This window comes from Pinus tabuliformis, chromosome 4_2, assembly GCF_031772625.1.
Source record: "Pinus tabuliformis cultivar Carrire ecotype Pingquan chromosome 4_2, CPIR1, whole genome shotgun sequence".
Lineage (NCBI taxonomy): Eukaryota > Viridiplantae > Streptophyta > Pinopsida > Pinales > Pinaceae > Pinus > Pinus tabuliformis.
The window spans coordinates 529,189,007-529,261,095 of NC_142304.1; positions in this window are offsets into that span (position 1 = coordinate 529,189,007).

Here is a 72,089-nt window from a genome sequence, read left to right on the forward strand (position 1 = left end):
CCATTGGGCATGGAGTCAAGGAGTAGGACTGCTGGTGCGTTTTCTTGGTCACAAGAGGAAAATGGAGCAAGATAGCTACATATGGAACAACTTTCAAGCTAAATGGAGATGGATTGAAGGCTAAGGAATGAGAGGCAATTAAGAATCTCTCTTTCAGCTTAATAGAGGGAAGGTGAATGAGCTCTATCTAGGGGTAGAAAAGAATCCCTAGATAACTGTCAAACATGGGTGAATTAGGGGGAATATGAGCCAAAGGGAATTCATATTCATTACCAATTCAGAGGAAAACATAAAGAAACAGCAGAAATTGAGCATAGAGTGCAGTTAAACCAAGTCTAAGCTATTCATTTTTCCTGCTATTTTAGATGGTGACATATGTATGATATGAGCATATATCAATGAAAAACAGAGGTAGGAAACACTTATTGAGTCATGTTGCAGCACAAGAATTCCATAATTCACTCTTCAACACATTAACAACATAGCAGACAGTCCATCTTCCGAACTTTTAGCAGTCTTTGATTAAATAAATCATCAAACATATAGAGCGAGTCTCTAGTGGAGCGAATCAACCAGCCAACCCCCTAAACAGTAAATTAGGGTGGTTTTTATAAGCAAAATATCTACAATAATCAGATCTGAGATAGATCTGATGCAATAAGTGTCTTGAACCTAACATATGCTTGAAATAAATGCCAAAATATCTATCTAATGTTGTGCTGGGGGCAGCTGCCTCAAAAAATGAGTAACTATGATGTCCTTAGCGCCCTATGCTGGCATTTGGCCATAACTGTGCTTTGATTTCTGCAGCACCGCCCTTAGGTGGCCTTATGCATTAAATTTGATCTGGTGAGCTTTGATGGCCCAACACTGCTTTATTGACTTTGATGGGGGCCTCTTAATGTTTGCCTGCTTTGGAAATACAGATTTCCACCAAAAACACTGACTGATAGTCTTTGCCGCTTCCTCTGATACACTTTCACTGAACCTGGGCTCCTTGTTGTCGTCTGAATGCTTTAAACTGTCCCATCGACATTTTATGGCTGTTGTCCGGCCCTCTGTTGCCTTAAGAACTGTTTTCGCCCCTTTTCTGAATCCTGCGTGAAGAAATTCCTGTCAATTTGCGAGTTTTGAGCCTACTAGTAGCCGAGCCATGAGAGGGCTTCCATTTTGGCCTATTTTTCTTAGCAATGCGCGATTAGCGCTAAGCGCTAATCGCGCATCAAAAACTGCCTCGGTTTTTCATTCCAGGCATCCTTCGCTGCAAATTAGCGCTAATCCCGCATCAAAAACTGCCTCGGTTTTTCATTCCAGGCATCCTTCGCTGCAAATTTCGCGCTTCGCGCCCTTTTCGGTGATGACGTCAGCATGGGTCCCAGTACGTCAGTGACATGGCAGGGTGACCTGGCAGTGACGTGGCACAGGACACGGTAGCAGAAGACCGACGCAGGTTGATGACGTGATGAAGATGTGGCGTTGATGTCATTCGGCGGAGGCGGTATCTGGTTTTCTCCCGCACCGCTTTTCCGCGTAGGTGGTATTGGGGGAGGGGCCTCCGAACACACCGGGAGGCTGACACGTGGCGGGGGTACGGCAGGGAAACTGCCCATCCCCTGGACGTTAACCTCTGGCGGATCGGTATATGAAAACACCCGCCCACCATTGATCTAGGGTGTTGGCCATCGGACAGCTAGCGGGGTAGGCGAGGTAGCGGGAGGTTAGGGACGGGACCCGCCCGTTTTATTTAAACAAAAATGCGCGACGGGGGTTGAAAACCTTAGGTTAATGCGGAGTTTGGGGGTTTTATGTGCGCGAAAGGTAGGATAGTGAGGTTTTAAGGGTAAAGGGGTGGATATAGGTTATTGGCCTAACCAGAGGTTTAGACCAATCCCAGAGTTATGACACGGATGGGTTCATAATAGTCCCAGGTGGACTATTATTTCCCAGAACTGTATGTAGATAGCTATAGTGTTATAGGGTGGGATATGTAATATTTTTGGGATTTTATATAGTTTTTTTGTATAATAGGGGATAAGGAAATGATCTAGGGAGCTAGATAGTAGAGTTAGGAGTTAATATGAATTTGTGAGGTGAAGTGTAGGGGAGAGGCTAAGTTTGTGAGCTGAAACTTAGACCTAGGAAGTGAATGGACTGTGGAGACATGATTTTTACACAAGAAATGTGGCTTCTTTTCACTGAAGAGAGTCAAAGCTTGACTTGTTTTTTTACAAAGATGAAGTGATAACAGGGCTGGTTGGGCAGATCCCAAAGTCCTTCAGGGGTGTTAGTAAGAAATTTTGAAATTTAGAAGAAAGGGGAATTAGACATGCCTCGCTTGAGCTCCTCCAAAGGGAAATTGCCTTATACCTGTGATCTGAATAGTTATAGCATTAAAAAACATGAAATGGATCACATAGCTTTATTCTGCAACCACAAAACTACTTACCCAGCCTACTTGCCTAGTATTTTTTCTTCTTTTTGCATGGGTGCACTTGGACTTGCAGACCTTGATTATCCTTTTTTGTTTTGACTGCCCTCCTATCTAAATGTACCCTTATATCATCCAGGGGCTCAGATTAAGCTGTTGAGCACCCTTGTTTCTCTACCTATCTACAAATCTGCCAAGATTAAGCTGTTTGGACAGATATTCATTCTTTATATTCTATAACAAGAAACTGAAACCTAGGGAAGCCAAGATTAAGCTGTTTGGACTTCCCTTAACTGAAAAACTCATCAAAATGGATTAACTCATCAAAATTTGGAATACAGCAGTGGAATTTAGACTGGCACACTTTCATGGCCTCTTCTTTGGCCTCTTTCTGGAAATATGGAACCTTGCAGCATGAAAAGATGACATATTTGGCACTTTCAATCATGAAATATGAACACCTATTGCGATAGGAGGCTAACAGTGGCTCCACTTGGGGATGGCTTTTCCTTGTGAAAAGCCAAGAACAGTAGGTCAGAATGCCTTGATATTCTATTTTTGCTGTAGACTGAAACTTCCCTTGTGCTGGCTGTCAAATGATTGAAAATTTGAAACCTGAACACAACATTCTCATAAACTGAATTTTTATACAATAGCAGCAATGCCTGCTTTTTTCTGCGTGCTCTATCATTACATGCACCTGTGCTTGAGAACCTGCCTTTGAAATAAACACAACATAGGGGAACAAAACTGGAGTACTTCCCTTGATTCTATTTTGAGAAAAGGGTGCTGATGTAACCTGAAAATCCTCCTTTCTTTTAATACTATTGACTGAAAAACTTCCTGCTCTTTTGCTGAGATTAATGCAATGATAGAGATCTGAATGGAGGACTTGCTTTGGTTCTGCCTTTAAAGAACTTTGCTGCACTGTTCCATTATTCAGCCTACTAAAAAAAAGCAAAGTGCTGAAAATACAACTATTTATGTACAAATATAATACAGCTGCGTTGTGTTCAACAACAGGGATCATAATAATGCTTTAGCATTCGGCCATTGATAGGGCCTTCTTCAGTTATGCCGCCCTCTACAGATTTGAGGAAATATGTGTTATTGCCCTGCACAACACTGATAACAAATGGACCTTTCCATAAAAAATCAAATTTTGCATGTTTGCCCTTGTCTTCTCTTCGTGAGTCCCACCTTAGAACTTTGTTGCCAACACAAAAATCCTCAGCCTTAGCTCTCTTATCAAACACCCTTTTGAGCTTCTCTTGCAAAATTTGAGCTCTGTCATAGATCTGCTCTGTTGTTTGCTGAAGATGAATGGTCTAGTTGATTCTTCGTTGAACATCATTTGGTTCAGCTTGGATCTCTTCTAACAGCTTGATGGTAGGAATGCCCAAGGAAGATGGAAATCTGGCCTCCATGCCATACACCAGCTCATAAGGGCTCATCCCAATGGATTTCTTTGTTGAAAGTTTGTCTGCCCATAGGGCATTTGTGAGCTTTCTATGCCAGTTCTTCTTGTTTTCTTCTAGCACTTTCTTTATGATGTTGATGAGGCTTTTGTTGGATGATTCGGCCAAGCCATTACCTTGAGGGTAATAGGCTATGGAGTGGCCCAAGGTAATGTGAAATTTATGTCAAAAATTGATCATCTTTTTGGATTTGAAGGCAGTGGCGTTGTCAGTAATGATCTTCTCAGGGCAGCCAAATCTAGAAAGGATGTTGGTCTCAAGGAATTGGAAAATGATGGAGTCATTGGCCTGTCTACATGGGATGGCTTCAGTCCATTTAGTGAAATAATTGGTGGCTGTTAGAATCCACTTATGCTGGCCTGAGGAAGAGGGGTGGATTTCTCTAATGAAGTCAAGACCCCATTGTTGAAAAGGCTTCTCGGTTGAGATGGGCTTAAGAGGCAAAGGTAACAGCTTTCTTTTGCCTTGTCATTTATGACATGAGATAGCAAACTTCTTTACATCTGCAAACAAAGAGGGCCAATAGAAACCAACCCTTAAAATTTTATCAGCAGTGGACTTCCAATATAGATGTCCTCCACAGTTTCCTGCATGGAATTCTTTCATGACATTGTTAGTTTCATTCATGGTTAAACAATTGAGCAATATGCCTTCATGATTTTTCCAAAATAATGCACCATCTAAGATACAAACTTGGAAGCTTTCATCTTTAAAAATATTTTCTTGGTTCTGGACAATCCTAGGGGAGCAAGCAAGTTTAACAAAACAAAACATATATCAGCATACCATGGGGATTGCAAAAAGGTTTCACTGATCTGTGGAGTTGCCAGCTCCTGTTCATTGTCCAGTTGGTTAATGTCTAAGGCTTGAAAGTTTGTTTTAGACATTAGTTTGGCTAAACCTTGTCCCTTTATGAGCTTGGTTGGTTTTATTTCTATGTCATACTCAAGGATGTTAGAAATCCACTTGCCTCTTTTGCCTTCTAACCCCTCTTTGGGACATAGGAAATCACATGTGAATATAAAATGTAAACTCGGAAATCTTTGATTGCTTTAACAAGGGCATAGGCCTACTTCTCCATGATTTGGTATTTCAAAGGGGCATCTCTTAAGGCTCGGATGAAAAATGCAATTGGATTTTCGGCTCCTTGATCATCCTTTTGCAAAAGGACAACAGTTATGGTGTGTTCAGATGCAAATGAAAAAATGATGAAATCCTTATCAAATTGAGGACTTGTGAGGACTGGGGCTTTGGTTAAGGCAGTTTTGATACTCTCAAAGGCTTGCTTGGTTTCAAGAGACCATTTTACCTTGGCATCCTTTTTTAACATGTTGCTTAACAGTCTTATCAGCTCAGCTAGATTTGGGATAAATCTCCTTAGGAAATTGATCTTTCCAAGGAATGCTTGAAACTCTTTTATGTTTCTTGGAAATGGGATTTGAAGGATGGCTTGAATTCTTTCAGGATCAATTCTAATCCCATCTTTTAAGATGATATGGCCTAGTAATTTACCTTCTTCAAGGCCAAAGAGAGACTTCTTGGGGTTCAAGGAAATGTCGTATTTCCTACATGTCATGAATATTTGCGTTAGGTGTTTAAGGTGCTCTTGATCAGATTTGGAGAAAGGGGTAAGGTCATAAAGATAGACAACCAAGAAATCATGGATTTCCTTGGCAAATACAATGTCCATGGCCCTTTGAAAGGTAGCACCAGCGTTTTTAAGTCCGAAAGGCATCTTCACATATTTAAATGTTCCCCACTATGTGGTAAAGGCTGTCTTGTCTTGGTCATCCAGGTGAACCAGTATTTGATTAAAACCTGAAAAGCCATCTAGCAAAGAGATTCTAGATGACCCCACTAGTCTTTGTAGGATGTGGTCCATTTTTGGCAATGGGTAGTGGTCCTTTTGGGGGACTTGGTTTAAATTTCTTAGATCTACACATAGCCTAATCTCACCTGTCTTCTTTCTTGTGGGAACAAGATTGGATACCCATTCAGAAAATCTGATGGGTGCTATGATACCTGCTTCAAACATTCTTTTCACTTCCTTTTCAATCAAAGGGAGAAGCACATGATTGATTCTCCTTAGTTTCTGTTTGAAGGGCTTTTGATTTGGTTTTAAGGGAATGGTGTGTTGGATCACTGAGGTGTCATAGGACTTCCAGTCCTCATAACTCCAAGAAAATACATCTTGGAATTCTTTAAACAAATCAACGTATTTGGGCTTTTGATCGGGTGGCAAAGATTGAGATAGTTTGATCATTTTGGGCTTCTCTGCTGTCCTAATGTTGTGTTCTTCTATAGTACCATTTAAGGGTTGCATTTTTGGCTTTTTGGGAACATCATTTGCATCAAAAATATCTTCTAACGAAGTGAGGCAAGCAAGGAGAAAGTTATCTTTTAGATCAACGATCTCGGCCTCTGTTTTGGCTATTTCCTCCAGATACATCTGTTTCAGCTCTTCTATGTTTCCATTGTCAAAAATAGTTGGGTTTATCATTTGTTTGGCTGTTACAGCTGTTAGAGGCTGCTGATTTTCATTTGTTTTATGTTGTTCATCCGTCATAGCATCCATTTCAATGTTAATATTTGAAAACTCATGCTCAAGAGTGAGGAAATTGTTAATCTGGGCATCATTTTCGAACACTTGCCAATCTTTAACATTATTTGGGACAACAGGCCTATGTTTTATCTCAGCAGTGAAATGGTGATTTGGCTCAAAGGGAAGCTTGCATGTACTAGCAAAAGTGGCTAGGGTGTGTGCATGAATGTTATGATTTCTTGAAATCTTGGCAAACTTGGATTCAGGGAATGCATTGAGTATATTAGCGGTAGTAGTCCTATAGCCCCTCATCCTGTTGTCATTAGTAACAAAGTTTCCTTTCATTTTTTGTATGACTAAATTGGAGTCACCTAGTATGGATACTTTTGCAGCTCCTAGAGCTTTGAGGAGTCTAAGGCCTAAAAGGAGAGCCTCATACTCTGCCATGTTGTTGGTACATTTGAAGTTTAGTCTGTAGGCATGGCCTTCTGCATGATTGTTGTGTGTATTTTGAATCCATACACCTGCCCCTGCTCCTAACTTGTTAACAAAGCCGTCAAACTCTAAATACCATGTGATTTCTTGCTTGTGGTTAGTATTAAGAGTTTCAGTCATTCTTGCAGTGGGCAGATTTGAATTTTTTATTTGGGGAGGTTCTTCTTGTATGCTGGTTGCCTTGATTGTTTTGATAGTTTCATCAGTATGGGCAACCGATTCTTCATTGATGTGTGTATCCAGTTCTAAAGCCGACGACTTGTCACCAGTGGGAGGACTTGTTTCATCATTAAATACAATAAAATAATCCATATCAGACTGGATTGAATAGATAAGGAAGTTTTGGGGCTTTTCCTCACTACTTACCACATACTTCATCAGTGTTTCTCTATATAGTCTCTTTGGTTGCCCAAAGACAGATATAGTGGCATACGAGAGGTCTAGTTGGAGAGATCCTTGGAGTTTTGCTCCCCAAGATCTTGACAATAGCATGCCATACTTTGGTGGAATGTCAGCAACCACCACATCCATGAGGATTGTCTTGTTTGGGTATTGGACTAAGGATACACATAAGTCTTTGATTAAGCCTAAACACTTGACCTGACTTGAGTCAAAGGAGAATAAGTCTTTGTAAGGTCTTATAACATCGAGGTTTAGCTTCTCCATTACAGCTTTGGGCATAAGGTTGTGTGAGGCACCTGAGTCAAACATAGCATTATGAAATACTTTATCATGAATGTGAAAACTGACATAGAATGGTAACATAGCTCCATGTCCCGATTTAACATTGACTTCTGGACTGAAAAGGAGCTTAGGTTGATCATCTAATACATTCACATCATCCCTATTTTCTGGCATTTGCAGCGATCTTTTGATTTGCTGCCTATAGATATCATGTTTGGCAAGTTCAGATAAAGGGATGGATATCTTCAGTTTACCTATTTCTGCCTCTAAATCAAAAGGTTTTTCTGACTGTGATTTAGTATTGTGACTGGCAGATTTTCCCTTTTCAATTGCACTTTCAGCGGTTTTCTCTTGTTCTTCATTGATTTCTTGAACTATTTCTGATTTGGAAAGGTTTTTAGGAGAGTTGTTCAAATCTTCTTTTGAGGAAGAAGGTGGCAGAGGGTGATCATTAGAGGGCTGCATGTCTGTGACATCCTCTATGGTGACATCCTTTGGATTTGGTACTGTTTTATCAGCAGTTTCTATGAGGGCAACCTTTTCTTTGAACTTCTTAGGCTGTTTGATATCACTTGGTTTAACCTTATCAGGCACATCTATGGTTCTTTTCCTCAGCTTATACTGTTTGTGGACCTCATAAAGAGTTGAATCATAACCTTGCTTAAAATCAAAAGACTTGTCTGACTTAGTCCGAAATTGATTTATCTCATGGTCATCTTGATCTTCTTGGGTTAGGAAAATTTGTTGCTCACCCTTTAGATCCATCAAATTCATGTGAGTGTCTTTTGTCTGCTCACTAGATGTGGATGCTTCTGTGTAGTTCTCTTGGAAAGGAGGACTTATATCATGGTCTGGACTAGACCTACTAGCATTTTTGTTCTGATTTTTCCTGAAATTTGGGTTCCTTATGGTATTGGGCTATTGTCCTTCCCATGTAGATTTCCTTTCAATGATTTCCACTCTATCTCCCAGCTTGTGCATGCCACTGATAATAGCATCCATCTTTTGGTCTAAGGCTAAGGGTTCTTCCTTAAAGGTGGTTCTTCTCTCAGTTCTAGCTCTATTTCTTTTGGCAATCAGATTTGTCTCTACACTGAAAGCAACATCTTGCATGTCTGCTAGGCTTTGAGGGGCTCTTTCCCTTAACTGATAAGCCATTTCAGTATCAAAACCATCAGGGAATTTATACAAAGCAAGATCAGGTGGAGGTCTTAAGTTTTGTGGTATTGCATTATAAACATTATTAAATCTCGCACAATAGTCTAAGACAGACTCTTGAGGGCCTCTTTTGATGGTGTCATATTCAGATAATATGTGCAAGGGATCTTTTTTTTTCTCCCATCTGTTAAGAAATGTTTGGTAAAGGGCCTCTGGGTTAGCTATGGAATTTGCAGCAAGGCTTCTAAACCAGGGCCTTACATCTCCTGTTAAGCTTTGGAGAAAAATATTCATTCTCACGCTATCATCATTTATCTCGTAGTTCTCAAAATAGTCTTGCATTTTCTTGGTATGCTGAAGGGTTGTGCAAGAACCAGTACCATCAAAGTATGTGATTTTAGTTTGGTAATCCTGAGGCATAGCCCCTGGATTAGCAGGCAATTGTAACGGAGCATATCTATTCGCCATATTCACAGGGATAAGTGGAACAGCAGGGATAAATGGAATGACTGGAACAACGGTAATAATAGTGGTAATGGGAGTATGTGCAGTGAATGGAGGTGTGGAAGGAGTGCTTTGAGAGGTGGATGATGAACTAGGGGAAGTAGGGGTTGAATGAAATAAAACTTTGACAGGGGTTTGAACACAGCTTGGCTGGGCTGTTTCAGGACTAGAATCAGCAAAATCTTCTCTTCGCTCTAGCTTCCTAAGGTTCCTTGGGATTAAATTGGGATTTTCAAAAGTAGCTAGGGGATTTGGGTCTAGATTTTACCTTGTATAACGTGAGTTCCTTTTGGAAGCCAGATTCTGAACCTGTTTTGGTATTTTCTGTGAATGTTTTTAGAATTAAAAAGGAACTGATAAAATTTTGGAATAGCTATCAACAACTTAAAACTAGCATGAAGATTGACTGAAGCAACTTTTATTTACTCCTATAAATGTAAACCAAGAACAGTTTCAAAGGCTCCCTGGCTAACATTCAGGCTTCATCTGTAGTTTTAAGGAATATACAGCAATTACAAAATTCATTGGTCCCCAATTGAGTCACCATTATGTTATTACTCAGGCTGTCCCTTGGCTCCTTAAGGGATACGGCCGAGGTAACCACTAACCAATCTTTGGACTGCGGGTCCTAGCCTACCTGCAATCAGAGAGGGCTCTGTCTTTATGATTTATCTTTGTTGATGACGATTTTAGGCTAGTTATTGATTTCAAGGGTTTTTGTTTGAGTTTTGGTGGGAAGGATGATGCTTCTAAGTAGAGAGGTAGGTATAGTATGAGAGTTTCAAACCATTGGGCATGGAGTCAAGGAGTAGGACTGCTGGTGCGTTTTCTTGGTCACAAGAGGAAAATGGAGCAAGATAGCTACATATGAAACAACTTTCAAGCTAAATGGAGATGGATTGAAGGCTAAGGAATGAGAGGCAATTAAGAATCTCTCTTTCAGCTTAACAGAGGGAAGGTGAATGAGCTCTATCTAGGGGCAGAAAAGAATCCCTAGATAACTGTCAAACATGGGTGAATTAGGGGGAATATGAGCCAAAGGGAATTCATATTCATTACCAATTCAGAGGAAAACATAAAGAAACAACAGAAATTGATATTAGAGTGCAGTTAAACCAAGTCTAAGCTATTCATTTTTCTTGCTCTTTTAGATGGTGACATATGTATGATATGAGCATATATCAAAGAAAAACAGAGGTAGGAAACAATTATTGAGTCATGTTGCAGCACAAGAATTCCATAATTCACTCTTCAACACATTAACAACACAACAGACAGTCCATCTTCCAAAATATTAGCAGTCTTTGATTAAAGAAATCATCAAACATACAAAGCGTGTCTCTAGTGGACTGAATCAACCAACCAACCCCCTAAATAGTAAATTAGGGTGGTTTTTATAAGCAAAATATCTACAATAATCAGATCCGAGACAAATCTGATGCAATAAGTGTCTTGAACCTAACATATACTTGAAATAAATTCCAAAATATCTATCTAATGCTGCTCTGGGGGCAGTTGCCTCAAAAAATGAGTAACTATGATGTCCTTAGCACCCTGTGCTGGCATTTGGCCATAACTGTGCTTTGATTTCTGCAACGCCACCCTTAGGCGGCCTTATGCATTAACTTTGATCTGGTGAGCTTTGATGGCCCAATACTTCTTTATTGACTTTGATGGGGGCCTCTTAATGTTTGCCTGCTTTGGAAATATGGATTTCCACCAAAAATTTGACTGATAGTCTTTGCCGCTTCCTCTGATACACTTTCACTGAACCTGGGCTCCTTGTTTTCGTCTGAATGCTTTAAACTATCCCATCGACATTTCATGGTTGTTGTCTGGCCCTCTGTTGCCTTAAGAACTGTTTTTGCCCCTTTTCTGAATCCTGTGTGAAGAAATTCTTGTCAATTTGCGAGTTTCGAGCATGCTGGTAGCCGAGCCATGAGAGGGCTTCCATTTTGGCCTATTTTTCTTAGCGATGCGTGATTAAGTGCTAATCGCGCATCAAAAACTGCCTCGGTTTTTCATTCCGGGCATCCTTCGCCACAAATTTCACGCTTCGTGCCCTTTTTGGTGATGACGTCAGCATGGGTCCCAGTATGGCGTGACGTGGAAAGGTGACGTCAGCAGGGTGATGTGGCAGTGACGTGGAAATGACGTGGCACAAGACACGGTGGCAGGAGGCCGACACAGGTTGATGACGTGATGAAGATGTGGCGCTGATGTCATTCGATGGAGGTGGCATCCGGTTTTCTCCCACACCGCTTTTCTGCGTAGGTGGTATTGGGGGAGGGGTCTCTGAACACACTGGGAGGTTGACACATGGCGGGGGTATGGTAGGGAAACTGCCCATCCCTCGGACGTTAACCTCCGGCAGATCGGTATATGAAAACACCCGCCCACCGTTGATCTGGGGTGCTGTCCATAAGACGGCTGGCGGGGTAGGCGAGGGAGTGGGAGGTTAGGGACGAGACTCACTCGTTTTATTTAAACAAAAATACGCGACGGGGGTTGAAAACCTTAGGTTAATGCATAGTTTGGGGGTTTTATGTGCGCGAAAGGTAGGATAGTGAGGTTTTAAGGGTAAAGGGGTGGATATAGGTTATTAGCCTAACCAGAGGTTTAGACCAATCCCAGAGTTATGACACCAATGGGTTCATAATAGTTCCAGGTGGACTATTATTTCCCAGAACTGTATGTACATAGCTATAGTGCTATAGGGTGGGATATGTAATATTTTTGGGATTTTATATAGTTTTTTTGTATAATAGGGGATAAGGAAATGATATAGGGAGCTCGATAGTAGAGTTAGGAGTTAATATGAATTTGTGAGGTGAAGTGTAGGGGAGAGGCTAAGTTTGTGAGCTGAAACTTAGACTTAGGAAGTGAATGGACTGTGGAGACATGATTTTTACACAAGAAATGTGGCTTCTTTTCACTGAAGAGAGTCAAAGATTGACTTGGATTTTTACAAAGATGAAGTGATAACAGGGCTGGTTGGACAGATCCCAAGGTCCTTCAAGGGTGTTAGTAAGAAATTTTGAAATTTAGAAGAAAGGGGAATTAGACATGCCTCGCTTGAGCTCCTCCAAAGGAAATTGCCTAATACCTGTGATCTGAATAGTTATAGCATTAAAAAACATGAAATGGATCACATAGCTTTATTCTGCAACCACAAAACTACTTACCCAGCCTACTTGCCTAGCATTTTTTCTTCTTTTTTCATGGGTGCACTTAGACTTGCAGACCCTGATTATCCTTTTTTCTTTTGACTACCCTCCTATCTAAACGTACCCTTATATCATCCAGGGGCTCAGATTAAGCTGTTGAGCACCCTTGTTTCTCTACCTATCTACAAATCTGCCAAGATTAAGCTGTTTGGACATATATTCATTCTCTATATTCTACAACAAGAAATTGAAACCTAGGGAAGCCAAGATTAAGCTGTTTGGACTTCCCTTAACTGAAAAACTCATCAAAATGGATTAACTCATCAAAATTTGGAATACAGCAGTGGCATTTAGACTGGCACACTTTCATGGCCTCTTCTTTGGCCTCTTTATGGAAATATGGAACCTTGCACCATGAAAAGATGACATATTTGGCACTTTCAATTATCAATCATGAAATGTGAACACCTATTGCGATAGGAGGCTAACATGGTATATGATAGGGGTTTCCGTAAATCACATCATCAACCATTTATGGACAAATAATAGGGGTTGACAAATGATTGATGATGTCATTTACACATAAACCTCTATCGTATGCTTATTCTGGATCACAGAAGCCTCAATTCAACAATAAGAATGGTCTTGTGTGAAACTCATATACCATCGGTAATAAACGGAACGCTTCTTCTAAGAGAAAGTAATAATGACAACAGAATAGCATTATTTTAAATTACATTTAAAAGTAGGCAGATAATGACCAAAGTTGGCTCTTCAATATTTTTTGGTACATACTCTAAGGGACATCACTATAAATATCAGTTAAGCAAAGATTGATTTTTTACAAAAAAGTGAAACAAGCAGAGCGTTTTGTTTCTGTCGATTCAGCGAGGCTGCGAAAATAAAAATTCTCAGACTCTGGTCTACTCGATCTCCACCAATATGGCATTGTACGATGATAATGAGATATATGACAGCAAAAGCAATGAAAGGGAAAATGAAAGGGTTGATGAATATGAAGAATTGAGATATGAAAGCATGGTGGGAATAGCACGCAACCGTCATGATGACAATAAAAGACGTACGAAATATATGGTTTTAAGTCTGAACGACATCCGTGAGCGTCAGAATAATGCTACCAAAAGCGTTTCCACTTTATTGGTTATCTCTGAAGCCGAGGCAACTATTCTTTTACGTCACTTCGATTGGAATTCTATTAATGCCAACGAACAATGGTTTGCAAGTGAGGAGAAAGTGAGGAATGTTGTGGTCCTACTACTGCAGCTCGATGATAGTCGGATTAATGCACGAGTAGGGTGTGCATGAAGAAGCAATTATTATTAGAATCAACTGCAACTTATTATTAAGTAGAGCAAGAGGGTCGCTGGACTCGGATTAATTTTTCTCATATTTTTCCATATCTCTGTTGGTTCCAGCAAAAATAAGGATCTTCGACGTTTGTGGCAACCAAACCCTTTAGATTGATTATACAGTCAATATTATTGTCTCTTATTAATATTTGATGATTATTTATTTTAATAAAATGCGATGATTTATATTTATATTTAATGTGTGATTTTACCTAGGGTTAATCTTTGTTTTCAGTGGAAATTCATAGCTGGAAGCAAAGAGTTTAACTTGGAGTTTAAATTGCAATGCAAGGTTCAATTTTCATGAAATGTTACTTTTGATGTATCTATCCAACATGTGGACTTGTCTTGTGGCCTGTGTATAGATAAGTGGATTAAAGCACATCTCCATGTCTAAGTATGTGTTTTCCCTGGAAGATTAATTTTTATTATCTCTATCATATTATTCATGTATATCTTTGTTTGAACATAATAAGGATCTTGGTTCAGGGCACCCAAATCCTTGTGATTGATTACTAGTTCAATATTATTGTATGTTGTAATATCTATTTTAATAAAAATGTGATGATTTATATTTATATGTTATGTGTGATTTCATTTATCGAGGTTATATTAAATGGTCTTATGACATTCATGTATAAGTTTAATAGATTACATTATATCTTTGTCAATTTAATGTTTAAAGGGGTTGGATTTTATAGTGGGAAGCAAAAAGTTCTTCATAGTTAGGCAAGGTTCAATTCTGGCTTAGCTTTGATGTAGTTATTCAGCATGTTTTAGCACCTAGAGAGACTAGATAAAAATTGGTTTGTAATGCTTGCATAGATAATTGGATTAAATCTCATTCTTGTGTCCTTTTAAAGCAACTATTCCAGTGTAGAATGACTAGTGACTTGGTGTTTTTTTAATCCACTCCTTCTATAAAGGTCAACCATATAATTTAATTACCTTTTTCCATGGAAATGGTATATATGGGCACCTAGAAATCTCACAATTTCAAGCCTTCACTAGGCATATATTGGCACCTAAAGGTTTTAGTGTAATTGTGTTTGTTTTAAACGACCATTGCATAATACATAGAATAGTATCATACTCACCTCTACTGGAAGATAATTGGGATGTTTTTTCCTACTTACATCTAAGCACAAAACTTCACCTGAGTAAACTAAAGGAGTTTGTTTTCTATTCACAAAGTAATCAAACATTGTCATCTCCACTATTTGGGGAGGCTCATTTTCACATTTTCCTTTAGCTCTAACTTTCATTGGAAAACTTCAGATAGGAAGGCCCTAAGTTATCTAGCCAAAAGAGAAACTAATAGCATTGAGGAAAATAACAAATATAACATGTTAATCCATAAACAATAAAAAAATAGCTAGAATAGAGCACAAGGAATTATACAACTATTCCTTGTAGATTTTATCACTTAAACTAGAGATCTAAAACTGCATATTTCTGTGTATTTTTTAATTCTTATTCCTTTCACATATTGTTTTTCTTGCCAGATAATAGAATTTCACAAGCCTTTAAAAATACCATATGACAATAATCTAAGATTTTACATATTTTTTGTTGCATTTGCCTTAGTCTCAAAAAAATATGTAAAAATAAATAAAATTGAGGAGAAAACTCATCTCACTTGGTGCCAAGTAATCCCTCTTGTAACTTGCCTTGATGAAAGTTGTGGTTTACCACCCAGAGTTCATCGTAGAACCTTAGCACTAAGCATTGTTTCCAAATCAAAAGACAAACATCATCGTGGTGAACTATGACTACCTATCATACCCAAAAACAAAGGAGTGCACAACCTATATTAAGTCAAATTGCCTAACGGCAATAGAAAACCTTAGTAAGGACATTCAATTTCACATAACTTGATTCTAGTATATGATTAAAACCATACTTGATAATTTTTCATAGAATCACACACTCTAAAGCCCCCAATGACTATGGTTTGTTTCACATTGCATGTTAAATTAAAATAGATTTCATTTTGTAAGGCCTGTACTGCTTGAATTCCATGAGTTTCATAGTGATGAGCCTCAATCCAAGACTTAACATGCATGAGAAAACTAACCAACCTTTTTTCAGGGTGGAGTGAAATGTTATTAGGTAGGGAGGAGCTCTTATGGGATATCTTTTTGGGAATCATGCAAGGATGTCTCCAAAGTGAATGCCACCACTTGAGAAGCACTCATTTTATTCACATTGATGGTAGCTTTACACACCCATCCATATATGAGATAGATAACTCCATTCTAGGTAGAATTATAGGCTCTTGGCATTGCCTCGAGGTGTTAAGAAAGAAAGAGACATAGAGAATCATATAATTTGGATGTAGAGAAAAGAGAGAAGCAAAATTTGATTTTAGAGAAAGAAGTGAGGGAAATGACACTCATTTTGTGCATTTGCATTGCTTTTATTGTCATTTTTTTAGTGGAACTATGATGGGATTTCAACTTCAAAGGATAAATACCTTATGGAATGTGGATCAAAATGCAACATCATAGTGGGTAGAAATATCTTCAAAGCATATACCCCCTCCTGAAAAGAACAAATTTAAAACAAAATCTCATACAAATATCAAAACAATGAATCGTGTGGAGATATATATAGTCTAACATCTAGTCCTTTCACATTCTTTACAATTCCAGAGCTTCAAATATGTTGGAATGAGTTGTACAAATCTACCTTAATAGATATCCTTAACAGAGTTTCTTCATAAACCATTGTTCCAAATAATTACTTAGCTAAGTGACTAGGGGCCTGAAGTTAACTTGGGCTCCTTGATGTACTCACTTCCTCCTCTCCTTTGCCTGGATATGATCTACGTCTTACCTCTATCTACTTAAATTTCTTTCCTCTTTAAAGATTAAATTTTCCACAAAACATGCCTTACCGAAAAAGGAAACTAGTTTGCATGCAGTGGTTTTTGCCTGCAATTTGATTTTGGTACAAGAGTTAACATGACTTTGCATGATTTTTGGATTGAAAGTTGTAAAATGGTGGAGAAACCATGAAGAAAATTTTGCATAGGACCATTGTAAGAAAAAAATCTTTTATGAAAAACCAGTTTTTCACGAATAAAATGAGAATTAAAGGATAACTACGTTATAGACTATGGATCAAAATGCAACATCACATTGGTGGAAATATCTTCAACACATATACCCCTCCCGAAAAGAACAACTTTAAAACAAAATCGCATACAAATATCAAAACAATGAATCACATGGAGATATATAAAGGCTAACGTCTAAAACAATGAACCACATGGAGATATATAAAGGCTAACGTCTAAAACAATGAACCACATGGAGATATATAAAGACTAACGTCTAGTCATTTCACATTCATTACAATTCCATAGCTTCAAATATGGTGGAATCAATTGTACAAATCTACATGAATAATATTTACATAGATTTCCTTAACACAGTTTCTTTAGAAACGATTTTTCCAAATAATTAGGTAATTCATGAATGAATAAAGAATACCAAATAAGCATTTTATGAAATAATTCTCTATTTGGGAAACTAAATATATAGAGGGCACCTTTTTACAAGGATGTTTTTCGAACACAATTTGGCACCATAACCTAAATTTAAATTTACTCCCCTAAGCAAGACACTATTATTTCTGGAATTTGTTCCCATTATCATGGCCGAATAATACAATCAAGAATAAATATTGCTTCCATATCCATAGAGTCATGTTACCATGGAAGCACTGGAATATGGAAAAAATATCAACCAACAATGTAGAAGCCTCTTGAAGATTGTTAATTAACTGGCAAAAGGAAGGGATGGTTCATGCCAATAATTTGAAAAATGAATGGACAATGTATCTTGATATAGAAAAAATGAATAATAGACTACCTCAATAGAGTGAATTTGTATGACGTGCCACATGTCATGATTTCTACTATCGTCTCCAAAAATGATACCCAACAAACTAGAGTTTGTCCTCTTTCTGTAACTTCTTACAAAATTGGAATCTGATGGTCAAAGAGAAAGTTATGACAATTTTCCCATGCTGACATGTTTGAGATCGAATTTAGGAGCCTCTAAAAAAACTATCTTCCTCATTTCATATCTTTTAAACTATGGCGAGACAAGATCTGAAATTCGGTCATGAGGTTTATCATGATTTTGGATCAAATGGGTTTTTATTTCAGCTTCTGAAGCTTTTTAGAAACAAAATGTATAGCAAAAATTCCACGATGACCTATTTGAAGCAGCGAAACCCTAGAATCCAAAGCTCTCATACAAATTTTTGCGCAACAAGCTCACAAAAATAGAAGAAAGAGATAGATCAACAACTTGAAAAGTAGTCCCTTCGAGGGGGAAACATCCTTTACATTACATAAAATGAACATGTTAATCTAGGTTGTCATTGATGTCAATATAGAAGTGTTTCTGATTACAAATTCTTTGATACATGATTGCCCATTGATGCCCATTGGTCATAATTCTCATAGTGATGAAAGTTTGATATATGATGATATGATGAGATGGAGGACCCAAGTGGATTGAACAACAGGAGGTCAATTGTACAACAATTGAACAACAAATGGCGTAGGAGGTCAATTGAACAATAATTGAACAACAAATGACACAGTAGATCCAGTAAAGCAATATGAGCAAGAAGCCAAAGAATAAGAGGAAGAGTTCATCAGAAGCCATCAAGGAAGCAAGTTATCACATATGCCCAAGGGTAAGTGTTATCAGAAGAATGAAGAGCAACAACGATATCAGAGGAGAAAAGAAGAAAACATCGGAGGAGCCATATTGGAAGTATCACATGTAATATATGCCCAAGAAGAACCAATATGAAGAAAATAGTGGAGGAGCATAAATAGAGTTATCAGAGGTCACAGGAGATAAGCCATAGGAGCAACCGCTATCGGGAGAGCAGAAGAGTGAAGAGTGATCACAGGAGCAACAGCTATCGAAAGAGCGGAGGTTATGGGCACAACAATAACAGTAAGGGTTGCAATGACAATAATAATAAGGGAATACGCTAGTATTATGGGGACCTAACAAAGCCCATATCTTTATTAGGATCTTCATTCTGACAAAGCATTGTATGTAATGGTGTTTCGATATCTTGAATATATGAAGTAAAAATGGGAGAGGAGAAAACTTCAAAATGCACATGTTAACTTTAGTTATATTTTAAGTCGCTTAAACAAGGAACAACCTCTCTTGTTCTCAATAAGTAACGAAGCCTCTTCCACCCGTACTACAAATATTCAATAAATGCTTCGAGCATACCTTTAAGGAAATAAAATAAAGGTTAAAGAATAGAAAGGCTTCCTCGACAATGAGGTGATGCAAACAACTTCATCGTGGTATTAAATAGGTCTTCTGGCAATGAAGCAATGCTTGCATCTCCTTGATCTGACTCTCTTGGGTTACTCGACTAACATGAGGGAATGTGTTTAACCCATATTATCAAAAGCTTGGTATACTTGTCATATTTCTCCCCTAACAAAACAATTGAGGTGTGACTAGACTTATGTTGATATGTTTCAAGCTAAGAAAAAAATAGAAGAGGTTATTCCTTTAATCGAGATAAGTGATGTTTAGGTTAACTTATTACTTGATGTTCGCATATTAAATCTATTGCTAATTCTGTTTTAATATGGTCATTGAATTTTTCAGACAATCAACTAAAAGAAAATAATTTTGATGTCTGTTAGTGTTAGTATTTCCAGCCTTCCTCCAGTGATCAAATATGCTCTTACAAAGTGGTCTCAGAGTGTCAAGGTCAAATTTTGTCATTTCAAAGAGTTTTCAAGCAAAATTTGGTCACTAGGCATTAGGTCTAGGGTTTGCTTTCACTCTTCTCAAAGTTGTCCAAATGTCAGTCCATGTCATCATTCAGCTGAGTCTATCATCATTCATAGGGTTTTCATTATCATCTCAGTGTCTAATGAGTCATTTTACACCTTGTTCATGCTTCAGTTGTGCCTAGGTAAGGTCATTTCCCTCTCCTAGGGTTTTGAAAGCTAATTTACCTTGGACGGTCAAATCATCGGCAAAACTTGTTTCCTGATGTTCATACACCTTCCCCTATCCTTAATGTACCTTACCAAACAGTTCCCATCCCTTAGATCCGCCAAATTCCTCATTTTTGCACAAACACTAGTTTCTAGCTACAACCTGGAAATTTTCTAGGTTTGGCCTGTGTTTTGCCCTTTTGGACCCCTTCCCTTCACTCAATCTCTGAGATTCCACTTTACCCTACTTCCTAACATCCCTCCCTACTCCCCAAAATTTTCCCAAGAATTTAGAAGCCCCTTATCCCCTTCATTTCGCTCCATTTAGACAAAATTCCTTGTTTCACACATCGGGACAACTCGCACTCAAATGATGTTCCAGAGAAATAAAAGATGAATTTTGGAAAACGGAGAGAGGTTTTTGTCCAAAACATGCCAAAGAAGAAAAACCTCCTTCACATTTTTCACAGGTGTCATGGTTTTAGAGAAATGTCAAAATTACAATCGCTGGATCCAAGGCGGTTGGCCAAGGCACAAAAAAGGAAAAAGAAGACCAATCCACTCCGTATATTGGCTGAGGCTTCACTCAAAGATCATGGCACTCAATAGCCTAGCCACAGCTCAAATCCCAAAAATTTTTGAGAATTTTGGGTAATTTTGGCATTTTTTGGTAATTTACAGGTTTTGGCTCTTCAACGGGTCTCACCCCCGGTGAGACCCTTTGTCATGGCAGCTCCTTTTTGAAAAAACTCAGCATTTCTAGATTTTTCATGCAAGCTTACATATGCCTATGGATGGACTTGAGTTTTTATGGATTTTTGGGCCTCCAGAAGGTCAAAATACATGCAAAATTTGACTTTTTGCCCCTTTTTTGAGTTGCAGAAACCAGTCTTGGGAGAATTACGTTTTGACAAAGCAAATGACCTCCAAATTCAAAAATTCCGGTTGGGTTAGAAAGTAGACTCATAGAAATTTCCAACGAGCTATCCTGCATCCAATTCTGACACCTGCAAGTGCCTCAAACAGAGCTCCAAATAGGTGCGACCCGTTGAGCAGGGGGGCGCGACCCGTTGAGCAGATTTTGCCAGAATTGACCTGTACAGCTCGGAAAAGCACAGTTTGACTTGGTTTGACTTTTTGGGGTTGAAGATGATTATCTTTGATGTAATTTTTGTAACTCTAAGACACTTTTACCCTTTTGTAACTCTTCTATAAGATTCATTCATGTAATGGGTAAATATGTGATGTATGAATTGGTTTCCAAGTTTATAGAGGCAAGTTGTTTTGACTGCCTAGTTTGTAGTGCTTAGTTTAGAAGTGGTTGAAATAGATCCTAGGATAGCGAGCTCGACCCATGGAGGCAGGGAAAGAGGTTAGATCATCTATATTATGTACTTTCTTGCTCATTTTCATGGTTGGACTCTTGAGGGAGAAGCTATCATTGTATATTTTCACTGTATCTCTGCAATTTTTGGCTAAGGAAGACCAGGGTTTTGCAGTCATCTTTGGGATTCTTGTGGACTCATGTGTTGATGGTGTGTTTCTCAATGTTCTTGTAAGCTTTGTTATGTGATTCATTTCCTTTCTTTACTGCTGCACATTAAACAAATGAAGTGTTAAAGTATGAATTCATGCTAGCCATGCTCTACTTTTAAATTTGTTTAATTTCAATGTTTTCTACTGTCTAAAGGGAATTCAAAGTCATTGTTTGCTCTCTTTAGCTCCTCATCTTTCATTCCTAATCATCCATCTCAATCAAAGGCATCAATACGGTCTCCTACCTCGCCCCAAGGAACCCCCTACAGAAACTGTGTCAAATCCCCGCACCCAAAATTGCAATTCCTCAATTTGCCACCAAAAACCCAAAAAACCCCAAATCAACCTTTTTAATCAGTTTACTAGCCTAATATCAGTGTTACCTTGTTGGTCATCTCATCCCATTGAAGATCTACCGAGATTGACCGGAGAGAGCCTTCTCCTGCCCCGTAGGGCTAGCTACGAGGCTGAATGGTTTGATGTAGCCTTGAGGTTTACCTTTCTCAGCCTGAGGTGAAATTTCAAGCGCTAACATACTGGCGACCATACTGGGGAGAGCAAAGTTGTTTGTGGATTGATGTGTTTGTTTCATAAGTCTTAGACGGAGCCTGAAGTTACGCCAGGTAGCCTTCGAAAACGCTCTTGCTTTGCATCAGCGCAAGTAGATAAACGCTGCTTTAGTCAATCTCCGTGAGCTTGTGAATACGAGCACTTCATTTGCATTTTACCCCAGTACATGTATCAAGTTCAGATCTGATGGTTGATGGTGGACAACGATCAGACACTTGAAAGGCTGAAATCATTCACTTGGCGACTCTAAATTATTTTCGAGATCAGATCCAAAGACTCCACTGGAGGATGATCCTGACCAGCAGAAACATGAAAGGACAACATGGACAGATCAGGTACTCAAGTTGGAATTTCATCCAAGATATTTTGTTCTTTGTTCTAAATTATTTCTCCTCTTTTCCCAAGAATGTTAAGAAGGCTTTGCAAAGTATATTGTATTTGAGAAAAGATCCCAGGCCTGCAGTTGATTCTTTCCCTTTGAAGATTGTGAATACCAAAGATTTTCATGCTTTCAAGCTTGATCAAGATCCTTTTTCCGAATTTTGTGATGAACCCATACCTGCTGTACATACCCCTATACCTTGTAAATTCCAGATCGGTATAAACCTCTTGTTTTACCTTCCGTTCTTCATGCTTTCCCCAAAAACTATGATCTATACTTGCCAAGCTTTGACGGTGAAAGTAAGAATGTCAACGCTGAGCAACATGTGCAGAATTTTGAGAATTTTCTAGATCTTTTTGAAGTTGATGATGAAGATGTTAGTATTAGGCTTTTTGCTCTTTCTTTGCAAGCCAAAGTGAAGAGTTGGTTCAAAACCCTGCCTGATGCGAGCATCTCAGATTTCCAACAGTTCGTCAAAGTTTTTCTCGACAGGTGGATGATCGGGCAGAACCTTTTCTTGATTGTAGAAGAGTATAACCAGCTGAAAATATTTCCAGGGGAGACAGTACAACAGTTTTTAGCCAGATTTAAAAAAGTTTATTATTCGATGCCAGTTGATATAAGGCCTACTCCTAAATCTGCTATCTTGTACTATCCGGGTGCCTTTGATCCGGAGATGGAGTTTCAGCTGAGAGAAAGGGATATTGCAACACTTCACGAGATGCAGAACAGTGCAGTAAATGTAGAGGCTCATCTGCTGATCCGAAGGGCAAGGTTGAAAGAAGAAGAGATGAAAAACATAGATCCGGAAAAATCGACATCTCTAGAGGTAAAGCTTGACATTTTGGTAAGTTCCGTGGAAAAGATGATGGACAAGATCAACACAAGAAATTCTTATGATGTTCAAGCTCATGACTCGCTGATTGAAGAAGAACAAGTTGCTGATCCAAAACATTTTGTTTCCCATCCTAGTTGTCATAGCACTGATAATGATTGTTTTGTAGATCATCTTGGAGAAGAAATAATTGTTGATATGACCTGCATGCTTGATGATATGTTTTATACCGATGATTTGCCTCAGTATGATCAGTATGATGATGATTATGTTCTCCAAAAAGAAGCTAATCTTACAGACAAATCAACAGCTAGTTTGTGGGAGGAAGAAGTTCATTTTCAGAAGCTTGAATACAATGTTCAGCCATCACATATCAGCTATGACAGTGACGAGGAAAGTGCAGCAAATTTTGAAGTAAGTGAAGGATCTTTACCTTTTTGTTTTGATTCATGTCAGTTCATTAAAGACAACTTCCATGAAATTAGAAATCAACTGTCAACAAGTCTTGATTTGAACCATCTTGAGAGCAATGAAAATTTTGTTCAAGACTTTACATATTCAGATTTGCAACCCCCGAAAGCCATTGATTGTCAAGTTGCAGCTGAAGACTTGGAAGTGGACACACATGATTTAATGATTCAAGGTGACTCCATACCATTCTGTTTTGAATAATTTCAATTTTTGAAGGGTAGATTGCATAGTAAATCTTCAAATGAAAAACCTATCTCAAATCAGCAATCTTTTAGTGTTAATGTTGAGGATGAGACAGATAACAAAATTCTTGAGCAGCCTGTAGCATCAGATTTGGAGCCACCAAATGAAATTGAAGGGCAGATTACAGATGAAGCTGTGGCAGCCGAAATACATGATTTGATGATACAGGAAGATTCTATACCCTTTTGTTTTGAAGCATTTCAGTTTATAAGGCAGAATTCTCATAAAATCTCTCAAGAACAAGATGAACAGCTAGAAGGATGTCATACATTTTCAATGGATACATTGCAACAGTCTTTTCAAGTTTTTCATGATCCAATAGCTGATGTTTTGGATGAGGTTTGCAGTCAAAGTATTTCTCCATTGACCACATGTGAGCTTTAAACATGTGCTGATATGAATTTGATCTGACAGCCGGTTTCTTTGTCATTTTCAGCAGAGGTCTCATCACAAGGCTCAGATCAAAGTTTGCATTCATGGTATGAGGAAAAGAGAAGTAATCCATTCGATGAGCTAGGTTCCAGCGTGCTTGAATTTCAAGATCCTTATGCAGTGTTTTTGGAGGTGGATAGAGAAGCCATATCATTCAATGGGTCTGTTTCTAAGTTGTCATGGGAGTTGCCTTTCAGTAGTTCTCTCTTGTTGTTCATAAGCAAGCATCTGTGGAGAATTCGAACAGCAGATGGGACACTTACTTGGTTACATTGGTTGTTTCATTTCACTTGATGAGGTGATGATTGAAACTGTTAGAGTAGTTTTTGATGAATAAGCTCCCTTTGAGCATCATTTCTAGTTTGTCGGTTGTGTTTAAGTATCGAGTCTATTTTTAGTTGAGTGAGAGTCAATTTGTGTTGTCAATTCATCAGTTTTTAGTCATGCATTTCAGCTTGAGTTTTTGACTCCATTGCCCAATGGATGAAAGCACTGGTCTACTCTCCCAAAGGTCTGCGGCTCTTGGCACCTCCAAGGAGCTACCATCCCCATTGGAGCCAATGTTAGTTTCAGTCTTTCCAGCCTTCCTCCAGTGATCAAATATGCTCTTACAAAGTGGTCTCAGAGTGTCAAGGTCAAATTTTGTCATTTCAAAGAATTTTCAAGCAAAATTTGGTCACTAGGCATTAGGTCTAGGGTTTGCTTTCACTCTTATCAAAGTTGTCCAAATGTCAGTCCATGTCATCATTCAGCTGAGTCTATCATCATTCCTAGGGTTTTCATTATCATCTCAGTGTCTAATGAGTCATTTTACACCTTGTTCATGCTTCAGTTGTGCCTAGGTAAGGTCATTTCCCTCTCCTAGGGTTTTGAAAGCTAATTTCCCTTGGACGGTCAAATCATCGGCAAAACTTGTTTCCTAATGTTCATACACCTTCCCCTATCATTAAAGTACCTTACCAAACTGTTCCCATCCCTTAGATCCGCCAAATTCCTCATTTTTGCACAAACCCTAGTTTCTAGCTACAACCTGGCAATTTTCTAGGTTTGGCCTGTGTTTTTCCCTTTTGGACCCCTTCCCTTCACTCAATCTCTGAGATTCCACTTTCCCCTACTTCCTAACATCCCTCCCTACTCCCCAAAATTTTCCCAAGAATTTAGAAGCCCCTTATCCCCTTCATTTCGCTCCATTTTGACAAAATTCCTTGTTTCACACATCGGGACAACTCGCACTCAAATGATGTTCCAGAGAAATAAAAGATGAATTTTGGAAACCGGAGAGAGGTTTTTGTCCACAACATGCCAAAGAAGAAAAACCTCCTTCACTTTTTTCACAGGTGTCATGGTTTTAGAGAAATGTCAAAATTACAATCGCCGGATCCAAGGCGGTTGGCCAAGGCACAAAAAAGGAAAAAGAAGACCAATCCACTCCGTATCTTGGTTGAGGCTTCACTCAAAGATCATGGCACTCAATAGCCTAGCCACAGCTCAAATCCCAAAAAATTTTGAGAATTTTGGGTAATTTTGGCATTTTTTGGTAATTTACAGGTTTTGGCTCTTCAACGGGTCTCACCCCCGGTGAGACCCTTTGTCATGGCAGCTCCTTTTTGAAAAAACTCAGCATTTCTAGATTTTTCATGCAATGTTACATATGCATATGGATGGACTTGAGTTTTTATGGAGTTTTGGGCCTCCAGAAGGTCAAAATACATGCAAAATTTGACTTTCTGCCCCTTTTTTGAGTTGCAGAAACCAGTCTTGGGAGAATTACGTTTTGACAAAGCAAATGACCTCCAAATTCAAAAATTCCGGTTGGGTTAGAAAGTAGACTCACAGAAATTTCCAACGAGCTATCCTGCATCCAATTCTGACACCTGAAAGTGCCTCAAACAGAGCTCCAAATAGGTGCGACCCGTTGAGCAGGGGGGCGCGACCCGTTGAGCAAATTTTGCCAGAATTGACCTGTACAGCTCGAAAAAGCACAGTTTGTCTTGGTTTGACTTTTTGGGGTTGAAGATGATTATATTTGATGTAATTTTTGTAACTCTAAGACACTTTTACCCTTTTGTAACTCTTCTAGAAGATTCATTCATGTAATGGGTAAATATGTGATGTATGAATTGGTTTCCAAGTTTATAGAGGCAAGTTGTTTTGACTGCCTAGTTTGTAGTGCTTAGTTTAGAAGTGGTTGAAACAGCTCCTAGGATAGTGAGCTCGACCCATTGAGGCAGGGAAAGAGGTTAGATCATCTATATTATGTACTTTCTTGCTCATTTTCATGGTTGGACTCTTGAGGGAGAAGCTATCATTGTATATTTTCACTGTATCTCTGCAATTTTTGGCTAAGGAAGACCAGGGTTTTGCAGTCATCTTTGGGATTCTTGTGGACTCATGTGTTTATGGTGTGTTTCTCAATGTTATTTTAAGCTTTGTTATGTGATTCATTTCCTTTCTTTACTGCTGCACATTAAACAAATGAAGTGTTAAAGTATGAATTCATGCTAGCCATGCTCTGCTTTTAAATTTGTTTAATTTCAATGTTTTCTACTGTCTAAAGGGAATTCAAAGTCATTGTTTGCTCTCTTTAGCTCCTCATCTTTCATTCCTAATCATCCATCTCAATCAAAGGCATCAATACGGTCTCCTACCTCTCCCCAAGGAACCCCCTGCAAAAACTGTGTCAAATCCCTGCACCCAAAATTGCAATTCCTCAAATTGCCACCAAAAACCAAAAAAACCCCAAATCAACCTTTTTAATCAGTTTACTAGCCTAATATCAGTGTTACCTTGTTGGTCATCTCATCCCATTGAAGATCTACCGAGATTGACCGGAGAGAGCCTTCTCCTGCCCCGTAGGGCTAGCTACGAGGCTGAATGGTTTGATGTACCCTTGAGGTTTACCTTTCTCAGCCTGAGGTGAAATTTCAAGTGCTAACAATGTCCATGAATGTATGAAACTGAGTCACCCCCGCCCTCTCAGTTTAGTCAAGTTTTCATCAAAATATACTCACCTCATTCAATAGATGATTTTGGGGACCAAAATCCTCCCAAAATATGGGTGTATGATCTGGATTGGATGAGTATCTTCTTTTTCATCCATCTTGATGCTTTCAAAGTAGAAAAAGTGGAGGAATCAATCCACAAGACTATTTTTTCCAGCAATCCTAGTTTGGAAAATTTCAAGTCAAAAACATCAAGAGTCATTTTGAGGCCTTAAATGAACATATTTTGCATTCTCGGCCTTACTATGGAATATATAAATGTATATGTAATAGGATCATCTTAATAATGAAGGGATTGTAGGTGTAATGTGTGGATCGTTGTATATAGAGATGATTTATTCATTATGGATGGTATGGATGTTATTTCAATGTATGAATCTATTTGAGGTATTTTGAGGCATTTATGTTATTATTATCTATATTTGAGTTGTCATTGATGCTCACATTGTTGTACATCGTGTGAACTATTGAATTTTATGTATTTGGCTTATAACATTTGGTATGAGAGCATATAATCGTAAGGTTTTTATACTTTGGATGAATCACTTTTACATTTTCATTACATTTTTTTCTATGATACTTCAAATGGTAAAATTTTTGGCATATTTAGAAGAAATATCAAGAAAAATTTGGTTAAAATTTAATATTTTAATTCACTATACTTTCATAGATATATTTGGTGGATGTTAGGGTTTGTGATTCGTTAATAATGATGATGGAATGTTTCTCCTCAAATAAAAGAGTAATAATGACAACAGAATGCTTCTCCTGGGAGAAATAGGTGGCAGGAAACCGCTTTACTTTGGGTTGTAAGCATTATTTTAATTTACATTTAAAATCAACCAGATAATCACCAATGTCGGCTCATGAATGGTTTTTGGTATCTGCGCCAAGTGACATGAGTATAAATATCAGCTAAGAAAATATTCATTTAGTACAAAAAGGTAAGGAGACACAGTTTCTTGACAACATTGTGGTTTAACTTTAACTTACTTGAACACGGTCAGAGAGTTTTGTTTCTGTGGATTCCGCAAGGCCCAGAAAAAAAGTCTCAAACTCTGATCTACTCGAACTCGACCAATAATGTCCAATAATGAGATATATGAAGGGATGGTTCATGCCAATAATTTGAAAAATGAATGGACAGTGTATCTTGATAAAGAAAAAATGAATAATATACTACCTCAATAGAGCGAACTTGTACGACATGCCACATGTCACAATTTCTACCTTCGTCTCCGAAAATGATACCCAACAAACTACAGTATGTCCTCTTTCTGTCACTTCTTACAAAATTGGAATCTGATGGTCAAAGAGAAAGTTATGACGATTTTCCCACGCTGACATGTTTGAGATCGAATTTAGGAGCCTCTAAATAGACTAACTTCCTCAGTTTATATCTTTGAAACTATAGCGAGACAAGATCTGAAATTCGGTCACGAGGTTTGTCGTGATTTGGGTTTAAATGGGTTTTGATTTCAGCTTCTGAAGCTTTTTAGAAACAAAATGTATAGAAAAAATTCCACGATGACTTGTTTGAAGTAGCGAAACGCTAGAATCCAAGGCTCTCATACCAATTGTTATGCAACAAGCTCACAAAAATAGAAGAAAGAGATAGATCAACGACTTGAAAAGTAGTCTCTTCAAGGGGGAAACATCCTTTACATTACATAAAATGAGCATGTTAATCCAGGTTGTCATTGATTTCAATATAGCAGTGTTTGTGATTACAAATTGTTTGATACATGATTGCCCATTGATTCCCATTGGTCATAATTCTCATAGTGATGAAAGTTTGATATATGATGATATGATGAGATGGAGGACCCAAGTGGATTGAATAGCAGGAGGTCAATTGAACAGAAATTGAACAACAAATGACGCGAGGTCAATTGAACAGCAATTCAACGACAGGAGCTCAATTGAACAACAAATGATGCAAGAGGTCAATTGAACAACAAATGACGCAGTAGATCCAGTAAAGCAATAGGAGCAAGAAGCCAAAGAATAAGAGGAAGAGTTCATCAGAAGCCATCAAGGAAGCAGGTTATCATATATGCCCAAGGGTAAGTGTTATAAGAAGAACGAAGAGCAACAATGATATCAGAGGATAAAAGAAGAAAACACCAGAGGAGCCATATCAGAAGTAGCACATGTAATATATGCCCAAGAAGAAACGATATGAAGAAAACACTGGAGGAGCATAAATAGAGTTATCGAAGGTCACAGGAAGATAAGCCATATGAGCAACAACTATCGGAAGAGCGGAAGAGTGAAGAGGGGTCAAAGGAGCAACAATTATCGAAAGAGCAGAGGTTAGAAGTGTACGGATGTTTGATCGTGGCTGAAGGCCCACGCTAAATCCTAGTCGTCGATCTCATTTTCAAACACTTATGTCACAGTCAACGCTGGGGGTTAGGCCTGTTTTTTAAACCATGTACTAGTTGAAGACCCGTAGGCCGTAGATTTGATGACCTCATATACCCAATGGATATTGGGTCATAAAGTGATCAAACATTAATCTCAAAACGAACTCAAACTTTTATAGATCAAGGATTTATAATCCTTATCGGCTCCGTAAGGGCAGTTAAGCGTCGTGAATGTTCCCCGACCGATATCGTTGTGAACCATTGGATCTAGCATGCCTTGATCAAATGATGTAGTATCGGCTATTGGGTTTGTTGATTGGGTGGATCAGCAACCATCGGATTAATGATGAGATCAACAGTGGAGAATTAATCCAATAAGACTTGGGACTGAGTGGACCCGAGAAGTTTATGGACACAAGTTTATTTTATTTGGGGTCCGGTCATGTGCATTCACATGGGACCAGCATTCGTTTGCAGGATTAAAGCAATAACTTCGTTTTTTCATGAATTTTCGATCACAATTAAAGGTGATGATGTGGCATGTGAGACCTCCATATGGGTAATGTATCTCGGGCATCTATCATAGAGAAGAGGTAACAGTTCAAAACTCGTGAACTTGAAGGAACGGAGGAATCTGGAAGGTCAAGCGAATGAAAGAAGAAGTCGAAAGGTCAAGAAGCCAAAGGTCTGGCAGACGATGAAGATACAAAAGAAGCCGAAGATCGAGTGAGAGAGATGTAAGTAGAAGGACAGAAGTAATTTGTAGGTCCATCAGGATAGAAGGAAGCTGAAGGTCCAGTAGGGCAAAAGGAAGGCAAAGGTCCAGCAAGACAGAAGGAAGCCAAACGTCCAGCAAGACAGGAGGAAACTGAACGTCCAGCAGGACAGGAGGAAGCCGAAGGATGCGGCAATTCTGTTGATTGGGTTAATGTTTGAAAGGCTCAGACCTGTGATTAATAAATCAAGTACATAACGCAACCTGAAGAAAAATTCTGTGAAGGGGAAAAATAAAGCTTCATCTGACATCGTTTGAAGGGAGCAATAGCCAACACCGACATTAAAGTATCTGTGAGTCTTGTTCTAGGAAGTAAGAGATCGCGATAGTAAGAATAGTGAGAAGTAGTCACGCTTGAAACAGTTACCTCAATAGTAAAGAACAGAGGCTTGAAAATAGAGAATTCCTTTTGTGCATACGTTGAGGCTTAGAATAAATATCTTGTTGGAAAGCTTCAACAACTCTTGGAAACATTATTGGAGATCATCATGCCTATTTGAAATCATCATGAGGTAACTTTGCAGACTCTGTTTGGGCAATATGAAGAGTTGTGAAGACTCCTTCATATGAAGACAGGTTGCCATTGATGTAGTAGTGAAGGTGTAGATAGACAGAATTCAGTGAAGAAGATGTTGGGAGCAGAGAATTACTATCAAACATATCTAGACAAAATATAGCAATGTGTTGGAGCCCAGAGGGTTGGTGCCCTGAAGGTTGGAGCCTCAAACAAACAAGGTTGGCGCCCTGACAAGATAAGGTTGGAGCCCTTGGGGTCGGTGCCTCAGAATTGGAAGGATTGGTGTCCTGTGAGTTGGTGCTCCTAAAAACAAGGTTGGTGCCTTGAGAAGACAAGGTTGGTACCCTAAGGGTTACAATGACAATAATAATAAGGGAATACACTAGTATTATAGGGACCTAACAAAGCCCATATCTTTATTACGATCTTCATTCCGACAAAGCCTTGTATTTAATGGTGTTTCGATATCTTGAATATACGAAGTAAAAAGGGAGAGGAGAAAACTTCAAAATGCACATGTTAACTTCAGTTATATTTTAAATCATTTAAACAACGAACAACCTCTCTTGTTCTCAATAAGTCGCGATGCCTCTTCCACCCGTACTACAAATATTCAATAAATGCTTCAACCATACCTTTAAGGAAATAAAATAAAGGTTGAAGAAGAAAAAGGCTTCCTCCACAATGAGGTGTTGCAAACAACTTCATCGTGGTATTAAACAGGTCTGTTGGCAATGAAGCAATGCTTGCATCTCCTTGAGGTGACTCTGTTGGGTTACTGAATAGGCTCGCTCACAGCTGAATAGGCCCTCTCAGTTTAGTCATGTTTTCATCAAATATACTCAACTCATTCAGCAGATGCTTTTGGGGACCAAAATCCTCCCAAAATGGGGGTGTATGATCTGGATTGGATGAGTATCTTATTTTTCATCCATCTTGATGCTTTCAAAGTAGAAAAAGTGGAGGAATCAATGTACAAGACTATTTTTTCCAGCAGTGCTAGTTTGGAAAATTTCAAGTCAAAAACATCAAGAGTCATTTTGAGGCCTTAAATGAACATATTTTGCATTCTCGGCCTTACTATGGAATATGTAAATGTATATGTAATAGGATCATCCTAATAATGAAGGGATTGCATGTGTAATGTGTGGATTGGTGTATATAGTGATGATGTATTCATTATGGCTGGTATGGATGTTATTTCGATGCATGAATCTATTTGAGGTATTTTGAGGCTTTTCTGTTATTATTATCTGTATTTGGGTTGTCATTAATGCTCACATTATTGTACATGGTGTGAACTATTGAATTTTATGTATTTGGCAACCAAATCCTTTAGATTGATTATCCAGTCAATATTATTGTCTCTTATTAATATTTGATGATTATTTATTTTAATAAAATGTGACGATTTATATTTATATTTATGTGTGATTTTACCTATGGTTAATCTTTGTTTTCAGTGGAAATTCATAGATGGAAGAAAGGAGTTTAACTTGGAGTTTAAATTGTAATGCAAGGTTCAATTTTCATGAAGTCTTACTTTTGATGTATCTATCCAACATGTGGACTTGTCTTGTGGCCTGTGTATAGATAAGTGGATTAAAGCACATCTCCATGTCTAAGTAGTTCTTTTCCCTGGAAGATTAATTTTTATTATCTCTATCATATTACTCATGTATATCTTTGTTTGAACATAATAACGATCTTGGTTCATGGCAACAAAATCCTTGTCATTGATCACTAGTTCAATATTATTGTATGTTTGTAATATTTATTTCAATAAAAAAGTGATGATTTATATTTATATTTTATGTGTGATTTCATTTATCGAGGTATTATTAAATGGTCTTATGACATTCATTTATAAGTTTAATAAATTACATTATATCTTTGTCAATTTAATATTTAAAGGGGTTGGATTATATAGTGGGAAGCAACAAGTTCTTCATTGTTAGGCAAGGTTCAATTGTAGCTTAGCTTTGATGTAGTTATTCAACATGTTTTAGCACCTAGAGAGACTAGATAAAAATTGGTTTGTAATGCTTGCATAGATGATTGGGTTAAATCTCATTCCCATGTCCTTTTAAAGCAACTCTTCTAGTGTGGAATGGCTAGTGACTTGGTGTTTTTTTAATCCACTCCTTCTATAAAGGTCAACCATATAATTTGATTACCGTTTTCCATGGAAATGGTATATATGGGCACCTAGAAATTTCACAATTTCAAGCCTTCACTAGGCATATATTGGCACCTAAAGATTTAGTGCAATTGTGTTTTTTTTAAACGACCATTGCATAATACATAGAATATTATCATACTCACCTCTACTGGAAGATAGTTGGGTTGTTTTTTCCTACTTACATCTAAGCACAAAACATCACCTAAATAAACTAAAGGAGTTTGTTTTGTATTCACAAAGTAATCGAACATTGTCATCTCCACTATTTGGGGACACTCATTTTCACAATTTCCTTCAGCTCTAACTTTCATCGGAAAACTTTAGATAGGAAGGCCCTAAATTATCTAGCCAAAAGAGAAATTAATAGCATTGATGAAAATAAAAAATATAACATGTTAATCCATAAACAATAAAAAAATAGCTAGAATAGAGAACAATGAATTATACAACTATTCTTTTCAAATTTTATCACTTAAACTAGAGATCTAAAACTACATATTTCTGTGTATTTTTTTAATTCTTATTCCTTTCATATATTGTTTTTCTTGCCAGAGAATAGAATTTCACAAGCCTTTAAAAATACCATATGACAGTAATCTAAGATTTTACATATTTTTTTTTGCATTCACCTTAGTCTCAAAAAAATATGTAAAAAATAAATAAAATTAAGGAGAAAACTTGTCTCACTTGATGCCAAGTAATCCATCTTGTAACTTTGCTTGATGAAAGTTGTGGTTTACCACCCAGAGTTCAACCCAGAACCTTAGCACTAACCATTGTTTCCAAATCAAAAGACAAACATCATCATGGTGGACTATGACTACCTATAATACCTAAAAACAAAGGAGTGCACAACCTATATTAAGTCCAATTACCTAAAGGCAATAGAAAACCTTAGTAAGGACATTCTGTCACACGGAATCAGTCAAGGGTGCGGACACGACTGACCTTCCTAGAAGTCTAAGACGTTCTAATGACAAACAAGACAAAATGGAGTGATCTTTCTCTAAATATACCTTTTAAAACATGAAAACTACAAGTGTTTAGGCTTACCTTATTCCAAAACGCGGTTGTTGTAGTCCGTCCTTGCCGATCCGGATGAGCTCCTCCTTCAAGTCAATTCCTGCAACCACAAACAATCAAACAATTACCAAGCACTTGCATTTCATATAATAAAACATATATTTAACATGCAGACCAAGGAACACATGAAATAACTCATTAACACAAGCTATTGAGAAAAATAAACCAGTTTGTATTAATAACGAAACAAAGAAACTCTTACAACTTGGCCTTGGTGTTGTGCAAGTTCCTCCCAGGGTCCATCAAGGGTTTTCCTCTACTTTGACAAAGCTCACCCACTTCCAAGTAGAATCAAGCAAAGACAATCTCTCCTCACAAGGTTCTAAATGGGAGTCCTAATTCCTGCAGCATTTACCCAAAGAAAATGTATAGCTCCAACCTCCTCTCCTTCTGGCTCAATGCCTTTATTTATAGTGCTGTAAAGAGGTTATTCAGGTCCACTATCAATGGGATCATCCCCCTCTTTGGGTGGGATAGCTCCCTTATTGATGGGATAAGTTCCCCCTTAATAGAGATACATGAACCAACTGGAGGCGCATCCATTTCATCAAACCGACCTCTAGAATGTTCTAGAAGTAACCACAAGTAACTTTTTAAAGATAAAACTCGCGCATTTTGCCTTTTACAAAGGGACGCACCTGTCCCTTAACATACAGAGCGTCCATGGACGCATATTTTGTGAACAAGGTCAGCGTCCCCGCAGGTAAGGCTAGAGAGAACCTGCGACCCCAGAGATAAACATAGTTTTTACAAGACTTTCTCTCTTCTTTGAGTTTGAGATGGATAACAGAGGCATGAGACTTGCCTAAGAGGGTAGCATGACTGTTGATTTGAGCCATACTAACTGTAAGTAGTCAAGGTGACATTTTTTAGTGTAACAGATTGCCCCCTAAAGTGCGAAGCCTGGAATAGAATAGGGTTTTGTAATTCTAGGAAGGGTGAAGCGCTTTATCATTTCAAGGATTGCCTTGTGGATGGCCTGGTTGGAACCTGCAATTTTCAACACAAAATACATGGATAAGATTATATCATCACTGAGGTAGGCATTCCCATACTCAGATTCAAAACTTTAACTAATGGACTAACTATTCTGATACAGGAATGATCTTGCAGTACATCATTTTTATAGACTTTTGTAGACACAGTATGGACGCAGCCATCTGTTTATGATTAGTCTACATAGATAATGAATACAAAACTCCTCGCAGCCTGGATGGTAGAAACTAGATCCAGGGTCTTCACTTCTACTTCCCGAATTGGTACGATTCTAGCCATGTGATTAAATGATTCGATGTCGAACATGATAGAAACCACTTGATTACCAGTCAATGATGTAAACTGTTAACAAGCGTGAGAGAAACCACCAGTAATGTCAATGGTTCTCAAAGTACCAAGCACAACCCGTGAAATGTGAATAGATGTTTTGATGTCGAACACTTCACGGAATCCTTTGATCGAAAGTCAATGATGTAAACTGACGTCAAAGGCGAGAAACCTGCCATTGATGCATGCAGACTTCAAGGTACTGTCGATTCCTAAGTCATCTTTCTAGATAATGTGTCGATGTCGATAGAAAGCAACCCGTTGCAGGCAAGCCCGCAACACGAAATCATTGTTCAAGTTGAAGAAATGTTGCTGTAAGGACTGACTCAGGGATGGTCAAATGGATGACAAGTATTTTGCAGATGAAAGTTTTGCTTGCAGACCTCTTGAACACATAACGACACAACAGATGGCTTGGTGACGAATAACTCAAAGTTAATCCCTGAAACCCGGTTAAAGACTTTCAAAGTGATTTGGTCAACTGTGAGGTAAAAGATTTCCCAACCCAGGTGAATGAAAAGTGTCGTGTTCAAGAGCGGTAATAAAGTTTCTTCTGAGACAAAAGGTGACAAACAGGTTCATTCTTCTCTCTTTTCCCCCACCATTTCTGGCAAGTACCTCTTTATTTTTAACAAGCTTGAGGAGGATAACATATGCTTGATTATAAGCTCATCCTTCGGACGAGTCCAACCTAGTTTAAATTCGAACCCTAGGAAGGAGTGGTTCGTTCCTGTTTGTAATTGAACAGGTCCTTTACTGTAAAAGTTTAACGAGCCCAGTATAGGAGAAACTCGGCGTTTTTCAATTTTAGAGAGTCTGAAAAAACAAAAGGAGACTCCACGTTGAACTTTTTCGTATATTTGTGTCCCTCAAGCCCGAAAAAGTATAAAATAATACCTGGGGGAACCGCTTGATCTTGCAACCAAGGAGTACTTTCATAATAGTGTCGTTGACCTGAAAAGTAAAAAGCGATCAAGGACACGTCGTTTTATTTCCTTATTGAGTTTGAAACGACAAAAACCCGGCAATCTTTTCCTGATTTTGCGGTCAGAAAAGAGCTAAAAGGGGACCGTCTTTTAATTCCGTTTTAACGAGTGTAAAAGAAACGCTCGACAATCTTTTCATGTTTTAAGAGTCTGAAAAGGGTTTAAAAGAGAACTCCAAGGTTTCACTTTTTCGTAAGTTTTAACGAGTTCGAAAAAGGGATAAAAATGTACTCATGGTTTTCACTTTTTCGTAAGTTTTAGTGAGTTCGAAAAAATGATAAAAATGTACTCATATGGCCGACTTTCAATTTAATTTACGAGCAGGAAAATACGGAAAGAACTCGGCATTTTCATTTGTTTTACGAGAATGAAAAATAGCAAAATAATCTCGGGATTTTCATGAGTTTAACGAGTCTTGAAAATAACTGAAATTGACTCGAGATAGGTTTCATTTTTACAAAAGCTTGAAACAGATAAAAACTATGCTTCAAATTAGTTTCATTTTTACACAAGCTTGAAACAGAGATAAAACTGTGCTTGATGCCCCCTAAGCGTAACTGCTAGAGTGCATGCCCCCCTAGCTTCATTTCATTCAACCATTGGGATGAAATGAAGGTTTAGTGACGAGATCATCTAAAAGACTTTGACCTAAAACTGTAAGAAAATTATGCAAAACACCGAAACAACTAACCTAAATATACAACTTAACATTTACGAGATCTAGTCAATCTCTCGACTCAAGTAGAGGAGGATTTGTTTCATTTTTTAACGAGCTTGACACAGGAAAAGAACTATGCTCGGATTCGGTTTCATGTTTACGCAAGCTTGAAACGAAAAACTATGCTTGCTTCAAGTTCGCATGCCCCCAGCATAATGACGCAAAACTAGGTACATGCCCCCCAAGCTTCATTGCATTCAATGAGGTGGATGGAATGAAGCTTTACTTTCAAGATCTTGGAAAGAATTGCAGGAGGTGTTTCATTTTTTAGTGAGCTTGACACAAGACGAGGAACTATGCTCATAACTACTTTCTACAATCTACCTAACAGAAAACTCTACTGTAAAAACCTTGATTCATTTTTTAACGAGCTTGACACAAGACAAGGAACTATGCTCTAAAATCCTTGTTTCATTTTTTAATGAGCTTGACACAAGACAAGGAACTACGCTCTACAATCTACCTACTTAACCTACCCTTGTTTCATTTTTTAACGAGCTTGACACAAGACAAGGAACTATGCTCAAAAAGTTCGCATGCCCCCAGCATAATGATGCAAAGCGAGGTACATGCCCCCCAGGCTTCATTCCATTCAACCGGCTGGATGAAATGAAGGTTTACTTTCAATATTTAACTTGAAAAGGGAGTTGTTTCATTTTTAAGGAGGTTGACACAAGAAAAGAACTATCCTCATACCTGATTCATTTTTTAACGAGGGTGACTCAGTAACAGGAACTATCCTCATACCTGATTCATTTTTTAACGAGGTTGACTCAGTAACAGGAACTTTCCTCACAATCCTACTTTCTAACTATCTATATGACCTAAAAACTAGCTGATTCATTTTTTAATGAGGTTGACTCAGTAAAAGAACTGTCCTCATGACAACCTGTTTCATTTTTTAACGAGGTTGATACAAGAAAAAACTATCCTCGTACACACTGATTCATTTTTTAACGAGGTTAACACAGTAAAAGGAACTTTCCTCACACTCCTTGTTTCATTTTTTAACGAGGTTGATACAAGAAAAAACTATCCTCGCACACACTGATTCATTTTTTAATGAGGTTGACACAGTAAAAGGAACTTTCCTCACAATCCTACTTTCTACAATCTACCTGACCTAAAAACTAGCTGATTCATTTTTTAATGAGGTTGACTCAGTAAAAGAACTGTCCTCATGCTAGCCTATTTCATTTTTTAACGAGGTTGATACAGGAAAAAACTATCCTCGTAACATTGATCATGGCTTCCAACTGGAGGAAAGACATGTCAATGGACACACCTTGATCATGGCTTCCAAGAAGTCTTCATCTGAAGGAAGAAAACTTCTTGGGAAGGAACACATGTCAAGGGACTCAAAAGGGATAAGAACATCGTGTTCAAGTAATCCCATAGAGTTTTCCATGTCAATTACCGGAGCTAAATCAAAGGAAGATGAGCAAACAGTGAGAGGCTCACTTACATCGGTAACTGAAATGGGACCGGTTGCCACATAATTAACCCGTGGCAGGGTAGATACCACTTTAGAATCAGGAACATTTAGGGGTGTCATATTATTGGTAGTACTAGGGAACGAAAGCTGGTCTACAGTCACAATACTGTCATTGTGAGGGAAAGACATCACGCGAAAGAGTGTCGATACGACAGCTTTCATTGCATAAACATAGTCTCGCCCAAGGAGTAAATTGAAATCCAAGGGACCTCGAACTACCATAAGATCAACACAAACAGTTTTACCTTCCAAGGTAATAGAAAACTTAGGAAGGATCCCTAAAGGTTCACTAATTGTTCTGTTAAAAGCTTTCAGATTCTGCGTAATAGGCGCAAGCTGAGGGGAACCCAAAGCTTTCCAAACAGCTGAGGATAAAATACTAACAGAAGCACCTTCATCTACCTGAGTACGATGTATGTCCCTACCACCAGCCTTGACAATGATTTGGAAAGGGATGGAGGAAGGAAGACGAGGTTCTGTCAGTCTATTCCAATCAAAGGAAAAGACCTCAGTACTTGGAGGGGGTTCTGTAGAAACAGGCTCAATGCCCCCTGGCATAGAAGAATCTGATGTAACAAGAAGAACCTGAGCGGCATGAAGTTCACTCTCTAAATGGAAAGTGGGATCGACCGAATGTGAAATTGAATCGACCACTTGATCAACTAATGGATCATCAACCTGAGTGACATGAGTTTCACTCTCCAATGGGAGAGTGTGACCGACTGTATTTGAATTTGAATCAATCACTCCGTCAGTTGACGGTAGGTTGGGAGAAAGTTTACGGTAACCAGTTGGAAATTCTTGCTGTGGAACAGTAAGGTTTTCCAATAATGTTGAGGCTTCATCCATGTGAGGGAAAATGTGAGTTTGATGACTCCCTTTGCATAACTTACAAGGAAACCTAACTTTACCTTTTTTCCCAGGAACCTGACTATCACTGGTTGATGGATCAACGGAAAGTTGATGGGATTTTTCTGACCATACTTCCAAGACCTTTGGAATACCAGGACAATTGACAAGGAAGTGGTCACCCTTACAAAGCCTGCAAGGGTATTTGGGTTTACGATGCATGTCGGAATTTTCCTCAACACAACTAACACTTACAGCCATGGTTGGTTGGTTGACTTCTTTCTTATCTTGCTTCTTCTTCTTCTTCTTCTTCTTCCCTTTCTTCTTCTTCTTAGCCTCCTGGTTACTAACATCAAGGCTTTTACCAGGCGAAGAGGAAGAAATGGAGGAAGAAAAATTAGGCAAAGAAGGTAAAGGGTCAACAGAAGGTTGGTGATGTTGAGATGGTGAACTCTGTTGAGGTGAAGCATCCGGTTGAGATGGAACAATTGGAGTATTTTGGGCCAACGAAGTTGAAAATAACCATATCGGTAAACCTATTGTAAATCCAGGTAATGACAAAGTAGCCATATAAGGAGGACCAACATTTCCAAAGTAAGGAAAAGTACTAGGATTCTCATTAGGAGGGGTCCCTAGGTTGATAAATTCCGGAACATTTGCCATTATATTCAACTTCTGTGAATTTTATTAAAAATTTAAAACTAAAATTAACAATTCACAATTCACACCTAACAATTAAAATTCACAATTCACACCTATGGTCTCTAAAAGTAAAAACAAACAAATTAACACGCGCTATCAAATCTAGGAGTCAAACCATACACAAACAGTAGCCTTCCGGACCAAAAACACTAGTTGGTGATGAAGCCCAACATCGCCGAATTCAGTACAGAAGTGGTGGGTGGAACAGTTACCCCGGCAACCTGCTTAATGAATAGACCGGACCAAGTTCCTCCACTTTAACCGTCTCGAAGTGAAGCGAACCCCCCGGAAAATCCAAGTGAGTATAACCGACGTCTGCTCCAGGTACAGTGGGACCTTCCCTCCACCGTCACCTCGGTAGAACCCTAAAGATTATGGTCACTAAGGTTACCAAAAGTAACAAATACACCTGGGGGAACAGTCTAAACTCCGACAGCACGCAAGGGCAGAGTAGCAAGCTCAATCCCCTTACCGGCTCCTTGACAACAATCCAAGGTTTACCGATAAGTGACCCCTGGCTCCTCGACAATGGTTAATCCGAGGTTTACCGTTTGTAATACGTACTGTCTGGCGTCGTTCCCAACGAGGGGGGAATGATCCCCTCACTGGTTCAGACACGAGCTCGTGCTTCTCCTTTAAGAGGAGCTTTCCCAGAGTGCAATTGAAACAATTGGATTTATTCTACTCAAGATAAACTATCTGTTTGGTTTTGTAGTCTTGGAGAGTTAAGTACTCACCTACTCCAAGACCCTAGCCTAAGCTATGTTGGTGTTTCAGAGCCCTAGAAATGTAAAAATTACTAGATGAATTTTAATTAAGCGCTGTGTTATTAAGGCTGTTATTACTCAAATGGGTAAATGGAGATGAAACCAATGGTGTTATGACCCGACTCAACTGAATGCAATCGAATATGATAATGCAATCCTTTCAATTCGATGAATCCTAACTAAAGTAAGGAGAGAGTTTCCATTCACTTCCAACAATGCAAAAAATTGATCATTAAGAGAAAATTTAACAAATTCTCTAATGCACTAATTTCATCAAGAAAAACTAATGCAAATCAATTCCAAACCAATTTTTATTTTTAATTTTTGTGTAAATTCAAATCAAAGAAAGCTGATCTAAATCTACGATTGATTTTTCAGAATGTAAACTATGCAATTGTAATCTATGCACAATTCACATGAAAAGTATGCAAATGTAATCTATGCACATTTTTCATTCGTATTCTGAAACTGAGAACTCTAATTATGCAAATGTGATCTATGCAAGAGAATTCTCAAACACAAGATGATTCTAATGTGATCTAAGAACCAATCAAGTGCAAGTTGAGAAAATTGGGTGAGAGTTCCAAAGATCAAATAAAAACACTCAAAGGCGATTAACACTCATACACAATTTAGCGATTAGCAAAAAGATGCAAAATTGTGAAAAGACTGAGACGAACCGCCAAGTAATGACCAATGGAAATCAAATCAAGAATTTCTCAAAAAGAGACTCAAAACACCCAATTGATGAAAGCTAAGAGCAGGAACAAGCTTAGGTGAAGATTCTGGACAAGGGACTAATGAATCTGGGCAGAAAAAACTAAGAAAAAACAAAATCTAAGAGCAAAAAAGGCAAAAAATGGAATTTTCTCAAATTTTGGCAAGGGACGCAGGCAACCCGTTAGCACAGGTGCGGGCCCGCTCTGTGCACGCAGCAAAAGTGCGTCCAGGGACGCACTGTGCAGCACTCAGAGGGTGCGTCCGTCTGAAAAACTCAAGAAAAACCAAAATAAAACTAATCCTAAGCTAACCCACCCAGAGACAGAATCACAGAGCCAAAACCAGAAAAATAAAAATGATTTTCTCAGAGCAAAGTTCACATAAAGGAAAAGACTTTTCTCATCAATGGAATCTATCCCCAGTGGAGTTGCCAATTTGTCACACGGAATCAGTCAAGGGTGCGGACACGACTGACCTTCCTAGAAGTATAAGACGTTCTAATGACAAACAAGACAAAATTGAGTGATCTTTCTCTAAATATACCTTTTAAAACATGAAAACTACAAGTGTTTAGGCTTACCTTATTCCAAAACGCGGTTGTTGTAGTCCGTCCTTGCCGATCCGGATGAGCTCCTCCTTCAAGTCAATTCCTGCAACCACAAACAATCAAACAATTACCAAGCACTTGCATTTCATATAATAAAACATATATTTAACATGCAGACCAAGGAACACATGAAATAACTCATTAACACAAGCTATTGAGAAAAATAAACCAGTTTGTATTAATAACGAAACAAAGAAACTCTTACAACCTGGCCTTGGTGTTGTGCAAGTTCCTCCCAGGGTCCATCAAGGGTTTTCCTCTACTTTGACAAAGCTCACCCACTTCCAAGTAGAATCAAGCAAAGACAATCTCTCCTCACAAGGTTCTAAATGGGAGTCCTAATTCCTGCAGCATTTACCCAAAGAAAATGTATAGCTCCAACCTCCTCTCCTTCTGGCTCAATGCCTTTATTTATAGTGCTGTAAAGAGGTTATTCAGGTCCACTATCAATGGGATCATCCCCCTCTTTGGGTGGGATAGCTCCCTTATTGATGGGATAAGTTCCCCCTTAATAGAGATACATGAACCAACTGGAGGCGCATCCATTTCATCAAACCGACCTCTAGAATGTTCTAGAAGTAACCACAAGTAACTTTTTAAAGATAAAACTCGCGCATTTTGCCTTTTACAAAGGGACGCACCTGTCCCTTAACATACAGAGCGTCCATGGACGCATATTTTGTGAACAAGGTCAGCGTCCCCGCAGGTAAGGCTAGAGAGAACCTGCGACCCCAGAGATAAACATAGTTTTTACAAGACTTTCTCTCTTCTTTGAGTTTGAGATGGATAACAGAGGCATGAGACTTGCCTAAGAGGGTAGCATGACTGTTGATTTGAGCCATACTAACTGTAAGTAGTCAAGGTGACATTTTTTAGTGTAACACATTCAATTTCACATAACTTGATTCTAGTTTATGATTAAAACATTCTTGATAAATTTTCATAGAATCACACACTCTAAAGCCTCGAATGACTATGGTTTGTTTCACGTTGCTCGTTAAATTAAAACAGATTTCATTTTGTTAAGGCCTGTACCACCAGAATTCCAAGAGTTTCATAGTGATGAGCCTGAATCCAAGACTTAATCTGCATGAGAAAACTAACCAACCTTTTTCAGGGTGGAGTGAGATATTATTATGTAGGGAGGAGCTCTTATGGGATATCCTTTTGGGAATCATGCAATGATGTCTCCAAAGTGAATGCCACCACTTGAGAAGCACTCATTTTATTCACATTGATGGTAGCTTTACACACCCATCCATATATGAGATAGATAACTCCATTCTAGGTAGAATTATAGGCTCTTGGCATTGCCTCGAGGTGTTAAGAAAGAAAGAGACACAGAGAATCATATAATTTGGATGTAGAGAAAAGAGAGAAGCAAAATTTGATTTTAGAGAAAGAAGTGAAGGAAATGACACTCATTTTGTGCTTTTGTGTTGCTTTTATTGTCATATTTTTAGTGGAACTATGATGGGATTTCAACTTCAAAGGATAAATACCTTATGGAATGTGGATCAAAATGCAACATCATAGTGGGTAGAAATATCTTTAAAGCATATACCCCCTCCTGAAAAGAACAAATTTAAAACAAAATCTCATACAAATATCAAAACAATGAATCGTGTGGAGATATATATAGTCTAACATATAGTCCTTTCACATTCTTTACAATTCCAGAGCTTCAAATATGTTGGAATGAGTTGTACAAATCTAGCTTAATAGATATCCTTAGCAGAGTTTCTTCATAAACCATTGTTCCAAATAATTACTTAGCTAAGTGACTAGGGGCCTGAAGTTAACTTGGGCTCCTTGACGTACTCACTTCCTCCTCTCCTTTGCCTGGATATGATCTACATCTTGCCTCTATCTACTGAAATTTCTTTCCTCTTTAAGGCTTAAATTTTCCTCAAAACATGCCTTACCGAAAAAGGAAACTAGTTTGCATGGAGTGGGTTTTGCATGCAGTTTGATTTTGGTACAAGAGTTAACAGGACTTTGCATGCGTTTTGGATTGAAAACCATGAAATGGAGGAGAAACCATCAAGAGAATTTTGCATACGACCATTTTAAGAAACAAATCTTTTATGAAAAACCAGTTTTTCACCAATACAATGAAAATTAAAGGATAACTACCTTATAGACTGTGGATCAAAATGCAACATCAGATTGGTGGAAATATATTCAACGCATATACCCCTCCTGAAAAGAACAAATTTAAAACAATATTTCATACAAATATCAAAACAATGAACCACATGGAGATATATAAAGGCGAACGTCTAAAACAATGAACCACATGGAGATATATAAAGGCTAACATCTAAAACAATGAACCACATGGAGATATATAAAGGCTAATGTCTTGTTCTTTCACATTCATTACAATTCCACAGCTTCAAATATGATAGAATCAGTTGTAAAATCTACATGAATAATATTTACATAGATTTCCTTAACACAGTTTCTTTAGAAATGATTATTCCAAATAATTAGGTAATTCATGAATGAATAAAGAATACCAAATAAGCCTTTTATGAAATAATTCTCTATTTGGGAAACTAAATATATAGAGGGCATCTTTTTACAATGATGTTTTTCGAACACAATTTGGCACCATAACCTAAATTTAAATTTACTCCCCTAAGCAAGACACTATTGTTTCTGGAATTTGTTCCCATTATCATGGCCGAATAATACAATCAAGAATAAATATTGCTTCCATATCCATAGAGTCATGTTACCATGGAAGCACTGGAATATGGCAAAAATATCAACCAACAATGCAGAAGCCTCTTGAAAATTATTAATTAAATGGCAAAACGAAGGGATGGTTCATGCCAATAATTTGAAAAATGAATGGACAATGTATCTTGATATAGAAAAAATGAATAATAGACTACCTCAGTAGAGTGAATTTGTGCGACGTGCCACATGTCATGATTTCTACCTTCGTCTCCGAAAATGATACCCAACAAACTATAGCATGTCCTATTTCTGCCACATCTTACAAAATTGGAATTTGATGGTCAAAGAGAAAGTTATGACGATTTTCCCAAGCTAACATGTTTGAGATCGAATTTAGGAGCCTCCAAACACCCTAACTTCCTTAGTTCATATCTTTGAAACTATAGCGAGACAAGATCTGAAATTCTGTCACGAGGTTTATCATGATTTTGGCTCAAATGGGTTTTAATTTAAGCTTCTGGAGCATTTTAGAAACAAAATTTTTAGCGAAAACTCCACGATGACCTGTTTGAAGCAGCGAAACCCTAGAATCCAAAGCTCTCATACCAATTGTTATGCAACTAGCTCACAAAAATAGAAGAAAGAGATAGATCAACGACTTCAAAAGTTGTCCCTTCGAGGGGGAAACATCCTTTACATTACATAAAATGAACATGTTAATCTAGGTTGTCATTGATGTCAATATAGCACTGTTTGTGATTGCAAATTCTTTGATACATGATTTCCCATTGATGCCCATTGATCATAATTCTCATAGTGATGAAAGCTTGATATATGATGATATGATGAGATGGAGGACGCAAGTGGATTGAACAACAGGAGGTCAATTGAACAGCAATTGAACAACAAATGGCACGAGGTCAATTGAACAACAATTCAACAGCATGAGGTGAATTGAACAACAATTCAACAGCATGAGGTCAATTGAACAACAAATGACGCAGGAGGTCAATTAAATAGCAATTGAATAGCAATTGAATAGCAATTGAACAACAATTGAACAACAAATGACGTAGTAGATCCAGTAAAGCAACAAGAGCATGAAGCCAAATAATAAGAGGAAGAGTTCATTAGAAGCCATGAAGGAAGCAGGTTATCGCCTGTGCCCAAGGGTAAGTGTTATCAGAAGAACAAAGAGCAACAACGATATCAAAGGAGAAAAGAAGAAAACATCGGAGGAGCCCTATCAGAAGTATCGCATGTAATATATGCCCAAGAAGAACTGATATGAAGAAAAAAATGGAGGAGCATAAACAGAGTTATCTGAGGTCACAAGAAGATAAGCCATAGGAGCAACAACTATCGGAAGAGTGGAAGAGTGAAAAGGGGTCATAGCAGCAACAACTATCAGAAGAGTGGAGGTTAGGAGTGTACAGATGTTTTGATCGTGGTTGAAGGCCCGCGCTAAATCCTAGTTCTTGATCTCATTTTCAAACACTTACGTCACAATCAACGGCGGGGGTTAGGCTTGTTTTTAAACCATGTTCTAGTTGAAGACCCGCAGGCCATAGATTTGATATCCTCATATATCCAATGGATATCGGGTCATAAAGTGATCGGACGTTAATCTCAAAATGGACCCGAACTTTTATAGATCAAGGATTTATAATCCTTATCGGCTCTGTAAGGGCAGTTAAGCGTCGTGAAAGCTCCTCGACCGACATCATTGTGAACCATTAGATCCAGCGCACCTTGATCAAACGATGGAATATCAGCGATTGGGTTTGTTGATCGGGTGGATCAACAACCGTTGGATTAATGATGAGATCAACGGTGGAGAATTAATACGATAAGACTTGGGAATGAGTGGACCCAAGAAGTTTATGGACACAGGTTTATTTTATTTGGGGTCCGGTCTTCTGCATTCACGTGGGACTAGCGTTTGTTTGTGGGATTAAACGAATAATTACATTTTTTCATGAAGTTGCAATCGCGATTAAAGGTGATGACATGGCATGTGGGGCCTCCATATGGCTAATGTATCTTGAGCATCTATCACAGAGAAGAGATAACAGTTCACAACTCGTGAACTTGAAGGAACGGAGGAATCTGTAAGGTCAAGTGAACAAAAGAAGAGGTCGAAAGGTCAAGAAGACAAAGGTCTAGTAGATGATGAAGATACAAAAGAAGTTGAGGATCAAGTGAGAGAGATGTAAGCAGAAGGACAAAAGTAAGCCGTAGGTCCAACAGGACAGAAGGAAGCCGAAGGTCCAACAAGACAGAAGGAAGCCGAAGGTCCAGTAGGACAGAACGAAGCCGAAGGTCCAGCAAGACAGAAGGAAGCCAAAGGTCCCACAGGACAACAGGAAGCCGAAGGTCCCACAGGACAGCAGGAAGCCGAAGGCCCAACAAGACAAGAGGAAGCCGAAGGACGAGGAAATTCTGTTGATTGGGTTAATCTTTGAAAGGCTCGGACCTATGATTAATAAATCAAGTACATAAAGCAACCTGAAGAACAATTCTGTGAAGGGGAAAAATACAGCTTCATATGACATCATTTTAAGGGAGCAGTAGATAGCACCAACATTGAATCCTTTGTGAGTTTGGTTCTTGGAAGTAAGAGATCGCGATAGCAAGAATAGTGAGAGCAGTCACGCTTGAAACAGTTACCACAACATTAAGGAACACAGGCTTGAATATAGAGAATTGCTTTTGTGCATACATTGAGGCTTAGCACAAATATCTTTTTGGAAAGATTCAACAAATCTTGGAAACATTATTGGAGATCATGATGCCGATTTGAAATCGTCATGAGGTAACTTTGCAGACTCATGATTATTTATTTTAATAAAATTTGATCTTTTTTTTTAGTGGAATCTCATAACGGGAAGCAAAGATTTGTTTTGACGTATGTATTGTTTATATGTGGACTTGTTTTGGTGTTACTTGTGTATAGATAAGTGGAAAGTTCAATTTTCTTGAAGATTTACTTTTGATGTATATATTGTTTATAGGTGGACTTGTTTTTGTTGAGTGTGACTTGTGTATAGATAAGTGGATTAAAGCATATCTCCATGCTTAAGCAGTTCTTTTCGGTGCAAGTAACTTCGAAGATTAATTTTTATTTTCAGTATCATATTACTCATGTATATGTTTGTTTGGACATAATAAGGATCTTGGTTTATGGCACCCAAATCCTTGTGATTGATTATTAGTTCAATATTATTATATTTTTGTGATATTTATTTTAATAATAAGTGGTGATTTATATTTATATTTTATGTGTGATTTCATTTATGGAGGCTATATTAAATGGTCTTATGACATGCACGTATAAGTTTAATAAATTACATTATATCTTTTTCAATTTAATGTTTAAAGGGGTTGGATTCTATAGTGGGAAGCAACAAGTTCTTCATAGTTAGGCAAGGTTCAATTCTAGCTTAGCTTTGATGTAGTTATTCAACATGTTTTAGCACCTAGAGAGGCTAGATAAAAATTGGTTTGTAATGCTTGCATAGATAATTGGATTAAATCTCATTCCAATGTCCTTTTAAAACAACTCTTCTAGTGTAGAATGCCTAGTGATTTGGTGTTTTGTTAATCCTCTCCTTCTATAGAGGTCAACCACATAATTTAATTACCTTTTTCCATGGAAATGGTATATATGGGCACCTAGAAATTTCACATGTTCAAACCTTGACTAGGCATATATTGGCACCTAAAGATTTTATTGCAATTGTGTTTTTTTTTAAACAACCATTGCATAATACATAGAATAGTATCTTGCTCACCTCTGCTCAAAGATAGTTGGGTTTTTTTTTTCCTACTTACATCTAAGCACGAAACATAACTTGAATAAGCTAAAGGAGTTTGTTTTGTCTTCACAAAGTAATTGAACGCTAGCACCTCCACTACTTGGGGAGGTCCACTTTCACATTTTCCTTCAGCTCTAACTTTCATTGGAAAACTTCACAAAGGAAGGCCCAATGTATACAAAGTAAAAAAATGCAGTTACAACTATACTTACAGAAATGGTTAAAACACCTCTTGTTGAGATTTCTATTTACTAGTATCCAAATCCTATGTAGATGGCTATGTTACTCTCAACTCAATGCAAATAGACAATTCACCCCATATGTTAATTTGAGCCTTAACACATGGCCAACAACATTGATTTGGAGTCTCCCAAAAAGACTTGTTCATAAATTTGGGGCTACAAAACCTTTTTCATGCTAAGCCTTACATACATTCTTATATTGTATATTGTTTTTAAACATATTTATATTTATGGTATGAATACATTGTTTCCAATTCATGGGAGAATTAATTGCAATAGACTACTTTCCTTTGCAAAGTCATCATTTTAGGACCTGATGTAATTATCATTTGATGATGTTGTAGATTGTTAGAAGGGCAATGTTTACATTGTAGCTAGTGGTTATAAGCATTGGTTATAATGGGAAAATCTCACAATAATGGTCTTGTATTTCAATAGCATTTTTCTTGACAGATATAGCAACTTATAGTTTCATGGAAATCTCCAAACTATCCTCTAGAACAGGAGTGAAATTCCATATTTATATATTATAATGAAAAGGTCTTATCCATACTTGATCAGGGGTGAGGACATTAGTGCATTGGTTAAGGTGGACATCTAGGTAGATATTTCAGCAAGACTACCTTGAACTCTCGTCAAAATCAAGTGCACATGGAATCATGTGATAATTAGAAGAGGAAATTTAAAACCAATTTTCTAATTTTCTAAATGGCATGTGATGTTCTATGGCCACCATAATTCTATAGCAACTTCTATGCATCTTATTAATAACATTTTTTGTATATATTTGGGAAAACTTGTTGCGGCCCTATTTAGGTGTGTTGGCAAAAAAATGGCAACATGGAAGAGACCCTAGGTTGTTCAAGCTCAAGGGGCCAACAAGGCTCCACTGTAGTCTAGGACAATGCTGGCATTTTCACCTTACCCGTAGGGCAAGGAATCTCAATCGAGGTGTCACACTACCGAATTTAGATGGGGTTGGGTGGGGTATCAAGTAAATACAAATATTGTACAACAATAGCTCATCACACTCAATTCTCAGTACTATCTAAGACTTTCATTCTACTCGTACCATCGCAGGAAACTACCTAGTTATTCATCATTCATTTAAAAATTAAATAACCCATAAGGAACACAACAATATAATAAGCAACCAAAATTCCTTCTTTCATTAACTGCAATATAAGAGAGTACATGACAGAGTATAAAAGGCTTGAACCCTATTCATCAAATACAAAAAGAGTACATTTTCATAGAATGCAACTCACAAGAATGGAAATAAGTAGATTAGAGGATAGTCCTACCATTTCTCACCCACTTCATTGCCAACCTCTTCCTTGTGCTATACTTTTCCTTTTATCCTTTGCTCTACATTCCCACTGCCACTTCCGCTCAGTTGAATCCACGCTCAGATGGCTTTTATTTCCCTTGCCCGGCTTCTTTTGTATTCTTCCACCACCTTGCCACAATTTCCTATTCACTCCCAGTTCATGTCCCTTTCCTTTGGTTATCATCTCCGCAACCTGAACCATTATCCTGCCACCTATTCTTGACCTTTCTTCCCTCCAAACTCCAAAATTCAAAACGAAGGCCCCAAGAGGCCCTAACCATCTATCTCAAGTGCTCCCGGCTCTGTTTTTATTCCTGGTGGAGACTCTACTGTTATTTCTTGTTGTTGTGTTGGTTCTTCTTCTTTCGATGCTGCTGATTCTGCCTCTGGTTGTGTTGGTCTTCAGTCATGCAGGGCTACTTCCGCTACACTTTTGCCTTCTTTTCCAAATGAAGGCCCCAACTCAGGTACTGCGACAATTGTTTCCTCACGGAAGCGATTATAATCTTCCAATGTCATCTCCTAGATGCATGTGAGGGTTTCTCCCTTTTGGAGAAATTCAGGCATTGATATGCAGTTGGGTTGATCGAGGTGGGTGTTCTGCAGGGTGCTCCATTGTTCTTTGATCTCGTCACATACCTCCATAGAGTAATCACATGCTTACCGACCGGTGGCCTATTATCAAAAATTTTCTTTCTTGTCTCATCCGGTTCCTCCTCAATTTGTTGTACCCTAGCCTCGAGGTAGTTGATCTTGTCATCGATTTTCTTTACCTAGCCTTTGTCCCTGCAGGTCTTGTTATCAGTGACGCATTGTTGGAGTTGTTGGCGGACTAGATACAGTGGCTAGTTTTTCGTGGCGAAGCTCCCTGACCAATCATTGACTCGCTCCCTTAGCACGTAACCATCCGCCAGGGCATCAGTTAGCGAAGCTATTAGCGTAACGGCCGTGTGGAGTTTCTGCTCAATCTCTGCGATGTAGCTTGTAGCTGGATTGGGTAGCACTAGTCTTACCATATCTAAACTCTTATTGAGCTCCTTGTTGGTGGCCACAAGTTTCATGCATGTTCTCTGAATACAGTCGCATTAGCCGACCAATGTGCAGGCCAAAAATTCCTCGGGCGCTTCAATAACTAAATCAGCCATAATTGGCTAGAGTGTTTGTAGCTTTAATTTCACCTGCTCGACCTGTGATTACAGTTTTTGGTTGGTATGTCAAAGTTGATCTCGCTATGTCGTGATAGTCATAAGCTGGTGCTTCTGGTGCTCGTGCTCGGGGACCAGGTCATTATGGATCTATTCAGCCCTTTGAGTTGCATGTTGGAAAAATTCGAACAACTATGAAAATGACCAGTGCTAAAGGTTCTTGGGTTGCATTGTTGATGGGTCTGAGATGTTGCTTTGCAAGGGTTGGCCACTAGCAATAGATTTTTCTGAGTGGCCTTGGGGGGAAGTTGTAGGCTGCATGGTTTCAAGAGACTGAGGAGTGGGAGGGATAATTATTGGCTCTGGAACAACGAGCAAATTTATTGGAAATGAGGCTTCAAACAGTTCGATCGAGGACACCTTTTCCTACTGAGGGGTTTTCTTCTCATGCATGTGGTAGAACCTATTCAGTGGGAGATCCACGGGATTGATTCTTATGGTGAAAGAAGATGGTGAGCAATGTAAAGATAGAGACCAAGAAATATTATGGTTAGAGTTTTAAGTTGTGGAAACTCAAAATGGAGGATCTGCTAGTGGATAAAGATCAGTGATCGCGGTAGATCCAAGTACTAAACCAACAACAATGCCAATTGAAGACTTGGAAAAGCTGGATTGGAAAGCAAAGAGCACAATACAATTGTGTCTCTCGAATTCGGTATTGTTGAATTTATCAGGGGAAGCATCAGCGAAGGCTTTGTGGGACAAGTTAGGGACATTGTACCAATCTAAGTCTCTGGTGAATAAACTATTCCTACAGAAAATGTTGTATAACCTAAGGATGAAAGATGGAGACTCGTTGATAGAGCATATGAATGCCTTTAATATTGTGGTAAGCCAGCTACTATCTGTTCATATTAAAATTTCATATGAAGATAGGTGCATCAGTTTGTTGTGTTCTCTACCAGATTCGTGGGAAGTTTGGTTGTTGCAATATGTATCAATGCAACAGCCTTGCGATTTGATGAAATAGTCTCATCCCTGTTGTTAGAGGAGATGAGACGGAAAAATATGGAGGGCCAAAATGGTGATTCCTTGTCTGTACAAGGACCGTCCCAAAACATAAACAAAAATAAGTCGTTGAGTTGGAGATTTAAATCTAGAAGGAGATCTAAATCTCCAGGAAAACCTGTAAATGTGTGATGGAAATGCATAAAGGAAGGGCACTTCAAAAGGGACTTTAAATCTAAATTTCCTGAGAAAGGAAAGGGATCTGATGATGCTCCTTCTGTAGATGTGAGAAACCACCTCAGATGAAGGTGGGGATGTGTACATGGATTCTTCTTCAAGTACACATGTAGATCATGAGTCATGGTTCATTGACTCAGGTGCATCCTTTCACTTCAATCCCCGTAGAGAGTGGTTATGCGAGTATGAGAAATATGATGGTGATGATGTCTTCTTAGGGGATGACAGGAAGGCAAGAATCATTGGTCGTGGAAAAGTCAAGTAGAAGTTGCAAGGTAGAAGGATTAGAACACTTTTGGGTGTTCTACATATCTGTGCATTGGTCAGAAATCTAATTTATGTAAGTAGGATGGATGTTGTAGGTGTAAAAAGAGTGTTCGAGAAATATACCTACAAGATGGTTCAAGGAGCACTGGTATTCGTGCGGGGAGTTCAAACTGGAACTCTGTACAAGACTCAAGGTAGCATTGTTATCAATGGGTGCAATAGTTTTGTGGTTCCTGAGAGTGGAGCAGAAAATCTAGTGGTCTCTAGAGAAAATACCACGCCATGGCATCAAAGGCTTGGAAATATTGGAGAGAAGGGCCTTCAAATAATTCATGGTAAAGGTATGGTAGAACGTATGTCTAATAGATCTCTGGATTTTGATTTATGTGAAAATTGTGTGTATGGGAAGCAGAATTGGTCCACAAAAACATGGCATTTGCAGGGTCCACACAAACATTGTCTTTGCAAATGATGTGTCCCAACAACGTGCCAAACATAACTGCAAAGATACACTTCTTCATGTTTAGGGAGATTTGTAGTTGTCTGCACCGATCGAACATTACTCTAAGTAAGCTAGAATGCTTCTTCAACAGATTGTAAACTATCCAATCGTCCATGTATACCTCCAAGAACTGGTGAATGTAGTCTCTGAAAACAGTAATAATAATTCAGGAGAACACAAAAGGCGCATTCTTTAGGCCAGAAGGCATGATGTGGTATGCATACGTGCCCCATTCTGTGGTGAACATTGTTTTCTTCTTATCGTCCTCTGTTACTCGAACCTGATGGTACCCTGAGAACCCATTTGTGAAGGATTAGGCTTCATTCCCCGCAACATTATACAAGACCTCATCATTGAAAGGTGTGGGGAATGGGTCATGGACATAAGCATTGCTAAGGTTGTAGTACTATACACAAACCCTTATTTCCATAGTAGGCTTTTTGTTCTGGATGACTACTGGCATGATCCATTCTGCTTCGTCTACTGGAAAGATGATTCCTACATCCACCATTTTATCTATCTCCCTCTTGAAATTTTATTTTACTCTTGGGTTCAGCCTATACAGTCTATGGTTCAGCCTATACAGTCTATGGTTCTATCATTCAAGCTCATTAATAGTTCGACAAATATATCATCATCTTCTATAGGGTAGTCATTGATGGTTACAGTGTAATGAATAATATTTACTGGTATTATTTGTCCCTTCCATAAGGTAGCAGGACCTATAGTAATCAATACACTGCGTAGTATTAATCACGATATGGGAATTAAAAATCAAACCTAAACCTTGAAGTAAAATGTTATAATATATTTCTCCTCGAGTGTGTTAAATCTTGGGAATGTTTTTTGGTAGCAATGAACAATTTTAAAATATTATTTGGCCTCTTCCTGAGGCAGAGAAGCGCAAAAATTAGGACTAAGAAGCATATTTGTGAGGAAATTGCTTTCATAATGAACAATTGCTAGCATCCTCTAAAATTACTTGCTTAACATTAATCTTTTAGTCTAATAGAAACACTTGGTATTGACATTTTTTTGGTATTGTTAATGAGCCTTGCCACAATTCCCTAAACCATTTGCTACAGAATTGCCTAATTGCTCCGCCTTCCACCTCGATGATCATTTATGCTTGCTTTATGTGCTTTCCCTTTGGTTTTCAGATTTCGTTAACTTTGCTTCTGCTCCTTTCTCAAATGTTATTCTTCACTTGATGGTAAGGTTATCTATGAAATTGAGGATATGGCAAGTAAACGTAGTGTGAGAACGAGCATCTATAAAATTGAGGAGATGGAAAGTGGAAGCACCAAGGGCAAGGGAATCAAAACATGCAAAACTTCTAGGAGCATCTAATATTCTAATTCCATTTAATCGTGTTGATATGCTTTGACTTGGGAAATCTTACATGGCATAAAAAAGAGGAATTCCCTTGTAGAGTCTACTAATTGGTAATCGGTGATCTTTTAACAATGAATAATACATGTGACGTAAGGAAGAGATGACTTCATGACGATCTGTGAGTACCCATTTTTCGAGACTATTTGTTACTATTTGTTCATACCATCATATTGAATGATCTTGGTTGGTTACTTTTCTAGGAGGAGAAAATAGGTTTTCCTAGACTAAAGCTAGAAGGGATGGAGGCTACTTCCTAAATGGGATGAAAGTACAAATTGATAGGTGCAAAGGTAGGAATAATGTCGTATCCCTTTTGAAATTTTATGAGTAGAGAAAGTGTGTAGTGCCACAACACCACTCCCTTCCACAAATGCCTCAACAACTCCACAAGGCAAGGCAAGCCTCTATCCCCCAACATAAGTTACAAATAAAAGAAGCTGCTATGGATCTCATCAATCTCTATTTGCTGAAAAAGTGAAGATAATGACCATATGGAAACATGTCACTTTACATTGATATTTCAATTAGAAAGTTATTACTTTCTATTGTTTCTGATCTATTAATTCTATACTTTTCATTTAAAATTAATATCTTGACTTTATGCTTTGGGATAAATACATTTGCTTTCCTAACCATGGCTACCATGGCTATTTCTATGTTGGGTGAGAGGGTAGCCATAACATTGTTGTTCATGGCATGGTGTTGCCTATATGTTTCTAAATGATGATATTATGAGTGTGATAAAATGCAAAACACTATGGTTTATAGACTATGCTTAATATCTTTGTTGTACAATTTCTATCTGAAGTGTAAATTATTACAAGAAATATATATAAATGTAAAAAAATTAATATTTTAGTTAAATATAAAACAAACCATTTTCTAAATTTAAGAATCAAGGTTTAATATCTTTGTTGTACAATCCATATTTGAAATGTAAATTATTGTACACAATATATATAAATATACAAAATTTAATTTTTTATTAAAATATAAAACAAACCATCTTCTAAATTTAAGAATCAATAACTTCATGGTAAAAAAGTTATCGAGGAAATAAAGAAACGCTTGAAAAAATCGTAAATAAAGATAAACCTAAGAAATTAATTCAACTTAAAGCAAAAGAAACTACATATTAATTCCACATAAAGCAAAAAAAATCGCAAATTTTTTTATTTTATTTTTATGGAAATGAAAATAATGAGAATGATATATGATAGGGATTTCCGTAAATCACATCATCAACCATTTGTGGACAAATGATAGGGGTTGACAAATGATTGATGATGTCATTTACACATAAGCCTCTATTGTATGCTTATTCTGGATCACAGAAGCCTCAATTCAACAATAACAATGGTCTTGTGTGAAACTCATATACCATCGGTAATAAACGGAATGCTTATTCTAAGAGAAAGTAATAATGACAACAGAATAGCATTATTTTAAATTACATTTAAAAGCAGGCAGATAATGACCAAAGTCGGCTCTTCAATATTTTTTGGTATATACGCTAAGGGACATCACTATAAATATCAGCTAAGCAAAGATTGATTTTGTACAAAAAAGTGAAGCAGACAGAGCATTTTGTTTCTGTCAATTCAGCGAGGCTGCGAAAATAAAAATTCTCAGAATCTGATCTACTCGATCTCCACCAATATGGCGTTGTAGGATGATAATGAGATATATGACAGCAAAAGCGATGAAAGGGAAAATGAAGGGGTTGATGAATATGAAGAATTGAGATATGAAAGCATGGTGGAAATAGCACACAGCCGTCATGATGACAATAAAAGACATATGAAATATATGGTTTTAAGTCTGAACGACATCCATGAGCATCAACATAATGCTACCAAAAGCGTTTCCACTTTGTTGGTTATCTCTAAAGCCGAGGCAGCTATTCTTTTACGTCACTTCGATTGGAATTCTATTAATGCCAACGAACAATGGTTTGCAAGTGAGGAGAAAGTGAGGAATGGTGTGGTCCTACTGTTGCAACCCGATGATAGTCAGATTAATGCACGAGTAGGGTGCGCATGAAGAAGAAATTATTATTAGAATCAACTACAACTTATTATTAACTAGTGCAATAGGGCCACTGGACTCGGATTAATTTTTCTCATATTTTTCCATATCTCTATTGGTTCCAGCAAAAATAAGGATCTCGGACGTTTGTGGCAACCAAATCCTTTAGATTGATTATACAGTCAATATTATTGTCTCTTATTAATATTTGATGATTATTTATTTGAATGAAATGTGACGATTTATATATACATTTAATGTGTGATTTTACCTAGTGTTAATCTTTGTTTTCAGTGGAAATTCATAGCTGGATGCAAAGAGTTTAACTTGGAGTTTAAATTGTAATGCAAGGTTCAATTTTCATGAAGTGTTACTTTTCATGTATCTATCCAACATGTGGACTTGTCTTATGGCCTGTGTATAGATAAGTGGATTAAAGCACGTCTCCATGTCTAAGTAGTTCTTTTCCCTGGAAGATTAATTTTTATTATCTCTATCATATTATTCATGTATATCTTTGTTCGAACATAATAAGGATCTTGGTTCAGGGCACCCAAATCCTTGTGATTGATTACTAGTTCAATATTATTGTATGTTGTAATATCTACTTTAATAAAAAAGTGATGATTTATATTTATATTTTGTGTGATTTCATTTATCAAGGTTATATTAAATGGTCTTATGACATTCATGTATAAGTCTAATAAATTACATTATATCTTTGTCAATTTAATGTTTAAAGGGGTTGGATTCTATAGTGGGAAGCAACAAGTCCTTCATAGTTAGCCAAGGTTCAATTCTGGCTTAGCTTTGATGTAGTTATTCAACATGTTTTAGCACCTAGAGAGACTAGATAAAAATTGGTTTGTAATGCTTGCATAGATAATTGGATTAAATCTCATTCCTGTGTCCTTTTAAAGCAACTATTCCAGTGTAGAATGGCTAGTGACTTGGTGTTTTTTTAATCCACTCCTTCTATAAAGCTCACCCATATAATTTAATTACCTTTTTCCATGGAAATGGTATATATGGGCACCTAGAAATTTCACAATTTCAAGCCTTCACTGGGCATATATTGGCACCTAAAGATTTTAGTGTAATTGTGTTTTTTTTAAACGACCATTGCATAATACATAGAATAGTATCATACTCACCTCTACTGGAAGATAATTGGGTTTTTTTTTCCTACTGACATCTAAGCACAAAACATCACCTGAATAAACTAAAGGAGTTTGTTTTCTATTCACAAAGTAATCAAACATTGTCATCTCCACTATTTGGGGAGGCTCATTTTCACATTTTCCTTCAGCTCTAACTTTCATTGGAAAACTTCAGATAGGAAGGCCCTAAATTATCTATCCAAAAGAGTAACTCATAGCATTGAGGAAAATAATAAATATAACATGTTAATCCATAAACAATAAAAAAAAAGAGCTAGAATAGAGCACAAGGAATTATACAACTATTCCTTGCAGATTTTATCACTTAAACCAGAGATCTAAAACTGCATATTTCTTTGTATTTTTTTAATTCTTATTCCTTTCACATATTTCTTTTCTTGTCAGAGAATAGAATTTCACAAGCCTTTAAAAATACCATATGACAGTAATCTAATATTTTACATATTTTTTGTTGCATGTGCCTTAGTCTCAAAACAATATGTAAAAATAAATAAAATTGAGGAGAAAACTCGTCTCACTTGGTGCCAAGTAATCCCTCTTGTAACTTGCCTTAATGAAAGTTGTGGTTTACCACCCAGAGTTCATCCCAGAACCTTAGCACTAAGCATTGCTTCCAAATCAAAAGACAAACATCATCGTGGTGGACTATGACTACCTATCATACCCAAAAACAAAGGAGTGCACAACCTATATTACGTCAAATTGCCTAAAGGCAATAGAAAACCTTAGTAAGGACATTCAATTTCACATAACTTGATTCTAGTTTATGAATAAAACCATACTTGATAATTTTTCATAGAATCACACACTCTAAAGCCCCCAATGACTATGGTTTGTTTCACATTGCTCGTTAAATTAAAATAGATTTCATTTTGTTAAGGCATGTACCACCTGAATTCCATGAGTGTCATAGTGATGAGCCTCAATCCAAGACTTAATCTGCATGAGAAAACTAACCAACCTTTTTCAGGGTGGAGTGAAATTTTACTAGGTAGGGAGGAGCTCTTATGGGATATCCTTTTGGGAATCATGCAGGGATGTCTCCAAAGTGAATGCAAGCACTTGAGAAGCACTCATTTTATTCACATTGATGGTAGCTTTACACACCCATCCATATATGAGATACATAACTCCATTCTAGGTAGAATTATAGGCTCTTGGCATTGCCTCGAGGTGTGAAGAAAGAAAGAGACACAGAGAATCATATAATTTGGATGTAGAGAAAAGAGAGAAGAAAAATTTGATTTTAGAGAAAGAAGTGAAGGAAATGACATTCATTGTGTGCATTTGTGTTGCTTTTATTGTCATTTTTTTAGTGGAAATATGATGGGATTTCAACTTCAAAGGATAACTACCTTATAGAATGTGGATCAAAATGCAACATCACAGTGGGTAGAAATATCTTTAAACCATATACCCCCTCCTAAAAAGAACAAATTTAAAACAAAATCTCGTACAAATATCAAAACAATGAATCGTGTGGAGATATATATAGTCTAACATCTAATCCTTTCACATTCTTTACAATTCCAGAGCTTCAGATATGTTGGAATGAGTTGTACAAATCTACCTTAATAGATATCCTTAGCAGAGTTTCTTCATAAACCATTGTTCCAAATAATTACTTAGCTAAGTGACTAGGGGCCTGAAGTTAACTTGGGATCCTTGTCATACTCACTTCCTCCTCTCCTTTGCCTGGATATGATCTACGTCTTGCCTCTATGTACTGAAATTTCTTTCCTCTTTAAGGCTTAAAATTTCCTCAAAACCTGCCTTACCGAAAAAGGAAACTAGTTTGCATGCACTGGTTTTTGCATGCAATTTGATTTTGGTACAAGAGTTAACAGGACTTTGCATGAGTTTTGGATTGAAAATCGTAAAATGGTGGAGAAACCATGAATAAAATTTTGCATAGGACCATTGTAAGAAACAAACCTTTTATGAAAAACCAGTTTTTCACAAATAAAATGAGAATTAAAGGATAACTACCTTATAGACTGTGGATCAAAATGCAACATCACATTGGTGGAAATATCTTCAACGTATATACCCCTCCTGAAAATAACAACTTTAAGACAAAATCGTATACAAATATCAAAACAATGAACCACATGGAGATATATAAAGGGTAACATCTAAAACAATGAACCACATGGAGATATATAAAGGCTAACATCTAGTCCTTTCACATTCATCACAATTCCATAGCTTCAAATATGGTGGAATCAGTTGTACAAATCTACATGAATAATATTTACATAGATTTCCTTAACACAGTTTCTTTAGAAACGATTGTTCCAAATAATTAGGTAATTCATGAATGAATAAAGAATACCAAATAAGCATTTTATGAAATAATTCCCTATTTGGGAAACTAAATATATAGAGGGCACCTTTTTACAAGGATGTTTTTCGAACATAATTTGGCACCATAACCTAAATTTAAATTTACTCCCCTAAGTAAGACACTATTATTTCTAGAATTTGTTCCCATTATCATGCCCGAATAATACAATCAAGAATAAATATTGCTTCCATATCCATAGAGTCATGTTACCATGGAAGCACTGGAATATGGCAAAAATATCAACCAACAATGCAGAAGCCTCTTGAAAATTATTTATTAACTGGCAAAATGAAGGGATGGTTCATGCCAATAATTTGAAAAATGAATGGACAATGTATCTTGATATAGAAAAAATGAATAATAGACTACCTCAATAGAGCGAACTTGTACCACATGTCATGATTTCTACCTTCGTCTCCGAAAATGATACCCAACAAACTACAGTCTGTCCTCTTTCTGTCACTTCTTACAAAATTGGAATCTGATGGTCAAAGAGAAAGTTATGACAATTTTCCCATGTTGACATGTTTGAGATCGAATTTAGGAGCTTCTAAACAGACTAACTTCCTCAGTTCATATCTTTGAAATTATAGCTAGACAAGATCTGAAATTCGGTCATGAGGTTTGTCATGATTTTGGCTCAAATGGGTTTTAATTTCAGCTTCTGAACCTTTTTATAAACAAAATGTATAGCAAAATTTCCACGATGACCTGTTTGAAGAAGCGAAACCCTAAAATCAAAAGCTCTCACACTAATTGTTATGCAACAAGCTCACAAAAATAGAAGAAAGAGATAGATCAACTACTTGAAAAGTAGTCTCTTCGAGGGGGAAACATCCTTTACATTACATAAATGAACATGTTAATCTAGGTTGTCATTGATGTCAATATAGCAGTGTTTGTGATTACAAATTCTTTGATACATGATTGCCCATCGATGCCCATTAGACATAATTCTCATAGTGATGAAAGTTTGATATATGATAATATGATGAGATGGAGGACCCAGGTGGATTGAACAACAGGAGGTCAATTGAACAACAATTGAACAACAAATGACGCGAGGTAAATTGAACAGAAATTCAACAGCAGGAGGTTAATTGAACAACAATTGAACAACAAATGACGCAGGAGTTCAATTGAACAACAATTGAACATCAATTGAACAACAATTGAATGCAGCAATTGAACAACAAAGGACACAGTAGATCGAGTAAAGCAATAGGGGCAAGAAGCCAAAGAATAAGAGGAAGAGTTCATCAGAAGCCATCAAGGAAGCAAGTTATCACATATGCCCAAGGGTAAGTGTTATCAGAAGAACGAAGAGCAACAACGATATCAGAGGAGAAAAGAAGAAAACATCCAAGGAGCCATATCGAAAGTATCACATGTAATATATGCCCGAGAAGAACCGATATGAAGAAAACAGTGGAGGAGCATAAACAGAGTTATCGGAGGTCACAGGAGATAATCCATAGGAGCAACAACTATCGAAAGAGTGAAGATTGATCACAGGAGCAACAACTATTGAAAGAGCGGAGGTTAGGAGTGTACGGATGTTTGATCGTGGCTGAAGGCCCACGCTAAATCCTAGTCGTCGATCTCATTTTCAAACACTTACGTCACAGTCAACGGCGAGGGTTAGACCTGTTTTTAAACCATGTACTAGTTGAAGACCCGCAGGCCATAGATTTGATGACCTCATATACCCAATGGATATCGGGTCATAAAGTGATCGGACGTTAATCTCAAAACGGACTCGAACTTTTATAGATCAAGGATTTATAATCCTTATCAGCTCCGTAAGGGAAGTTAAGCATCGTGAATGTTCCCCGACCGATATCGTTGTGACCCACTGGATCCAGTGTGCCTTGATCAAATGATGTAGTATCGGTTATTGGGTTTGTTGATCGGGTGGATCAACAACCGTCAGATTAATGGTGAGATCAACGGTCGAGAATTAAGCCAATAAAACTTGGGACTGAGTAGACTTGATAAGTTTATGGACACAAGTTTATTTTATTTGGGGTCTCGTCGTGTGCATTCATGTCGGACTAGCGTTCGTTTGCAGGATTAAAGGAATAACTTCATTTTTTCATGAAGTTTCGATCCCAATTAAAGGTGATGACGTGGCATGTGGTACCTCCATATGGGTAACGTATCTCGGGCATCTATCATAGAGATGAGGTAACAGTTCACAACTCGTGAACTTGAAGGAACGGAGGAATCCGGAAGGTCAAGCGAACGAAATAAGAAGTCGAAAGGTCAAGAAGCCAAAGGTCTGGCAGACGATGAAGATATAAAAGAAGTCGAAGATCGAGTGAGAGAGATATAAGCAGAAGGACAAAAGTAATGTGTAGGTCCAGCAGAACAGAAGGAAGCCGAAGGTCCAGTAGGGTAGAATGAAAGCGAAGGTCCAGCAAGACAAAAGGAAGCCAAAGGTCTTGCAAGACAGAGGGAAACCGAAGGTCCAGCAGGACAGGAGGAAGCCGAAGGACGAGGCAATTCTGTTGATTGGGTTAATCTTTGAAAGGCTCAGACCTGTCATTAATAAATCAAGTACATAACGCAACCTAAAGAACAATTCTCTGAAGGGGAAAAATAAAGCTTCATCTGACATCGTTTGAAGGGAGCAGTAGCGAGAACCGACATTAAAGCATTTGTGATTCTGGTTCTAGGAAGTAAGAGATCGCGATAGCAAGAATAGTGAGAAGCAGTCACGCTTGAAACAGTTACCGCAATAGTAAAGAACAGCGGCTTGAAAATACAGAATTCCTTTTGTGCATACGTTGAGGCTTTGCACAAATATCTTGTTGGAAAGCTTCAACAAATCTTGGAAACATTATTGGAGATCATCATGCCTATTTGAAATCATCATGAGGTAACTTTGCAGACTCTGTTAGGGCAATATGAAGAGTTGCGAAGACTCCTTCATATGAAGACATGTTGTCATTGATGTAGCAGTGAAGGTGTAGATAGACAGAATTCAGTGAAGAAGATGTTGGGAGCAGAGAATTACTATCAAACATATCTAGACAAAATATAGCAATGGGTTGGAGCCCAGAGGGTTGGTGCCCTGAAGGTTGGAGCCTCAAACAAACAAGGTTGGTGCCTTGACAAGATAAGGTTGGAGCCCTTGGGGTTGGTGCCTCAGAATTGGAAAGATTGATGTCCTTGGAGTTGGTGCTCCTAAACACAAGGTTGGTGCCTTGAGAAGACAAGGTTGGTACCCTAGATGTTGGAGCCTCACAAATGACCAAGTTGGTGCTTGGAAACATATTGAACACAACAATAACAATAGTGGGCTTCTATGGGGCACAATAATAACAATATGGGGACAACATGGGCACAACAATAACATTAAGGGTTACAATGACAATAATAATAAGGGAATACACTAGTATTATAGGGACCTAACAAAGCCCATATCTTAATTAGGATCTTCATTCCGACAAAGCCTTGTATTTAATGGTGTTTCGATATCTTGAATATACGAAGTAAAAAAGGGAGAGGAGAAAACTTCAAAATGCACATGTTAACTCCAGTTATATTTCAAATCGCTTAAACAAGGAACAACCTCTCTTGTTCTCAGTAAGTAACGATGCCTCTTCCACCCGTACTACAAATATTCAATAAATGCTTCAACCATACCTTTAAGGAAATAAAATAAAGGTTAAAGAAGAGAAAGGCTTCCTCCACAATGAGGTGATGCAAACAACTTCATCCTGGTATTAAACAGGTCTTCTGGCAATGAAGCGATGCTTGCATCTCCTTGAGGTGACTCTGTTGGGTTACTCAATAGGCTCGCTCACAGCGGAGTAACACGAGGGAATGTGTTTAACCAATATTATCAAAAGCTTGGTATACTTGTCATCTTTCTCCCCTAACAAAACACTTGAGGTGTGACTAGACTTATGTTGATATGTTTCAAGCTAAGAAAAAAATAGAAGAGGTTATTCCTTTAATCGAGATAAGTGATGTTTAGGTTAACTTATTACTTGATGTTCGCATACTAAATCTATTAGTAATTATGTTTTAATATGCTCATTTATTTTTTCAGACAATCAGCTACAAGAAAATAATTTTGATGTCCATGAATGTATGAAACTGAGTCACCCCCGCCCTCTCAGTTTAGTCAAGTTTTCATCAAAATATACTCACCTCATTCAGTGGATGCTTTTGGGGACCAAAATCCCCCCAAAATGGGGGTGTATGATCTGGATTGGATGAGTATCTTCTTTTTCATCCATCTTGATGCTTTCAAAGTAGAAAAAGTGGAGGAATCAATCCACAAGACTATTTTTTCTAGCAGTGCTAGTTTGGAAAATTTCAAGTCAAAAACATCAAGAGTCATTTTGAGACCTTAAAGGAACATATTTTGCATTCTCGGCCTTACTATGGAATATGTAAATGTATATGTAATAGGATCATCCTAATAATGAAGGGATTGTATGTGTAATGTGTGGATTGGTGTATATAGTGATGATGTATTCATTATGGATGGTATGGATGTTATTTCAATGTATGAATCTATTTGAGGTATTTTGAGGCATTTCTGTATTATTATCTATATTTGGGTTGTCATTAATGCTCACATTGTTGTACATTGTGTGAACTATTGAATTTTATGTATTTGGCTTATAACATTTGGTATGAGAGCATATAATCCTAGGGTTTTTATACTTTGAATGAATCACTTTTACATTTTCATTACATTGTTTATGTGATACTTCAAATGGTGAAATCTTTGGCATATTTAGAAGAAATATCAAGAAAAATTTGGTTAAAATTTAATATTTTAATTCACTATACTTTCATAGATATATTTGGTGGATGTTAAAGTTTGTGATTTATTAATAATGACAAGGGAATGTTTCTCCTAAAAAAAGAGTAATAATGACAACAGAATGCTTCTCCTAGTGGGAGAAATAGATGGCGGGGAAACCGCTTTACTTTGGGTTGTAAGCATTATTTTAAATTACGTTTAAAATCAACCGGATAATCACCCATCTCGGCTCATGAATGGTTTTTGGTATCTGCGCCAAGTTACATGAGTATAAATATCAGCCAAGCAAAGATTGATTTAGTACAAAAAGGTAAGGAGACACAGTTTCTTGACAACATTGCGGTTTAACTTTAACCTGCTTGAACACTGTCATAGAGTTTTGTTTCTGTGGATTCCGTAAGGCCCGGAAAAATAGCGTCATTCTCTGATCTACTCGAACTCGACCAATATGGCTTTATACGATGAAATGTCCGATAATGAGATATATGACAGCGAAAGCGATGAAAGGGAAAGCAACGAAAGCGAAAACGAAGATGAAGAATTGAGATATGAAAGCATGGTGGAAATAGCACGCAGTCGTCATGATGACAATAAAGGACGTATGAAATATACGGTTTTAAGTCTGAACGACATTGGTGAGCATCTGCACAATGCTACCAAAAGCGTTTCCACTGTGCTGGCTGTCTCGGAAGCCGAGGCAGCTATTCTCTTGCGTCACTTCGGTTGGAATTCTGTTAATGCCAACGATCAATGGTTTGCAGACGAGGAGAAAGTGAGACCAAAGAAGAAAAAATGGAGTTGACTACCTGTCCGATATGTTTCTATGATTTCAAGATCAGAGACATGAAGTCACTCAAGTACTGCGACCATTTATTTTGCCAAGATTGTTGGCGAACTTTTATTCACACATCAATAAATCATGATGGTGCAGGATGCCTCAACCTACGATGTCCACATCAAGGTCCACGATGCCGTGCCATTGTGAGTGAAGACATGGTTTTTTCTCTGGGGTTATCTGAGGAAGATACGAACAAATATAGAACCTATCTTGTGAGGTCATATGTTGAACAAAACAGTATGGTTAAATGGTGTCCAGCGCCAGACTGTGGGTACTGTGTGGAGGTTGACTCTGCTAATTCTAATGTAACTCATGAGGAGGTTGTCTGGAATTGTTCACATAAATTTTGCTGGAATTGTTTAGAGGAGTCTCATCATCCAATAGGCTGCGACACAGTCAAAAAATGGATTGATCAAATTAATAATGGTGATTCACTCAATGCGTACTGGATATTTTGTAATTCCAAGCCGTGTCCAAAGTGTGATCGACCAATAGAGAAAAATCAAGGGTGTATGCACATGACATGTATGTCCCCGTGTGAATTTCAATTATGTTGGTTATGCCTTGGTGATTGGTATAACGATACTCATTCTGCCCATCGTTGCAACCAATATAGGTCTGAGGCTGCAACATCAGGAAGACATGATGGGAATCAATCCAGGAATTCGGCCTCCGTCGATTCTAGGAAAAGGTTTGCAGCTAAAACATCTTGTTCGGATAGGTTGGTATTTTATATGGAAAGATGGAAGGCAAATGAAAAGGCAGAGGAAAAGGCGTTATCTGATCTGCATCTACAGGCTGTGCGAGAGGTAGAGATTAAAAGTTTGAATGAGTGTAAACAGACGAGAATGAGTCGATCTGGTTTAACAGAGTTCAAATGTGTGGTAGATGCATTGTTGCAGATAGCAGAATGCAGGCACATGCTTAAATGGACATATGCATATGGCTATTATTTAACCCCCTCCAGCGATCATGATCAGGATGCTGATATTGTTCGCAAAAAACAAATTCTTTTCGAATTCCTGCAAGGTGAAGCTGAAAGTAGTTTAGAACGACTTGATCATTGCGTTGAACGAGAGTTGCAAGACCATATAGAAATCGCCCTTAAAGCTGACGCTGATACTTCGACTGGGAAAAAGGCGTTGAGCGATTTTGATGACTTCTGTATTAGGCTTGAAAAGCTCAGAAAATCGACGGGCCAATATTTTGAAAACCTAATTCAGGCTTTTGAAAACAATCTCTCTGAAGTTAGTCGGAATAATGCACCAGCAGGGTGCGCACGAAGAAGCAATTATTACTAGAACCAGCAGTCACTGAATATTAAGCAGTGCAAGTGGGCCGCTGGACTTGGATGAATTTTTCTCACATTTTGTCGTATCTTTATTGGTTCCAGCCTATTAACGATCTTGGACGTTCGTGGCAACCCAATCCTTTTGATTGAATATCCAGTCAATATTATTGCTCGATTTCTTTTGTATTCTTCCACCACCTTGCCGCAATTGCCCATTCACTCCCGGTTCTCGTCCCTTTCCTTTGGTTATCAGCTCCGAAACCTGAACCATTATCCCCGCCACCTATTCCTAACATTTCTTTCCTCCAAACTCCAAAATTCAAAACGAAGGCCCCAAGAGGCCCCGACCAGCTATCTCAAGTGTTGTCAGCTCTCTTTTTGTTCCTGGCGGAGACTCTGCTGTTATTTCTTGTTGATGTGCTGGTTCTTCTTCTTTCGGTGCTGTTGATTCTGCCTCTGGTTGTGGTGGTCTTGAGTCAGGCGGCAACTCAGGGATTGTAACGATCGTTTCCTGTTGGATATTTTTGAATGGGAAATACCAAAACCAGACATTCTAACACCACAGAGCCAATGCTCTGTTTCCACTGTTCCAGGACCTTTGTGCACAGGGAAGCTTTTAAAACAAATCTACTCATAACAGAGTATTACACAGCCATAAAAATATTTCTATTGATTAAAATACAAAGCCTGATACAAACTTCATCCTCTTTCACTCAGAGGGATTTTCAAAGAAAACTTACATTCAGCAAAAACTCTGTTTTCACCTGAGAAATTACTGTGCTGGGTTTACTGCAGTAAAACCCCTTTTACATTCACTGGTGTAAAAACCTTCTTTTACATGCTGCTTTTCTTTTCTTCATGCACTGCTGTGCAAAACCACACATGGTTTTTCGCTTTTACTGCACCTTCGTTTTACAATGCTCCACCATTTCCTTTATGCACTGCTATGCAAAACCACACATGGTTTTTCCCTACACAAAATTACATCAACTGGTTCTATCTTTTTACACACTGCTGTGCGTTATCATTCACATTTTTAATTTCATGTGCAATTCACTCATCTACAAAAATGAGCACACACAAGAAACATATATCAAAAACATTAAAGATAGGGCGATGACTTGCCCATACCATTCTTTAAATTTTCCCATACTCCCGCTGAAATAAAATTAAAAACTTCACCAAAACTTACCAACCTACAGTAAATTGCATTTACTGTTTTACTGACATTTACTGGCGGTAAAGGAACTTTTACTTCACGTCAAATTTATTTGCTGCAGACTTGTACTTTAACCATTGACTTTATTTGCATCGCATCGCAACTTTACTCATGTCAAAGATGCCGACCCTATGACATTGCCGATAGCGATGTGCCGATGCGATATCGGCGATCGCTCATCGGCGATGTTTTACATTGCTGCCACTACCTGCCTCCGATGCTCCAACCTGCCGATATGCCGATTTGCCGATATGCGATATCGGCGATCGCTCGTCGGAAGCACAAAAGCTTCTTTATGATTTCTTCACTTCGACTTTGCCGATGCGATATCGGCGATCGCAGTTGAAATTATATTTTCAACACTCCCCTTTAATTTCAACTGCTGGGCATTCAATCTTACCCAAGCACTTCCTCTCATGGAGGGATTCACCAACACTGCTGTTACAAAGACATCTTCCTCACATAGAGGGGTTCACCAATCTTCCTCGAATAGAGGGATTCACCAACTGCTTCTGCTGCAGTTCATAAACAAACAAAGTTGTCTTCCTCTTAATAGAGGGATTAACCTGAAACTGTGCTTAAGAGCACCTTCCTCATGACAGAGGGATCTACCAAACTATGCTAGAGAGCATCTTCCTCTGAACAGAGGGATTCACCAATGTAACTGTGCTTAAGAGCACCTTCCTCATTACAGAGGGATTCACTAATGACAATGTGCTTAAAAGCACCTTCCTCTTCAATAGAGGGTTTCACCAAATGACTGCTTCAAATGCAGTTCCAAAACAAACAACCATTGCACTGCTGTGTGTGCAAACTCATTACGATGTTCTTTTATGCTGCTGCATATTCTCTGCTGCATTGTTGTGCCATCTTCTTTACTGTGTCTACCTCACACTGTTGTGTCTACACTTGCACTGCTTCTGCACTTTTCAAAGACAAAATACTCTGTCTTTCTTGGAACAATTACGCTGTCCCAATTTACAAATTTACACTGCTGTGTGTAAACATTCACTGCTGTTGCATATATTGCATTTCAATTCAATGAACAACAAATTCATTACATTTACCTTTACTGCTGTAAGGAAAATTTCTTTTGCATGTGCTGCTGTTCAAAACTTCTTGCTGCTGCATTTTTTTTGTTTGCATTGTTGTGTGCTTCTCCTTTTTCACGATGGGAAAACTTTTCTTCAAGCTGCTGATGTCCATACTCATAACCATAGACTGTCATCCCTGGGTTTTTATTTGCTACTGCGTTGCCTCTGCAATTTGCACTGTCGCTGCCTTTTGTTTCATCATACTGCTGTGCCCATACTCTTGGCACTTCATTCTCCACACAAAAATAACACAAGCTGCTGCCTTTTCTTATGCAGCCTTGCTTCACACAATCTTAGTCTTCATTTTTTTTACACAATACACTACTGTGCAATTCCTTTGGCTTTCTGCTGCCACACACGTTCTTATACATCCAGTGTGCATTAAAAATCTGCTGTCCCTGTTTTTCTTTATGCATTTCTTTGCATGCTGCATTGCATATGAAGAAAAACATTACATTTTTTTTTACTGCTGTGTGAGAAATTTCATTGCATTCTCAGCCACTGGGCATTTATGCTCTGCTGCGTTTTTCTTTCTCATTTTCTTCTCACTGCTTTGCATTTTCATTCCCAATACAAAACATTTCATCTGCTGTGCATTACACTCATTCTGCTGTGAGTATGTTCTATCACATTACATAAAAGAAAACTGCCTTCCATTGCTATGCATTTCAATGCATGTGCACCACAAAAAATTTCAAACTGCTGTTCATTCTAATCCATGTGCTCCACAAAAAAATTTCCAAACTGTTGTTTTGTGTTTTGTCTTCCCACTGCTGTGAGGGTCTTCTTGCTTTGCATACTTTTCTTATCTTATCTCACTGTTGTTCTTTACATTTCAGCGCTGCCATCTTTTCTTCTTTATGCATTTCTGTGCATATTGCATAAACACAAAGCAAAAACATTGCTGATTTCATCACTACTGCATATTACCTTTCAGAGGGATTAACAAAGATTTCATTTGCAACTGCTGTGCTGCAATACATCCTCCATCAACAAATGATTGTTAATACAGTTCAGCAAATAAAAATTACAAGCTCCCCTTTAATGTGTGCTTGTCTTCTTTTAGCAGACTCTTCTCAAAACAAATTTAGATCCACTGGGGAGTTCAAGGGGTTTTCAGATTGCCTTTCCTTCCTTCTCCACACTTGTGTAACTTTCTTCTTTTGCATGGGTCTAGCTTGTGTAAGAGCCCATGTCAAGTTACAGTCACGTGCCATATGCCCGATGTTATGACACTTAAAACATTCAACATTTTTCATGAATGACATTTCATGATTTCTTCTAAAATTGTTTCTTGGAGGTTGTCGGAGACCACAACATTTATCTTTATGAAATGCTCTACGCTCTTTTGCCATATGACCAAAGTTTGAGCAAGCATAACAACAACCAAAAAATGAACTTTGGTACCTCGGAGATGGAGGTTTCCTTGATGTACTTCTGAATCCTTGCTGCCTTGAGATCCTTTGTTGATGACCATTGCATCTTGCCTCTTTGACATCAGCTACATTTCTTCTTGAAGCTGGTTTTCTGCTTGGAGCAGGATTTCTTCTATTGCAGCCTTCATTTTTCTCCTTGTCTTTGATGGAACTAGGAGCATCACCATCTCTTTCTGGCTTCTTCACATCTCCTTTGTTTAAAGCATCCTCATCCTTGTTTGAGGATTCACCTACATACCCAAGTCCTGATTTATCAGATGGAGATCTGTGATAGCTGAGCATGTCATCCAGAGCTTGAGAGCTCTTCATTATTTTGTTCAGCCCTTCAACCTTCTTCCTGAGGAGGACAATCTCTTCTTCCAACTTTTCACATACATTATTTTTCTTTGCTAGTTGTCCCTCAGTTTCTTCCTTGCTACGAGTAGCTTCAGCTGCTACTATTTTGAAGGAGATAATATCTGACTTCATTTTGGAGATTTCTGCTTGACTGCTCTCCATTTTCTTTTCAGCTCCTTGTGCCTGCTTCCTGGCTTCTTGTAGTTCGGACTTAAGGGAGGAGACCTCTACCTTGTACTGTCCAATCTCTTCTACAAGCTTGTTCACTCTCTTGTGCCTTTGTTCAAGTTGACTTGTCAAGGCATCTGCCTGCTTCTTTGCTTCATTCAGCTGATTTGTCATGGATATGACTTCTTCATGATGTTTCCTCTTGCATTGATCAAGCTCCTTCTTGAGCTTGGCAAGCTCTTCATCCCTTTCTCTTACTTGAAGTTTGATGAGGTCAACCTTCTCATTCTCAGCTTCTATGATGGGTTCATGACTTTCTTCTTGACTCATTGTCATGGT